The 72,089-nt window shown below is 36.8% G+C and overlaps 1 protein-coding gene across 10 annotated transcripts; it reads right to left on the bottom strand.

Moving 5' to 3' along the window:
* Positions 1-47,517: 47,517 nt before the first annotated feature.
* LOC114297121 (uncharacterized) lies at positions 47,518-63,136 on the bottom strand. Of its 10 annotated transcripts, none has more exons than XM_082905909.1 (16): positions 62,904-63,136; positions 62,531-62,734; positions 62,267-62,419; positions 59,751-59,832; positions 59,507-59,662; positions 57,925-58,131; positions 56,731-56,805; positions 56,541-56,636; positions 55,605-55,691; positions 51,750-51,788; positions 51,543-51,611; positions 50,895-51,128; positions 48,639-48,927; positions 48,296-48,372; positions 48,008-48,074; positions 47,518-47,790 (listed from the first exon to the last, which is right to left on the bottom strand). In XM_082905909.1, exons 2-16 carry the CDS (start codon positions 62,659-62,661, stop codon positions 47,741-47,743), a joined length of 1,812 nt encoding a protein of 603 aa, XP_082762035.1. In that variant the 5' UTR covers positions 62,662-62,734; positions 62,904-63,136; the 3' UTR covers positions 47,518-47,740. The 10 variants fall into 10 exon arrangements, with proteins under 10 accessions (XP_082762035.1, XP_082762036.1, XP_082762031.1 ...); XM_082905910.1 differs by having other exon boundaries at positions 59,564-59,662; positions 62,904-63,128; XM_082905905.1 differs by having other exon boundaries at positions 47,518-47,848; positions 62,904-63,124.
* Between the last annotated feature and the right edge of the window lie 8,953 nt (positions 63,137-72,089).

Raw genomic sequence — 72,089 nt, 5'->3', positions numbered from 1 at the left:
CGAGAACTCGATAGTGTGGGTAAAAGATAGAAAACCTGACTCAATTGTGCCCCTAGTTCATCACTTTGCCCTTTTTTGTTTTTCCTTTCTGCTAAAGCAATTTTCATCAACGTGAGAGGTAAATTAGCACACTTGTTCCATTTTCTATCTTGAAAACATATGAGCCAAATTATGAGCATTGAAAATTTTCTCTTTTTGGTCCAAAGAATGGTCTGAGTTTTGGAAAAATGGAATAATTTTTGAGAAAATCAGTCAACTTCATTAAAAGTCCTCAAAATATTTTCGCAAATGACCACTATTCGATTAACATGAAATCAACCCTTGAGATGTGCAACTGCATTTGTCTTGTGAATGAACCCGTCATGAAGGAGAAATAGGACAACTGAATCAAATGGGGACGAGCCAATCAAATATGGATAGTTGAGTCGAATAAAGATACACCAATCAAATATGGACGAGATGAGTGAGTTGAAAAATGATTAAGGCCGAACTTCAAGATGAAGCTGCTACGTATCCCAAATATAGGAATCAGGCCATACGTAGTTCCGGTTAAGCTTCACTCGGGTATTGACACTCTCCTTTTGTGCTCTAACTTTTGCCAAAGCTGCCCTTTTGGGTTTTCAACCTTGCGAGCTTTTCATTTTTTCATTTCTCTATTTTTTTCTATCATTTTTTTATTTTCTATTTTTTTTTGTTTTTCTGCTCTAACTTTCGCCCGGGTCGCCCTTTCGAGTTTTCAGCCCAGCGAGCCTCTCAAGGGTAGTACTTCTTCACCTTGTCCATGTTGATTGGTTGTGAGAACTCCAAGCCATCCAAATCTATGAGAATGACTGCTCCTCTTGATCAGATTGATTTAATGATGTAGGGACCCCTCCAATTGGGTCTAAACTTGCCCTTAGGGCCGTGAATAGGTGCTCGGTTGTCTTTCAACACTAAGTCCCCTTCTCTTAAATTCCTGGATCTAACCTTTTTGTTGAATGCTCTAGAAATCTTGTGTTGATACCCCTGAATGTGGTATAATGCCTTCAATCTTCGCTCATCAAATAGCATCAGTTCCTCAAATCGATTATGCTGCCAATCAGCTTCTGTTATTTGACATTCAGCCATAATCCACAATGAAGGCACTTCTAACTCAATCGGCAAAACAACCTCCATTCCATATACCAAAGAGTAAGGGGTTGCCCCGGTAGACGTTCGGATTGATGTCATATATCCCCAAAGTGCAAAAGGCAACTTATCTGGCCAATCTCTATAAGTTTCTACTGTCTTACATAGAATGGTCTTGATGTTCTTATTTGCAGCTTCAATGGCTCCATTGGTTTGTGGCCTATAAGTTGATGACTTGTGGTTGTTCCTGATGAATTTGTCTACGTGTGATGCTTTCAACACTGAATACGACTGTGCTTCAACCCACTTGGTAAAATAATCAATGGCAACCAAGATGAATTAATGCCCATTTGAACCCTTCGGTATGACTGCCTCGATGACATCTATGCCCTAGACTGAGAAAGGCTAAGGCGAAGTCATGTTGTAAAGTTTTGATGGCGGGATGTTCATGCGATTAGCGTGGATTTGATATTTGTGGCATCGCCTAACAAAGTTGATACAATCATTCTCCATGGTTAACCAGTAGTATCCTTGTCTAAGGATTTTTCTGGCTAGCATTATACCATTCATATGGGCTCCGCACTTTCCTCCATGTATGGCTTCCATGATATGCTTTGCCTCTTCTTCCTCTATACACAGCTTGTGCATTCCCAGATGCCCTCTCTTGTATAACTTATCTCCACAAATGATGAACTGAGCGGCCAAACATCGTATCTCCCTTTTGTCTTTGGTGTTTGCCCTTTGTGGGTATGTACCACTTTCCAGAAATTCCAAATATCAAAGTACCAAGGGTTTTCATCTTGAACTTCTTCCATTGCGACTATCATTTCATACGTGGGGGCGTACCTTTGTTCTATAAGGATTGGGCGCATCTTGATCTCGACCGGTATATCTATCATTGATGCCAGGGTTGCCAATGCATCAGCAAATCAGTTGTTCTCTCCTACTAGGTGTGTAAAAGTCAGTTTTTCGAACCTCGGGATCAACATGTCCAAGGTCTGGTGGTAGACTTTCATTTTTTCCTCTTTAACTTTCCAATCTTTGTTGGCTTGAGAGGCGACCAAGTTCGAATCCTTGATCACATCCAACCTTATTGCCCTTAGTTCTAGGGCTGCTTCCAATCTGGCAATGCACGCCTCATACTCTGCTTGGTTGTTAGATACCTTGAATCGGAGTTTGAAAGCTAAGGGGATATGGGAATCATCCGGCGCTATGAGCAACACACGTCTATCCCATAGCCAAATTGATTGGACGCTCTATCAAAGTACAACTTCCAAGTGTCTTCTTTCATCTGCATGACCACTTTATCTGGAAATGAGCACTCCATATCTTCTCCTCTTTCAATTGGGTGATCAGCCAAAAATTCTGCTACAGCCCTTCCTTTGACAGATTTGCGAGTGACATACTTAAGGTCAAATTCGGAAAGCCAAAGCAACCAATGAGCTATCCTACTGGTAAGTACTGGTTTCTCAAAGAGATATTTGATTGGGTCTAATTTTGAAACCATAATTACTGAGTGAGCCAACAGGTACTGTCTCAACTTTCTAGTGGCCCATACCAAAGCTAAGCAAGCTTTTTCCAAAGGAGTATAGCGGGTCTCATATTCAAGCATCTTTTTACTTAAGTAGTAGATGGCCTTCTCCACTTTCTCATCTGACTCTTGTGCAAGCATACATCCTATAGTAGATTCGGTCACTAATAAGTACAGGATCAGCGGGTTCCCTGGCTCAGGCGGTGATAACACAGGTAGATTCTGCAAATATTGCTTGACTTGCTCGAACGCAAATTGACATCGATTATCCCATTGGAACTTCTTCCCTTTCTTTAAGAGACCAAATATTGGTTCATAAGTCAAGGTTAGCTTTGAAATAAACCTCCTTAAGAATTGCACCTTTCCGAGAAAACCCTACACTTCCTTTTTAGTCATTGGTGGCGGAATTTCTAAGATGGCCTTAATTTTAGATGGATCAACTTTGATTCCCCATTGTGTGATCAGAAATCCCAACATCTTGCCTGCAGTTACCCTAAAGGTGCATTTCTGTGGATTCAGCCTTAGCCTGTATTCCCTAATTCTCTCGAAGAATTTCTTCAATGCAGTGTAATGGCTTTCTTGATCTTTGGACTTGACAATCATGTCATCTACATGCACCTTAACTTCCTTGTGGATCATATCATGCAAAAGAGTGGTAGCAGCTCTATGATAAGTGGCCTCGGCATTCTTCAAACCAAATGGCATAACCCTGTAGCAGTATGGCCCCTATGGTGTGGTAAATGTTGTTTTTTCTCTGTCCTCTGGAGCCATAAGGATCTGGTTATACCCTGAAAAACCATCCATGAATGACAGTAAGGCATGCCCTACAGTGAAGTCTACCAATTCGTCAATATGTGGCAACGGGAAATCATCCTTCGGACTAGCCTTATTCAAATCCCAAAAGTCAACACAAACTCGGATTCTGCCATTTTTCTTCAGAACTGGCACAATATTGGCTAACCAAGTAGGATATTTTAATACGAGCAAAAACCCAGCATTGATTTGCTTGGTAACCTTTTCTTTAATTTTCAAGGCCCAATCTGGATGAATTCTACGAAGCTTCTGTTTGACAGGTTGGGCCTCAGGGTCGAGAGGGATCCTATGTTGTACAATCTCAGGTTAATTCCTGGTATGTCTTCGTAGGACCATGCAAAAACATCTTTGAATTCCTTTAAAAGAAGCAACTAATTGTTCACGTTCCTCTGAAGACAATGTAGAACCAATTTGGATCAAGCGAGGATCTTTTTCAGTACCCACATTTATAGAAACAATTTCATCCACTAATGGCTTAGCACGCCTTTCTTCCTTCCAGTCGAATAATTTTTTCAAAGCTCGAGGAATTTCTTCCTCTTCATTTTTATCAAGATCTTGAAAATTTTGGTCAATGTTATGAACTATGGGCACAGAAAAGTAAGTGGAAATCACATCTTCATTCAAAGCCTCGAGCTCACAAGTTGCATTAGACTCAAAAGAGAAAGACAAAGAACACTCAGACATTTTAGACAAACTTAAATTTGCCTCCAACCCCACAGGCCCACCAGACTCAGACTCAACAGCCAATTCAGAATTCTCAATACCTCTCTTTTCAAAATGCCAATTTATTTGTGAGCCATTCACTGCATCTATGATGAAGCTTAAGCAGTCAGCAAGTACCTCTTCCCCGATCATGGCAATGGTCACATCCCCCAAATTCATTGGTTCAGTGCTAGTATGCGATTCTGTCAGTAAATCAGCCAGTGTTAGACCTAGGACTTCTTTTGTGTTGCTTTTTGAGCTAACTTCTCTGTCTTGTCCGATGTTCACGCTAGGATCTACCCACTCCTTGTCACTGTCGGAGAGCTGATGATCGAAGAAGATCTCAAACCCAGGTATCTCTTCTTCTCCACTTGATCAAACCAGGGCTCAGGAAAACCACAAAAGGGGAAGTCTTCTCCTTGGCGGAGAAAGCGTCCGTTTAAGGTCCCACGAATCGGCTTATGAACCAACTCAAATTGCTGTCTGGTTCTCTTGGCCTTGATCCTTTCCCTGATCTCTTTAGTTTTCCTTTTCCAGTCATCAGTCATGGGTGCATACCCTAGTTCGAATGCATGTAGGTTATGAGGTACTTCACTGGCTGTAGTAATACGTTTCCTGCCACTTTGTCCCAATCCCATCCCTAGAATGTGACCTAGTTTACTCATGAAATAGATTGATTGGGCACTAACGTATACACCTTCATCTTTTGCCATGAGCGTTTGAACTAGCTGGGCCTCTGCCAATGTAAAACATGATAGGAACACATCTTCTTCCCCATGCTGTATTTCTAGTAGTGGTGTTGTGACTTCTGGGGGAGGATGAATGGATGAATTTCCGAAGACAATGGCAATTCCTCCGCCATATGGGTACTTTACTAATTAATGTAGTGTGGATGATACAGCTTTCATCTGATGAAGTCGGGGCCTTCCCAATAGCAAGTTGAATGTTGCGGGAACATCCATGACATGAAATTCAGCTTCGTGCTCAGATGGACCCATTATTATTTGTACTTTGATTGTCCCCATCACTTCTTGACTAGTATTATCATAGGCTCGGATCAATTGAGTAGTGGGCGTGAAATCTGCCAGCTTTAGCCCGATTGCATAAGCAGTGCGTGTAGGGCAGACATTGATGGCGGATCCGGTGTCTATCAGAACAATTGGGATCCATTTCTTTCTGCATTCCAGTGAAACGTACAGAGGCTTATGATGTTCTGATCATTCTATTAGAAGCTCTTTGTCAGCAAAAGTTATTGCTGGGGTGGTTTCTCTCAAGGTGATTAATGACACTAATTGCTCAAGAGTGGTGTCAATTGACAGCTTAGCCTTGCTCAACATTGACAACATTGCCTATCTATGTTCTCGGGAAGCCATGAGAAGTCCCCAGATGGAGATGTTTGCTTGGATCTTTTTTAGCTATTTTAAACAAGGTCTTCTTCTACTTCTTTCTCTTTCTCTTTATCAATGTCTGTATTTTTGCCTGAGGACTCGCCTTGGTCTAGTTGTGGAGGTTTAAAGTAACGCCCACTCCTAGTTAGGTGATTAATTTCTTCAGAATACCAAGTCTCATCAGGCAAAGTACTACCCCATTCATTATCGGTGTGTGCGAGCTATAGATCGCTATTATCCCACCATTCACCTTCGTTAACCGAAAGACAGTTGTCAAGCTTTACATGAATCATTCCCACGTTATACTCCGGCAGACTTTCTGATTCTTCTTCTCTCTTGGAACCCTTTTCGTTGCCACTGTTTACAAACTTTTCGGTGTCAATTTTTGGTTCATCCTTTTTCCCCATAGTTTCCCCATCAAAACCTTCCTCATCGCTTGCCCAACTGTGAGTAGCATTGGAACTTCTTGGATCTCACCAGCCGATCTGCACATTCCCCAAATCCAATTCCTCAAAGAATTTGAGATTGTCCAAGTCTTCTTCTAGATTGGCCAAGTCATCTAATCCCTGTTCAAGCATATCTTCTCTAACGACATTGATGGTACATGAGTCGGGTAGGATAACTTTCGGTTTTAACTGGCCAATAGGTACTATGTATTTGTTGGGATCATATCCTTCTTCCGACAGTTTTCTAGTCTCAATCACTGGTACTTCGGTTATGTCTTCTTTGGATCCTTATCTTGATACGGTCTTTTCTTCCTCAATTTGCAATACCACCACCACTATGGTTTGTTTTGGCTTTGGCTGGGTTAGAGCTGCATCCATCATACATAAATCAATGCTTTCTGGAATGCATACCTCGGGTTTGGGTAGATGGACAGGTGTGATGTATATACTAGGGTTAAAGGTGGGTGAGAGTGTATGGATATGGTTGAGGCGAGGAGGTGGTCAATTTTTGTCATGGGGTGGCAACGGGTTGGTAGTGATGTTGGGTTTTAGTGGTTGTGGGGGAGCTATGATCTTATTATGAATGAGGTCTTGGAACTCATGGGGAAGGTGAAAACAGTGGTCAGTGTCATGTCGAGGTTGTTGATGAAAGGGACAGTATTTGATAGGGTCGTGTTTGGCGGGGAGAGGATCGGGAAGAGGTTGGGGGTCCAAAGGCTTGACATACCCTCTTTCTATCAAGATTTTCATAGCTTTGGTCGGAGACATGTAGAGAGGGTTAAAGGTTCTAGCCGTGGTTCAGGTTGAGTTGGTTGTTTGTGGACTAGCATTGGCAAATGGGTCATCCATTTTGACAGTGGTGGTAGTGACTGAATTGACCTCAGAAGGTCTTGTAACTGTACTACTACTAGTAGTAGCATTGGAACTATGACCAAAAGCCTTCCGAACAGGTTCCTTATCATCCACAATGATTCTTTATTTGATAGCATCCTCTATCTGGACCCCTATTTCATGTGAGTCATTAAAAGTGAAGAGCGAGAGGACTATCATTTTTTGTAACATCTTTCCATGCAGATTTCTGACTATCATACAAATTTGGTCTTTTTCGAGTGGTCTGTTGGTCATCATTGCTACTTTTGCCCTCCATCTGGTGATGAAGGCCACGAAACTTTCATTGGGCTCTTGATAGGCGGCCTCTAATTCCCGAGTAGTCACTTCAATCTGGGTGTTATAAGCATACTGGGTGATAAAGGCCTCGGCTAGCTCTTCCTATCTTTGTTTTACCAAGTCCTCTAACTTAGCATACCAGATAGCAACCACTCCTGACAAAGTTTGTTCGAACAAAGAAAGCTTTTGTGGACGAGCCAAACCCATAGGCTTTAAGACATCAGGGAACAAGCGAATATGCACCATTGGGTCACCGGAGCCATCAAACCTATCAATGTATGGCATTTTCAACCATTCTGGCAACTTCACAGCTGTCTCAGTGTACCCATCTTCGATGTCCGGGATTGAATTGACTCCTTGTGCCTTTTTGAAAAGTTTTTCCAACTTGGCTAGCTTCAACATAGTAGAGTCAGACTGAGGTGCTTCAGAGGAAAAGAGCCCTCCCACTAGTTGTGGAAGGAGAAATGATCCTCATGAAGCTTGTGCAGGAACCCTCAGATCTTCTGGTGAGTTAAGTTCAGGAAACTCATCAGCTGGTGGAGGTGGAGGTGGAACTGGATGAGTCATCGGAGGTGGTTGAGTAATGGACGCCCTAGATGAGCGTTGCAGTTCAGCAAAAGTATTACCTTGAGCGGCAAGAGTAGTGTCTTGGGCAGCAACCGTAGTGGCAACGGTATCCATGCTCGGTTGAAGGGCCAACAGTATGTCTGCTATATTTTTTGGAATCTGAGTCATCACTGATTCTGGTGAGTTGAGTAGTGATGATCTAGCAAGTGAAGAAGGGGTATTCTGGACAGTTGATGAAGCTTTTGCTCTTCTTCGTGCAACCGGTAGCAAAGAAACTAACACTGGCTGACCTTGAACCAAATCTGCACTTTTGCAAAGTCTACCAACGCGAGTCCAAAGAACTTGGGGGATATCAAACCTTTCAAAAACTATAGTTCTCGACTACCTTGCTGAAACAAAACGGGGCCCCCAATCAAAATTTCATTAGCATCCTAGCTCAACTAATTACTGCTAACTCATGTTGAAAAACTGAATGCAACCCCACAAATTGAAATGACTGAACCACTCATCCGAATCTGAGGATTCCCATACATTACACATAACACATAGCAGGAAAGAGAACAAACACCCCTATGGGAGCTAGGGTTACCCTGTCCTAACTTTGAAATGATCTAGGGTTTCATTATTCAAACAAGCGGCATCATACATCGTAGAAATGGGAGAGCATCCTGTCTTAATTTTGGAAGGTACTATAGCTCATTATATGCACAAGGTTAGCTCTACTCTAAGGGTTGAAGTCAAGGTGACATTACCAAAGAGTTCTTTGGGTCACAACCAATGAAGATATTAGGAAATCAGAAGAGTCAAAATAGCCTCTCTTCAAAGTCTGAGAACCTTCAGATCTCAAAAGATTATAACACAAGGCCTCCAAAGTAACGTAGAGATAGGTGTAGTGTCACAAAAAGTGTGCCTGTGCTCCCACCAGTATCTGGACCACACAAGAACTTTAAGTGCACCAATGCATGCAATGCAATAAACATATAATTGAAAATAAAAGTCATATCATGGAATTCGAGTCAAGGTTTCATAAAATCTCCAGCAGAGTATGCCCGGGGGGTACCCGTGCGTGTTAAACAGTTCAGACCCTCGATCTCTTTGATCTAGTCTCATTAGTGCAATGTGAAACACAGATAAGAGTCCATATTTGGAAACTTTTAGAAAATCCATTTTATTGCAAAACCTTTTTGTTAGAAATGGACTGCGTCATCAGATCTCAGAGTCGCCGCCTAATATTTTTGGGAAATTAAGAAACCCATGAATTGTGCCAAGGCCACTGTTCGTCATAACCAAAGTTGTCATGGTTCGAAACCTTAGGTATGAGAGAAGAAGGTCATTAATTGAGCACTCCCACCCACCCGATCAAAAGATCGGCCTTTACTAAACCATGATATTAATTTTATTTACTTTATATGTTCATATTCTGATTATTTAATAAATCCTAAAAACAAATTACTATATGAAGTATACAAGTATAGATTATGTCACCCACTTTGGAACAACTTGATTTCATGTAGTTTTGGAAGAATTTTGAATATGTACAACCCAAATAAATTGAGTTTACAAACATGAAAATCAACATCATTCCAAATTAAGCAACACAAGCTCCATCCACTGGCATTCATAGAGTTATATCACATAAGCAAATAGCCTCATGGTAGAATGCTAAACATAGTAAGAAAAACACATACAAACGGGATGCTAAAGCATAAAAACTTACATGTTTGACGTCCCAGGAACAAGTTACAAAACAAAGTTAGTAAAATATGCATGATCTTATATACAAAATCCTAATGTAATTCACTCATGAGATGCAACTAAAGATTCGGCTTCTAAGATATAACATGTGAATCATCTCAAGAACATGAGGTAGCGCACATAATCACATAGGAATTTATTAAATCCAAAAATGCAAAATTAGCCGAATCAAGATACATGAAACAAATATGCAAAGCATGGATATATAATAAAAGAAAAAATATGATGCATATTCACAAATAAAGAAAGCAAGTAAAAGAACGGTATAGAAAGAAGCGGGGCGGGTAATTATTACAACACTTGAAAGAATAATTACAAACCAAATTAGAGAGGGGTGGGGAGAATATTACAACAAAATAAAAACCTCACAATACACTCAAAATAAAATAAATGAAAGAAAAAAAAAGTTTCGTGTGCCTTGGAAACCACCGGAAGTTGGTTAACCTCGGAAGACAATGCCATTTTGTCCAAAAGAAGCTAACCGGCCAGCCAACTAGGCCTAGCGAAACCTTCCAAAGAAAGATTGAACTTCTTGATTTCCAAACTTCCTCTTGATCGCCCTCAAGTTTAGGAAGTGTGTTCTCAATCCTCAATTTGAAAGCTTGGAGTCCTTGCTAAAATGATGGCTTGGAGGTGTATGTGAAGAAAAATTATTATCTCTCTTGTTTTTGCTCACTTTTACCAACACCCACTCTTCCTCTTGATCAAAGCTAATGAAATTCAAGTATTTCAGAATTTTTGGAGGAGTTTTGGATGTAAAAAAGATGGAATTTCAGTTTGTATGGAAGGTATGGGGTGTATATGGAAGATAGGTGTATTTTTAGCTTAAAAACTCAATTTTTCTCTTTTTTTTTCACTCTTTTCTCACTCGTTTTTCTTCAATTTCGTGGTATTCCCTCTCTCTTACAATATGATCATTCTATATAGGCAATGAGGGAGAGTGAAGATAAAAAAGAAGGTGGGAGACAAGGTGGGAAACAAGAATGTGATAGGAAGGGTGAATTTTCAAAGTGGTTGCATGGGATACTCTTTTATGGATGCAACCAAAACCTCTTTTTGACAATGGGGATGATTAGGTATGTATTTGGTGATATATGGGTTGGCAAATGGGGTAGAGGAGTGCCCCACACACAAGAAAAAAAAATGCAAAAATACTTTGTCTGCTGGTTTGAAATGGTAAAATATTATTTGAGAGGAAATATAATACAAGGCAAAGCTTTGGCAGAGTGGTTAAGGTGTTGGGTATTGAGTGGTAGGTTGGGGGTTCAGACCCCCTTCCAAGCTTTCCTTAAATTCAATTTTTTTGGGTAAAGACAAGTCAGCGCCACGTCATCAGCAAGGACCAATCCAGTCATGCCACGTCAACAAGACCGCCACATCAGCGTCCCAGTTAGCATTGACGGAATATTCTGCATATGGATCAAATATTCCCTGACTTAACAAAATATTCCCTCACATAACAGAATATTCTCTGAGTTTTAAAAATTACAATTTGGCCCAAAAGTTTCAAATAATTGTGCTGTAACCCAGATTTTGGGAGAATTTTCAGTGAGGCCCCCAGAAGTGCAGCAAAGGTTGGTCCTAACTAAACGAACCATTCTGGATGCAATCGTGAGGTCAGAATATGCCCTTGGAAAGGTAATTTGTGGCTGTTTAAGGTTGGAAACAGGGCTCAAATTCTAAGTTTTCTTATTAAGGATTCTGTGAAAAACACTTTCTTGTTTTCATCATTGGGTAATCAAAAGAAAGCGCCCATATCTTAGGGCCGGTCAATATGGGGTGTCTACACCTTTATTTACTCTCTATTTTATAATTTTAGTGGTTAATTATTTCATACAATCCATTTTTAAGCTTAAAACCTTTACTAACCCTAAAGATTAGGTTATTTGAATAAAATAAATATAATTTATTTTAGTTTAAATGACTAAAGTCATATTTTCTATAAAATAGGAGGTTTTCAATGAAAAAAATGGATTTTTAATAATCCATGGCCTTAAACATAAACTAAAATAAATAATATTCATAAAATCAACCGAAACAAACAATTTTACAAGAAAAGCATTTAGACTTGGATTATTGAAAAACAATGCAAACAAGGACATACATATGCTATGAAGGATAAAGAGAGCTTATTCGGATACCCACTCAAGCGTCTTACATGCAAAACTTGAAGTAAATATAACCTAACATGCAACTAATACACTCAACATGCAACCCAGACCCGGTTTGAGACTACTAGAATGATAATTATGCAAGGAAAAACAAACAACAAGTAATAAAAAGAAAGATAATGATGTAAGCTATTTATATGATGGTTCAAACCAGGCCTAACACATAAGTTCACTACAACAAAATTGATTTTTTACGGCATCACATCAATGACATACTATAAATGCAAGCCGTAGCTTTTCACTTTCACGACTTTCTTTTTTTGAATGTCGTAAATAATATCTTAACCATGGCGTGTCTATTGCGTAGGATGTTAATGCTAATAATGATGATTTTTTTATAGCTTACAATGTTAGCTATAAATAATGAAATTTTTTGCGACATACATATGGCATGCCTTTAATACATCAATTATATACGACATACATATGCCAGTCGTTAAAAATATGTCACTTTTCATGGCTCACCATTTAAGTCGTGAATGGTATGATCGAAAAAATAAGGCCCCAAAATAAAATAATCTGGCACCAATTACCAAAAAATATGTTAATTTTTTTTTTATTATTATCAAAATACATTGGCTCTTTGGTTCTAGTGGGTTTTAATCATAAAGCAACATAGAAGAAATAGACGGAGAAGGGGGAGGGTTCAAAAATTGGTTAGAAGGGGAAAGGGTTCTTCAAACCCTTGTTCTTGTTTACGGCTAATTAACTAAATAGCCGAATCAAACCCTTTTTTTTCTAGGTTCTATGATCAACTAAATAGTAGTAGTGATCGAGAGGCAAACACAGCGGTCCCGAAGCCCTTTCGAGGTTCTTCAAAGCTTTACAGCTATGTTGACCTACACAAAATAAAAAGAGGATCTTGCTATGAGAGGTGAATGGTGCACTCATCTCTTCGGTGGTGAGACTAGTTCGACGGTAAGACACTTATCTTATCTATTTTCTCTTCCTTTCCCTCTTTCTATATATATATATATATATATGCTGGAAAAATATGATTTTATAGGCTTATTTTGGGCCAACTTTGAGCCCAAATTTGAGTGGATCCCATACGTCTTTTGGGGTGGGTCCAAAAAGGTGACATGTTCCTTACCGCATGGCAAATCACACGGTGAAGACGGTTCTTCAAAACCATTTATGAGTGAATGGAAAGTTGACATCGTTTTCGGGTTCGTGATTTGGACAGATTCAAACTGCCAGCAGTTATCGGTTCAAAACTGTTTCCGCACCTATTCATTTCAAACTATATCCGTTCGGTTTGAAATTTAGACCTGTTTGGCTCTATAAATACCAGGCCATTTCTAGTAGTCAAGAGACCCAAAAAATTCGTTTGTTGCTTTCTAGATTTTGCTCTTTTGCATATATATTCTTCATATAATTTTAGGAAAATTCTAAGAGTATAGAATACAGGTTTGTTCGCCGTACAGATTGTTTGGAGTGCTACTACAATCTGTGTAAAGATCATTCTATCCTGGGAGATAGACGTCATTTATCCATAAGCATTGAAGCTTAAGGACAGAGTGTCTCACGCTCGACTTGATCGTTTTATTGTTAAGTTGTTTCGGTAAATAAATTCTGTAAGTAATTTATTTTTATTTGTTTGATTTGGTTTCAAGATATTTATTTTACATAGAAGATTGTTCAAATAATCTTCAGACATAATTGAATTATTTTGTTTATACAGAATTTTTCATTTGTTTCCTTTCTTCTTCTTACAATTTTTTCTCTGTGTTTATACAAAATAATATTCTGGTTGGAAAAACAACTAGTAGTAATATACTATTTGAAAAACAATCGTAATGCCAACTAGTAGTAATAATATACTAGTAGTCATTAACAATTCATAATATTTATTTGTGAAGCCGATCAAAAATTAATTTTGGTTTTCAGAAATAATTTCTCAGTTTTCATTAATTAAAATTCTGTTTTCAGTATTTTAATTTTTGAAGTGTTACAGAAATATTTTTCTATGTAGAATTAATTTGTTTAAATAAATTTTATTTTCAAATTAATTGGAAATAAAAGTTACAATTCTTGTTTCTTTTATTTTTACAGAATTAAAATTCTATGTTTATGGTTTAAATTTTTTGTGTAGTATAAAATTCTAATTATAATTTTGTTTTATAATTTAGAATTCATGGCTACTGAAACTAATGCTCAAACAAGTACTGGTATGGTGGTTGCAACTGCTCTAACCCCTCCTCCTGTTGTGACTATTCCAATCAATCATGGTGAAAAGTCAGAGAAGTTCTTAGGAAACAGATTTTAAAGATGGCAGCAGAAAATGTTGTTCTGTCTTACTACTCTCAACCTGGCATGGTTTCTCCGTAAGGATGCTCCTACTCTAAAAGAGGATGAAACTGTCCGGCAAGTGGTTGCTACGGTCGATGCCTGGAAATATGCTGATTTCATTTACCGAAACTACATCTTGAACAGACTTGACAACACATTATACAACGTCTACGATCCTATCAATATGACAAAGCAACTTTGGGAGTCTTTGGAGAAAAAATACAAAATAGAAGATGCTAGCTCGAAGAAATTCGTAGTAGGCAAATCTCTGGACATTGGGATGGTTGATTCTAAGACAGTGATTAGCCAAATTCAAGATCTCGAACTCATTCTGCATGACATTCATGTGGAAGGCATGTCTCTCAATGAATCCTTCCAAGTTGCTGCCTTAATTGAAAAATTAGCATAAGGCTGGAAGGAATTTAAGAACTACCTCAAATACAAGCGTAAAGAAATGACCTTGGAGGACTTGATTGTGTGTTTTAGGATTGAGAAGGACAACCGCAATTCTGAGAAGCGGGCTGGTAAGCATTCCATGGAGGCTAAGACAAATGTAGTGGAACATGCTCCAAAAGCAAAGAAACGCTCCAAAAGCAAAGAAACGAAAGTTTTTTTGAGAAAGTTTCACACAAGGCTCTAAAGGAGGGGAAACTAAAAAGTACATGTTCAACGGCAAATGTTACATCTGTGACAAAGAGGGACATCGGGCTAAAGATTTCCGTAGCAAGTGCAAAGGCAAAGGAAAATCAAGCAAGAAGCCTGCTCAAGCCAATATGACCAAAGTGGACAAAATTTCCAATGGTGTAAGTAACATAAATCTTTCTGCAGTTGTTTCTGAGGAAAACCTTGACTAAAATCCTAAAGAATGGTGGGTAGACACTGGTGCTACTCGCCACATCTGTGCCGACAATGAAATGTTCACATCTTATTCTGTGGTAGACAACGACGAACAACTTTTCATGGGCAACTCCTCGACTTCTAAAGTTGAAGGACAAGGAAAGATTATTCTTAAGATGACATTTGGAAAGGAACTAATTCTCAACAATGTGCTGCATGTACCAGAAATTCGCAAGAATCTTGTTTCCGGATCTTTGTTGAGTAAAAATGGATTTAGGCTAGTTTTTTAAAGTGACAAGTTTGTACTTACCAAAAATAGGATGTATGTAGGAAAACGTTACATGTCTGATGGCCTTTTCAAACTAAATGTAATGACTGTTGTCCATTCTGTTATTAATAATAATACATCTTCTTCTTACTTGCTTGAGTCTTCAAATTTATGGCATGGTAGGCTAGGACATGTTAATAATAGATCTTTGCATAGATTAATTAGTATGGAATGTTTACCTAAATTTGACATTAATTTAAATCCTAAATGTGAAATTTGTGTTGAGGCAAAATTAACTAAAACACCCTTTCATTTAATTGAAAGAAGTACGAAACCACTTGAATTAATTCATAGTGACATTTGTGATTTTAAATCAATTCAAACCAGAGGTGGGAAAAAATATTTTATCACTTTCATAGATGACTATACTAGATATAGTTATGTTTATTTAATTCGAACCAAGGATGAAGCTTTGGAAACTTTCATTCAATATAAGAATGAAATTGAAAATCAACTTGGTAAGAAAATTAAAAAAATTAGAAGTGATAGAGGTGGTGAATATGAATCACCTTTTGGTGGATTTTGTAAAGAACATGGAATAATTCATCAAACTACCACTCATTACTCACGTTAGCAAAATGGAATTGCTGAAAGGAAAAATATGATTTTAAAAGAAATGATGAATGTCATGTTAATAAGTTTTGGATTACCTCAGAACTTGTGGGGGGAAACAATACTTTTTGCTAATTATATTCTTAATAAAGTACACCGGAAGAAAGTGAATCAAACACTTTATGATTTGTGGCATGGGAGAATACCATCCTATAAATACTTAAAAGTGTGGGGGTATTTGGCTAAAGTGGCTATTCCTAGTCCTAAAAAGAGTAAGATAGCTCATAAAACTATTGATTGCATTTTCATTGGTTATGCCAAGAATAGTAGTGCATATCGATTTTTGATTCATAAGTCAGAACATCCCAAAATGCATGTAAATACTATTATTGAATCTCGGAATGCATCATTCTTTGAAAATATATTTCCAAATAAGACTGGACAAGAGACTAGTAACAATAAAAGATATTATGATGTTGTTTCTAGTCATAATCAAGAACAAGATCAACAACAAGAGCAAGAGATAGATCAAAATGAGGAAGAGGAATCTAGGTGTAGTAAACGTAGTAGAACCTCAAAATTTTTTGGTCCAGATTTTCTAACATTTTTGTTAAAAAATGAGCCTTTAACTTTCAAAAAAGCTATGTCCAGTCTTGAAGCTTCTTTATGGAAAGAGGCTGTAAGTATTGAAGGTTAATCCATCTTGCAAAATCACACTTGGGAATTGGTGGATTTGCTACTAGGTTGTAAGCCTCTTGGGTACAAGTGGATTTTCAAGAGAAAAATGAAAGCGAATGGATCAATTGACAAACGCAAGGTAAGACTTGTGGTCAAAGGATATAGACAAAAAGAATGTCTTGATTACTTTGACACATACTCAATAGTTACTGCAATAACATCCATTAGAATGCTAATTGCCATTGCATCTTTGTACAATCTAGAAATTCATCAAATGGATGTGAAAACCGCTTTCTTAAATGGTGAGTTAGATGAAGAAATCTACATGGAGTAACCAGAAGGATTTTCTGTTCCAGGAAAAGAAAAGAAAGTGTGTAAATTAGTTAAATCATTATATTGTTTAAAACAAGCGCCAAAGCAATGTCATGAAAAATTTGACAAGGCAATGATGTCAAATGGATTTAAAATTAATGAATGTGACAAATATGTTTATATTAAAAACACAAACAAAGGTTATGTTATAGTATGTCTTTATGTGGATGATATGCTCATCATAGGTAGTAATAATGACATGATTAAAACTACCAAGAAAATATTGAATAAACATTTTGACATGAAAGACATGGGGATTGCTGATGTAATTCTTGGTTTAAAAATTATCAAAACGTCAGAAGGTTATTCTTTGTCACAATCACATTACATTGAGAAAATGCTTGACAAATTCAGCAAAGATGATGATCACCTTGTTGGAACACATGTGGACGTTAATTTGTTTCTTTCTAAAAATGTACAGGAAAGTATTTCTTAATTAGAGTATGCTCAAATTATTGGAAGCTTAATGTACTTAATGAACTGCATTGGCCCAGATATACCCTATGCAGTAAGTAAATTGAGTAAATATATGAGTAATCTCGGAGTAGAACACTAGAAAGCTATTATAAGGGTTCTAAGATATCTCCGATTTACTCGTAACATTAGGCTAAATTATACTAGATATCCAGCAGTACTTGAAGGATACTGTGATGCAAACTGGATATCGGATACTAGAGACTCAAAATCCACCAGTGGGTATGCCTTTACTCTTGGGGGTGCCATTGTATCTTGGAAATCTTCCAAACAGACTTCCATTGCTAGGTCTACTATGGAATCAAAGTTTATAACTTTAGATAAAGCTAGGGAAGAAGCAGGATGGCTTCGTCACTTCCTTGAAGATATTTTAATGTGGCCAAAACCGGTGCCTGCTATATGCATACATTGTGATAGTCAATCAACAATAGATAGAGCATGGAGTCATATGTATAACGGTAAGTCATGACACATTCGTCGTCGACATAACACCGTGAGACAACTACTCTCTAATGGAATTATTTCTATTGGATATGTGAAGTCTAAAGACAATATAGCGGATCCACTAACCAAAGGGTTATCAAGAGAGTTTGTTGAGAATTCATCGAGGGGAACTTAAGCCTATTAAATAAGAGTTATCACAATGGCAACCCAACCTAGTTGACTAGAGATCGCAAGATCTAGGTTCAAAGGGACAACCGAGTTCTGTATGACTCAGAAGGATTACTGGGGAGTCAAACTCCTATCCATTTCTATGATGAAATAGTGATGTTTGCGGCGTTTTAGGTTAAGTAATACTTTTAATGATTCTTATATCTAGGAATACCTAATGGAGTATGGCAGGATACTCTTCATAAGAATCACCTATGTGTGTGTGCACTGGGCCGGTTCTATGAGATTTGTGAAGGGCTACAATTCTTTAGAGCCCTCATGAAAGACCAGGTTGTTCAAAGCCAAAATGAACACAATAGTGAGAACTAAACTGTGTATGGTAATATGCTATGTGAGCTCTATTGTCTTGGTTTACACAAATGGCTGAACAGTTCAAGACATCATGTTCATTGGTTAGCTAGTAAATCTGATAGTGTCTCACAAAGGAAGGTTCAAAAAGCCAAAAGTTACCTATCCTTTGCAGAATATTTCCAATTTCTGTACTCTCTGTAATTAGATCATGTTGTTGCATTTTCTCTCCATCAAACTCCATTCATGTGGGGGATTGTTGGAAAAATATGATTTTATAGGCTTATTTTGGGCCAACTTTGAGCCCAAATTTGAGTGGATCTCACACGTCTTTTGGGGTGGATCCAAAAAAGTGAAGTGTTCCTTACCGCATGGAAAATCACATGGTGAAGACGGTTCGTCAAAACCATTTATGAGTGAATAGGAAGTTAACATCATTTTCGAGTTTGTGGTATAGACAGATTCAAACTACCAGCAGTTATCTGTTCAAAACTGTTTCTACACCTGTTCATTTCAATTGAAATTCAGACCTGTTCAGCTCTATAAATACCAGGCCATTTCCAGCAGTCAAGAGACTCGAAAAATTCATTTGTTGCTTTCCAGATTTTGCTCTTTTGCATATATATATATATATATATTCTTCATATAATTTTAGAAAAATTCTGAGAGTATAGAATACAAGTTTTATTCGCCATACAAATTGTTTGGAGTGCTACTACAATCTGTGTAAAGATCATTGTATCCTGAGAGATAGATACCATTTATCTGTGAGCACCGAAGCGGGGCGAATCTATCTTAAGGATAAAGTGTCACACACTCGACTTGATCGTTTTATTGTTAAGTTGTGTCACGCCCTCATAATAATAACATTAAAACCCATCAACATAGACATGAATTGGTATAAAAGATAAATATTCTTCTATTCATCAGAGTAGTTCCTTACAAAAGTATTATATGTTAATCAACAAAAGTAGATGCCCTACGGGCTTACAGCTTTCCAAGTTAACACTTGGTTACAAAAAAAAAAGAGTACTAACTCAATACATATAAAGCCCTTGGCTTGAATTTACATGTAATACACCAAAAGAAAAAAAACAAAACAATCCGCCTGCCTCTAGCCTCCCAAGCTATGTCCTTGGAGGTGGCATGCTACCTGTACCTGAAAATGATGTCCCATAAAGGGTGAGCCACAGCCCAGTAGAGATATGCCAAACACAGTATGAGCAATGACTAAGACATTAGCAATTGATAAATGTTCAATTTCCATAAGCCAATTCATAACCCATTTCCATTTCATGACCACTATGTTCATGTTTCATTTCAATTTCCATTTCTTATCAATTTCACAGTTTACGTCAATGGCTCAGAACCTGGCCAACCACTTATATGAGACAATGGCTCATATTAAACATTTCCCATTATACAATAGATAAACACACTGTGTAACGCCCTCAAAAAAATATGGCTTTAAACCCATTAAATAAGACATGCATTGATATTCAAAAGTTCCACATTCTTACATTTAACAGAGTTTCATTACAAAAAGTATTACATGTTAACAACAAAAGCAAATGCCCTATGGGCTTACAGCTTTCCAAGTTACCACTTGGTTACAACAAAAGAGTACTAACTCAAACACGTTAAGCCCTTGGCTTGAATTTACATGTAATTCATCAAAAGTAAAACAACTACACTATGTCCGCCTCTAGCCTTCCAAGCTATGTCCTTGGAGGTGGCATGCTTCCTGTACCTGAAAATGATATTCCCATATAGGGTGAGCCACAGCCCAGTAGAAATACACTAAACCAACCATGGACAATGACTAAAAGATTAGCAACTGATAGATGGTCAACACTGACACTTCCATTTACATCTCCCTACGTTACCATGACAGCCAAGTCTATGTTACAATTCACTTTTCGTTTTTGTTCAACTTTGAGTTTGAAAACAAGGCTCAGTACTCTGGCCAGAACGTTTGATGAGATTATAGTTCATCACTAGAACATTTTCGAAATCCAAGGTGGATACACATTATGGTGTTGTATCAATAACACATAAACTACTCCCATACTTCACAAACAATGATGATATACATTTGAGTGCTATATCAAATCAAACAAACTTTTCAATAGATAAGCATATGAGCTCTATCACTACTACAACAGATAAGCATATGAGCTGTATCAACACTTCAACCGATAAGCATATGAGCTGTATCAACACTTCAACCGATAAGCATATGAGCTGTATCAACATTCCAACAACCGGTTTAGAGGTACATCCCCCATCTTCCCCTAAACCATTAACCGGTTTAGAGGTACATCCCCCATCTTCCCCTAAACCGTGGAGTACATCCCCTATCTCCTCCCATACACAAGTAATGCATATAAGCACAGAATCACATATGCAATCAATCAATACATAAAATTAATGTATTCTATCAACCGACATGCTCTATGACACATCCAATTGATTAGTTTTAGTTTGCCTAATCATCAAGCATCGTCTACAACAATCAACACTACCCTCCACCGGTAGCCCAAAACAATTATTTCTAAGCAGGAAATAAATGCACAATGGATATTCAATCGACATTTCAATTCGGTGAGTGATAAATAATTCAACTACACCCTTTAACCCCATGCACTCCCAATCTCAACAATTCCATGTCATTTCCTCATTTCCCACAATTAATTATCTCAATTAATTAAACAATGTAATTAGGTCATCTTCCATAATTACCATTACCACCCTTAGGTCCCATTTTCGTCAATGATTCAACATTTATTCCATTTCTCTATACCAAGCATGCATCTAGGTTTATTACAAATAAAAACCCCGACTTTTGTAAAATAACACAAATGGCCCAAACTTTCACAAAATTACCAAACCAACCCCAATTACCAAACCAACCCCAACATCTCAAATTACCAAAATTTAAAGACAAAATCCATAGAGAGGAGTAGGATATCCCTACCTCAAATTCAGAGCTCCAAGGGAGAAGACAACAAAACCCAACGTGCTCCAAAACCCGAGATTTTCAGATTAAAATGAAGCCCTCGACGATCAACAACTTTTTGTAAAGGCCAAAGGTGAGTAAATCACTCCTACTAGATCAAAACCTAGAGAGAAGGTAGTATCTAGAGAGAAAGACTCAACAATGGTGTTTTGGGAAAAGTAAGAGAGAGAAGAGAAGTGAAAAAGTGATTTGAAAAGTCACAATTTCGGGACTTAAACCCAGTCTTCCGCTCGAGCGTAAAACACCCCGCTCGAGCGTCCACTCACAGACTTCCGCTCGAGCGGCCAACCTCCCGCTCGAGCGCAGAATGCACTCGCCCAGCACTTTTGCAGAACCAGGCCTCCGCTCGAGCTCCCAACCCTACGCTCGAGCTCACAACACTGCACAACAAGATACTGGATGGATGTAATCTACGCTCGAGCGCCAACACCTCCGCTCGAGCGTACAGGCCAAAAATCTGGGCAACTAGTTTTGGTTTCTAAACTCAACCAACCTGTAACAAACCCGCTCAACACATCCTATAACTCAAATACCAAGTAAGAAAGGATGTAAACAAGATAATAAACAACTACCAACATCCACGGACACAAGTCCGGATCACTATACAACAAGGGTAAACCTGGGATCGCTATAACCTCCCCCCCTTAAAGAATTTCGCCCCCGAAATTAAGCACAAGTTTTCAAAACAGGTTTTCCTCCATTTTAATCAATGTTACAATTTAACATTCAACAATTCGACCCATTACCGGTCATCCCATCCCTTAAATAAGAGACATATCACAATATGTAAACAACATATGTACTTTCAACATGCATCAACATTATGCACTATCCTTCCAATTTCAACAATATATTCAACAGATATAATGTTACATTCAACTTCCATATAAGGCAAGTTCCAAAACATACTACCAATAATCAAAACATCCTCAATGTTTCACAACTTAAGACATATAAAAGCTCTTAAGTTCAACAAAATGTAAAATTCAAATACAAAATTACATATCAATAAACAAGTCCGGATATTTCTCTCGGACTTCCAACTCACGTTCCCAAGTGGCTTCCTCCACTCCGTGATGTTTCCACAAGACTTTCACCAAAGGAATGGTCTTACCACGCAGGACCTGATCCCGCCTATCCAAGACCCGAACCGGTCTCTCCTCATACGAGGCATCCTCATCTACCTCTAAATCAGTCCAATCCAACACATGTGATGGATCTGGCTCATACTTCCGAAGCATACTCACATGAAACACGTCATGCACCCCGGACAACTGCGGCGGTAAGGCTAACCGATAAGCAGCCTCACCTATCCTTTCAAGGATCTCAAAAGGACCAATAAACTGAGGGGATAACTTCCCACTCTTCCCAAACCGCATCAAACCTCGCCTAGGTGATATCTTCAGAAAGACATGATCACCTACTTCAAACGCCAAAGGCCTCCTCCTACTGTCGGCATAACTCTTTTGTCGACTCTGGGCTGTAACAAGCCTCCTACGGATAAGCTCAACTTTCTCCGTCGTCTCCCTAACCAACTCCGGACCCAACAAAGGTGCATCACCCACCTCGGCCCAACAAACTGGAGACCTACACGGTCGGCCATACAAGGCCTCAAACGGTGCCATACCGATGCTAGACTGAAAACTGTTGTTGTAGGCAAACTCTACCAATGGCAAGTGCCTCTCCCACGTCCCACTGAAATCCAGGACACAACCCCGAAGCATATCCTCGAGGATCTGAATAGTACGCTCGGACTGCCCGTCAGTCTGAGGATGATAAGCCGTACTAAAGGTCAACCTAGTGCCCAAGGCACTCTGCAAACTCTGCCACAATCTAGCAGTAAAACGAGGATCTCTATCTGAGACGATCGTCACTGGGACCCCGTGCAACCTCACTACGTCCCGAATATACAAATCGGCAAGATGATCTACCGAATCTCTCACGCGCATAGGAATAAAGTGCGCCGACTTAGTCAACCGGTCTACAACCACCCAAATAGCATCACTACCCCGCTGAGTCCTCGGAAGACCTACAACGAAGTCCATAGTGACATGCTCCCACTTCCATTCGGCAATAGGCAAGGGTTGCAACAAACCCGCTGGCCTCTGATGCTCGGCCTTCACTTGCTGGCAAGTAAGGCACTTCGATACGAAAACAGCCACATCTCTCTTCATACCCCGCCACCAAAATTGGCGACCCAAATCCTGATACATCTTAGTACCTCCCGGATGCACCGCAAGGCGCGAATGGTGAAACTCTCGGAGTACCTCCTCTCGGCAAGCCTCCGGTACAAACAAACGGTCTCGGTATCTCACACTCAGGTCGGGATACACCGTCAAACCCTTCTCAACTTTCCCACTGGAGATCTTTTCTCGGAGGGATTCTACCTCAAGGTCACCTCGTTGTGCCTCTAACACTCTAACCACAAGTGTAGGCTGTGCAACAACAGAAAACAAGGCCGCAGCCTCAACAGATTCGCCCAGTAGCAAATCAAACTCGCCAAGTGCTCCCAACATCACCCATTCCCGGATGGCTATACAAGCTACATCACTAATGGTTTTCCTACTAAGGGCATCGGCCACAACATTGGCCTTTCCCGGATGATAATGCAACTCAAAATCATAATCCTCGATGAACTCCATCCATCTCCTCTGTCTCAGATTCAAGTCTCTCTGTGTAAACAGATACTTCAAACTCTTGTGATCCGAGAATACCTCGAAACCATCCCATCTAACACATTCAACCGTACTAGGCAAAACCTCCTTATTTTGTAAGCCCTCTTACTCCTACACCGAATCCTCCAATAACTCATAGGGTCCACCCGTTACTCTATATCTTACTTGTCACTCATCTCGAGAGTACCATCAAGAGGCCCGGCCTCCGTGCTAAACCACTAGTCCACACTACCGCTAGGCAACCATCATGAACCAAACCCCGACACCGTCACAAGTCGCCGATAGGGCTTCCAAAGATTCACTCTTCTAACTTTCCAGAGGGGTAAAAGTCCTCGCCTCCCTCGTCATTAACCCACATCTTCATCCGCAAACACCATACCATTGTGACTCCACCCACGGGTCACACTCTAACCATGGGCTATATACCCAATTAACGCTTCTGATAATATCCTCTGACTTGACCAGTACTAAGGTACGAACTTATCACATTCAATCCAAATAAAGAAATTTGAAAACTTAGGGAGACATCCATTATACTACAGCCCGAGGTATAGTACCAGCTACTCACAACACATCGCTCCCGATACAACAATCACAACCTTATATAGGGACTGACATCCCTTCACTTGAAACGGCCAATCAGTACACCTGCAATCTTGACAACGTTACTTACCACGAAGGTACGAGTCCAACCTTGACAAAATTATGTGCCATGCCCCCGTAGGACACCATATTAAATACGTGTTACATCTAGTATTAATCGTACACTTCACATCCTCTCAAGTTCACTCGACAGTAGATCAAAAGCTATACCACGCACAAAACTTTAAATGGGTAGTACCCATGTAATTCCACACACTCGGCAAGTAAAACAGTTCTCGCTCCAATATTACCTTGGCTAGGACACGTACCCCTCGGTGGTTCCTCCAAATTTTGAAAACATGGCTCTCTAGCCCTCATCCTCCCCAAATCAAATCACAAGCATAAATTTTTTTTTTTATAGCAACTTTATACATTAATAAAATTTTAGAGCTACGACATGCTCCAATTCACCCACTCTAGGGAAATTAACAAACAAAGCATATATGTATATATATAGATAAACAAACAGTTTAGATGTTTCAACCTTCCCAAAACACATTGATTACACAACGGAACCCAATGATCACAAAACAATAATCCACTGATTACAAAACGGATTAGTCAAAACAAAACCATCCCATCAGTATTACTACTACTACCGTCCCTTGTTGGACCGCCGAAGTTGGTCATCCCCAAACATAAGGCAACCTACGAGCTTACAAGTCACGGACAAGAACCACTGGTATGCCCTCTCTGCCTACACCTGGAACAACTACAAACTTCCCTAGCTAGGGCTTGGGAACTCGACTCTACTGAGGCCCTCGCAATCTGGCCTGCTAGTCCCCCAAAACGATACTGTTCCTGCCCAGTCGAAAGAAACTGAGCCTGGCTAGGTTGCAAAACCCCTAAAGAAGCTCCCAACTGAGTACAAAAACGTCGAATATGACCCGGCTGATTACACACCCAACAGGTAGGCGGTGCCTGAGCACGAGATTGGTTCAGAATCTGGGCTGATGAAGACCCCAACAACTGCCTCCCCACTGAGCATTTAATCGGTCCAAAACCTGGCTGGTTGGATGATCCTGGTGGTACAACTACTGGTTGAACTGCTAACCCCACCCCTTTCTTCTGTGGGCAAACCGAAACCCTGTGGCCCAGCAGACCACATCTGAAACAAATGATGCCCCTCTGCTTATTTTCCCCCGAACCCAAATCTGACACTGGAAGGGCAGTTCTAGCCCGTCCTTCCTGTTGCGAGTTTAAAACCCTCTGCCTCTTAAAAGGCCTACCAACACCCTGAGTCACAGGAGTCGCCGAGATGGCTTCCTCCCCACTCTGCCCCATTGCTAGCACTGCAGCCTCTACATGGGTGGCCGCCTCAACAAGCGCCCTATATCTTTTATGCCAAGACCCCACTATCCTTACACGGATGTCGTCACGCAGCTTACTCTCAAACTCGAAACAACGTAAGTACTCCGTCTCCACCAATTCTGGAGCAAACCTTGACAGATTAGCAAACCATCTTTCGAACCGCACCAAAGGTGTAGTACCTTGGCGTAATTCCACAAATTGTTTCCGCAGCTCTTCCTGAGCGGAAGGAGGGAAATCGCAACTTCCTCGCCTAGGCATCCTAGTAAAAGTAACGGAGACACGTTAGCACACTCATACATGTGCCGAAGCTAAACACTTACATCCTAACACATGGATAACTGTAATTCACTCCACATAAGCACATAAACATGTAAGCACTTACGAATTTCATTTCCAGATAATGATAGTCCCGAGGCGTTACTAGAGTTCCGGTTAGAAACAGCATTGATCAAGTGCCTTTCCAACAAGACTCCCAGAAACTCAAGGATCCAATCAACATCCTAGAAATTAAATCCCATACCCACATAGTCACATAAGCATGTTATCAAATAAACACATAGCATATGGTACTACTTCTACGTCTCTATCAAGCGAGACAAACCCATTGTGATACTAATCACTTCCCACGTACCCAAAGTATTCGAACCCGGTACGCTCTGATACCAAGTTGTAACGCCCTCAAAAAAATATGGCTTTAAACCCATTAAATAAGACATGCATTGATATTCAAAAGTTCCACATTCTTACATTTAACAGAGTTTCATTACAAAAAGTATTACATGTTAACAACAAAAGCAAATGCCCTATGGGCTTACAGCTTTCCAAGTTACCACTTGGTTACAACAAAAGAGTACTAACTCAAACACGTTAAGCCCTTGGCTTGAATTTACATGTAATTCATCAAAAGTAAAACAACTACACTATGTCCGCCTCTAGCCTTCCAAGCTATGTCCTTGGAGGTGGCATGCTTCCTGTACCTGAAAATGATATTCCCATATAGGGTGAGCCACAGCCCAGTAGAAATACACTAAACCAACCATGGACAATGACTAAAAGATTAGCAACTGATAGATGGTCAACACTGACACTTCCATTTACATCTCCCTACGTTACCATGACAGCCAAGTCTATGTTACAATTCACTTTTCGTTTTTGTTCAACTTTGAGTTTGAAAACAAGGCTCAGTACTCTGGCCAGAACGTTTGATGAGATTATAGTTCATCACTAGAACATTTTCGAAATCCAAGGTGGATACACATTATGGTGTTGTATCAATAACACATAAACTACTCCCATACTTCACAAACAATGATGATATACATTTGAGTGCTATATCAAATCAAACAAACTTTTCAATAGATAAGCATATGAGCTCTATCACTACTACAACAGATAAGCATATGAGCTGTATCAACACTTCAACCGATAAGCATATGAGCTGTATCAACACTTCAACCGATAAGCATATGAGCTGTATCAACATTCCAACAACCGGTTTAGAGGTACATCCCCCATCTTCCCCTAAACCATTAACCGGTTTAGAGGTACATCCCCCATCTTCCCCTAAACCGTGGAGTACATCCCCTATCTCCTCCCATACACAAGTAATGCATATAAGCACAGAATCACATATGCAATCAATCAATACATAAAATTAATGTATTCTATCAACCGACATGCTCTATGACACATCCAATTGATTAGTTTTAGTTTGCCTAATCATCAAGCATCGTCTACAACAATCAACACTACCCTCCACCGGTAGCCCAAAACAATTATTTCTAAGCAGGAAATAAATGCACAATGGATATTCAATCGACATTTCAATTCGGTGAGTGATAAATAATTCAACTACACCCTTTAACCCCATGCACTCCCAATCTCAACAATTCCATGTCATTTCCTCATTTCCCACAATTAATTATCTCAATTAATTAAACAATGTAATTAGGTCATCTTCCATAATTACCATTACCACCCTTAGGTCCCATTTTCGTCAATGATTCAACATTTATTCCATTTCTCTATACCAAGCATGCATCTAGGTTTATTACAAATAAAAACCCCGACTTTTGTAAAATAACACAAATGGCCCAAACTTTCACAAAATTACCAAACCAACCCCAATTACCAAACCAACCCCAACATCTCAAATTACCAAAATTTAAAGACAAAATCCATAGAGAGGAGTAGGATATCCCTACCTCAAATTCAGAGCTCCAAGGGAGAAGACAACAAAACCCAACGTGCTCCAAAACCCGAGATTTTCAGATTAAAATGAAGCCCTCGACGATCAACAACTTTTTGTAAAGGCCAAAGGTGAGTAAATCACTCCTACTAGATCAAAACCTAGAGAGAAGGTAGTATCTAGAGAGAAAGACTCAACAATGGTGTTTTGGGAAAAGTAAGAGAGAGAAGAGAAGTGAAAAAGTGATTTGAAAAGTCACAATTTCGGGACTTAAACCCAGTCTTCCGCTCGAGCGTAAAACACCCCGCTCGAGCGTCCACTCACAGACTTCCGCTCGAGCGGCCAACCTCCCGCTCGAGCGCAGAATGCACTCGCCCAGCACTTTTGCAGAACCAGGCCTCCGCTCGAGCTCCCAACCCTACGCTCGAGCTCACAACACTGCACAACAAGATACTGGATGGATGTAATCTACGCTCGAGCGCCAACACCTCCGCTCGAGCGTACAGGCCAAAAATCTGGGCAACTAGTTTTGGTTTCTAAACTCAACCAACCTGTAACAAACCCGCTCAACACATCCTATAACTCAAATACCAAGTAAGAAAGGATGTAAACAAGATAATAAACAACTACCAACATCCACGGACACAAGTCCGGATCACTATACAACAAGGGTAAACCTGGGATCGCTATACACTGGTTATATCAATATCTCAACAGATAAGCATACAAGCTATATCCACATTTCAATAGATATGCATATTAGCTATATCAACACTTCCAATGACAAGCATATGAGCTGTATCAACACTTCCAAAGATAAGCATATGAGCTGTATCAATACATTATCTGACAAGCATATGAGCTGTATCAGTGGAGTCCATCCCCTATCTCCTCCCAAACAACATCCGGTTTAGAGGTCCATCCCCTATCTTCCCCTAAACCGTGGAGTACATCCCCTATCTCCTCCCACACATACAACGTATATACACAAAGGTCATATACACAATCAATCAATACATAACGTTAATGTATTCTATCAACCGTCATACTCTATGACATATCCAATTGATTAGTTTTAGTTTGCCTAATCATCATGCATTGTCTATAACAATCAAAACTACCCTCCACCGGTAGCCCAAGCAATTATTTCTAAACAGATAATAAAAGCTCCAACAGATAAAATATCAATGTTTTCAAAAGTGAGCGATTAATAAATCTAACTCCACAATTCAACCATTTAATGAACCAATTTCATTATTTCCAACTCAATTCCATATAGCTACAATTTTCCCAAATTAATTATATCAATTAATTTATTCAACAACTTAGGGTTTTCTACCCCATTTCCCAATATTGACCCAATGGCCTATATATCAACAACCAACAACAAACTCATTATTTTGAAACCCCAAAATACATAATTTTGAATCAAAATAAAAAAACCCCATTTCAACATTTTCAACCCTAACTTCCCAAAATCAACCATTTAACAAAATACCCAAATATCTAGGTCAAAACCCATAGTTGTGAGTAGGAATCCCTACCTCAAAAGATGACACTCGAAGGAGAAGATGACGAAAACGAAGTTGCTCCAAATCACAAGTTTCTCGGATCAAAAGATAGCCCTCGACGATCAACAACTTTTTTGTAAAGGCCAAAGGAAAAGGAGACACTCTAACTAGATCAAACCCTAGAGAGAGGAACTCTCGAAAATGTCTTTTTAGAAAGTAAGAGAGAGAGAGAGAGAGAATGTAAAAAGTGATTTTAAAATGCCCAGCTACCAACTGATATACGACATTTCCGCTTGAGTGGAGAACACAACGCTCGAGCGTCAAGAACAAAAATCTGGACACGCTCGAGCGCAAGAAGGCCCGCTCGAGCGCCAAGACACAAGAATAAAGCATATCCGCTCGAGCGCGAAAACCAGTCCGCTCGAGCGTAGATTTCCCCCTCCCAGAACTTACACCAAAAAGGTACTACCCGCTCGAGCGCCAACAAACCCGCTCGAGCGCTACCGCTCAAGCGTAAAGAAACCTATAGCGACCCCGGTCTTTTCCCATTTGATTATTGTATCCGAACTTAGGTTCCGTAGATTCTGTCATTATATCATTGTCGTTGTTGTTCCTTATTTTCTTATTTTGAGTTATAAGATGTGTTGGGCAGGTTTGTTTCAGGTTGGTTGGGTTTAGAAACCAAGTGTTGCTGTCCTGTATTTTGGTTCTTCGCTCGAGCGAGGAGTTGGTCGCTCGAGCGAGATGTTGTTTCTGGTTTGAACCTGTAGCTTGGCATTCTTGGCTCGAGCGAGCTTTTCTTCGCTCGAGCGAGTTGGGTCGTTCTTCGCTCGAGCGACAGTTCCTTCGCTCGAGCGTGAGTCTAGTTTCAGATCTGAGGGTGTGAGTTCCTCGCTCGATCGGATTTTCTTTCACTCGAGCGAGCTTTTGGGTTGGTGGCTCGAGCAAGGCTTCCTTGGCTCGAGCGTAGCTTCTCTGTGTCTGGTCGCTCGAGCGGCCAAGTCTTCGCTCGAGCGAGCCTGTCCAGTTTATATACGCAGCAGCGGGTTTTTGATCAGTTTTTATCATCTTTTTAGATTCCAAACCCTAAGGTCCGACTTTTCCCTCTCCCTATTCACCTTCTCTCTTAGGGTTGATCTGTCTAGAGTGTGTTTCTAACCTAGTTGCTTTATTAAAAAGATAGAGGGAGTCGAGAGCTTTCATTTAATCTGAACATTGGGCGATTTGGAGCACTTTGGTATTTGGGCACTCATCTTTGTCTTCACCATTTGTGTTGTTTTCTTCGAGGTAGGGATTTCCTACTCCATTTTATAAGTTTTGTTCTAGGTTTTGGTGTTTTGACAAGTTGGGGTTACTTTAATAATTTTGGGAAAACCCTAGTTGTTTAAATCAATTAATTTGAGCAATTAAATTAAGGGAACTGGGAATTTGGTTGAATTCATGAAATTGGAAAATTTGTTGATTAAATGGTGTAGTTGAATAATGTAGATCACCCGCCTGTTGAATTGTTGGTATATTTATTTCCAGTTTAGAAATAACTGTTTTGGACTATCGGTGGAGGATAGTCATGATTGTTGTAGACATTGCATGTGGATTAGGAATAACTGAAACTAATCACATTGGCTAAGTCATTAATTTTGACTATTGCATTGATACAGAAAGTACATGTATTGATTGAGCATTGCATTTGCATACATTGTTTTGTGTGGGAGGAGATAGGGGATGTACTCCACGGTTTAGGGGAAGATAGGGGATGGACCTCTAAACCGGATTTTGTTTGGGAGGAGATAGGGGATGGACTCCATTAGCATCACTTTTATGTGTGCTTATTTATATAGAAGTGTTTTATTGATACAACACTAAAATGTGTATCAATCTGGAAGTATGAAGTGTTTTGATTTGAGCTTGAGTCTCATTTGTTTGTTGATATTGGAAGAATGTGAATATAATGTATATAATTCACTGTTGTAAGTTTGGCCAGGTTCTGAGCCATGTTGATAAAATTGGAAAGTAAAACGTATCTGAGGCAATAGTGTCATGAGACTGTAAAATGAAGTAATTGATTATCTTGGTTAACCATCTGTTGAATACTATTGCTTTATTCATTATTTATATGTGGTTTAGTATATTTCTGCTGGGCTGTGGCTCACCCTTTATGGGAACATCATTTTCAGGTTCAGGTGATAAGCTACCTCCAAGGACTTAGCTTGGAAGGGACTTGAATTCTGAAGACTTTCTTAATTTAATTGTCTTTATTTATTATTACATGTAAACATCTAAGCCTAGGGCTTTTCTTGCTTTGAGTTAGAACTCATCTTTTTGTATCCAAGTGTTGGCTTGGAAAGATGTAAGCCTGTAGGGCATTTTATTCGATGTTACATGTAATGCTTTTGTTTAGTAATACTCTGATGAGTGAGTTAATAAAATGTTTTAATTAAATAATGCATGTCAATGATATATTTAATGGGTTTATTTTGAGGGCGTTACAAAACCCGCTCGAGCGTAGAAATCATACCTGCAGAAGTTTTGCAGGGACACGAAATACTGGGGGTGTGCAATCCCCGCTTGAGGGCAAGAAGACCCGCTCGAGCGAACCGCCTAAAAACTGGGCAACAAGGAATTGAAACCAAGGCCTAACCAACCTGTAACAATTCTGCCCAAAACATCCTAAAACTCAATCAAGTGGAATTAAAGGACGACAACAAGATAGATACAACTACCAACTTTACGGAACCGAGTCCGGAACACAACAGCACAGTAAAGGGACAACCGAGATCGCTATAAGTTGTTTCGGTACATAAATTTTGTAAGTAATTTATTTTTATTTGTTTGATTTGGTTTCAAGTTATTTATTTTACACAGAAGATTGTTCCAACAATATATAGATCAGAATCAATTGTAATACAGTGTGAGCTTTGTACTTAGTTTCTAATTAATTAATATGTTGGCAATTCAATTACTGATTACATTTCCAATATTGTAATCTACCACAGTTTTAGTGAAGTTCATTAGCATCACGATAGCACCATGGAAATTCTCTAAGTTGCAATGTAATGATGAGGCATATGCAAACTTTCTGGTTTATTAAGAAGGTCCCTCATATGACAACAACTATCAGTGGTCTTCATGGCCATAAGATTTTTTAAATTATGACCTTCATACTTATTTATTAATTAGAAATTAGAATTAGTCCTTCAAGCTAGATCTTCTAATCTTTTAACAAAAATGAAGGATTTTATGCCATTAAAAAAAGGGTATACGGTTTCTGAGTACACAAGTCATGCTCCAAATTTGTTCAAATATCCATACTTTTGCCTTTTATTTTGTGGCGCAATGCAAACATTGTCTCCACTTTAAAAGCCTGTCTTATGCTATAAAAGGATTTGATTTGATTTGATTTTTTTTTTTTTTTTGTTTCTTTTATCTTAAAGGGGGCATGTTGCAAGATTAGGGCATGTTGGCAATAAATAAGAATGCTGCAAGATTTATTTATTTATATTTTATGTTATGTAATCATGAGGTCATGCAAATGTTTTATTGTTCATTTACTTTTTTGCTTCTTAAAGTTATATATAGAATTACTAATTATTGAAATAGTAATAGTGCCAACGCAGGATCACCAATTAGGGGATGCGATGAACGATATTTTCCACACGAGATTTCTGACTCTCTTTTCTCAAATTTTGCATCTTCAACTCCTTTCTTGTCCTATTGTCTTGCATTTTTCTTATCTATATATTTGTGATAACCATGTTCCGTATTATGTTAATTAACCTGAATTATGATTGTGATTATGCCTTTAATATGATTATATGTGATTTTGATTTTATATCTGTTCACCGTAGGAAAATCTGTTCAATTTACTGTTATAAACTGACAATTGAAGGCCTTATCAGCCACAGAAACCGAAATTGACCACGCCATTGTAATTGGCGTAATTTTTAGAGCCTATTGTGAAATTTAATTGAAAACTGATTCGAAACGAAATAATTAGATTCAGAACGATTAAATTAAACTCTATTACTTAGCCCAAATCAAATTTGATTAAGCCATCCTATATAAAGGCCTATATAGCCTCATATTATGGTTTTGAGCTCATATTTGCTGAGATTACCCTCTAGAGAGGGAGAGTGTGCCGATTGTAGAGAGAGAGGGGGAGCTCAATTTAGAGATTGAACAAGGAGCTTGAAGATCTTGAAGATCAACTCAAGGATTAACCATAATTTAGGTGATTAGAGCTCCTAGGTAAGCATTTGAGCATAAATTCATGAGTATAAGTTTGTAAATTTGTGTATTCAAGCTAGTTGGGTAATCAAGAACATAAATTGAGACGAAATTGAAGAATTTAAGGCTTATATGTACATGCATGTATAGAATTGCTATGAATTTGCATATTTGAGCATGAACAATGTAGAACAAATAGAATTGAGCACCAAATCTCACATGAATATATGATTTTCATGAGTTTCATGATTTTAGGTGTCATTAGTACCATTTGGAATAGAATTGGAGTCAAGAATTGACTTGCACGCATGATTGATGAAGATATGAAATTGGTATGAAGTTGAATGCACATGTTTTGGGACTATGTAAAGAATTCAAAATGATTTTGGAAAAGGGACCATGAAATTGAGCAATTGGCCTCATATTGTTGTTGTCCTCATGTTGTGTAATGTGTTTCCATGTTTTTGTGTCCAAAACATGAACTTTGAACCTTTAAACATTGGGTTTGAACTCCAAGAACAATTCTGGAAATTCCAAAATTCGGCATGTCCGCTCGAGCGTGAAATGCTAACTCCCAGAACTTTTGCAGACATTGATGTCCGCTCGAGCGGGGAGATTCACGCTCGAGCGCCAAGCCACGTAGTTTGGCTTTCAGCTCGAGCGTCCACAGTCATGCTCGAGCATAAAAATAAGGCAACCAGTACTTTTTACAGACCAAAGGGGTTCGCTCGAGCGTCAATAGCCACGCTCGAGCGGGGAGCCCTGTTTCAGAAATTTTGTAAAGATGTTTTGTGTTTTATTTTCCGTTCTCTTTCATTTCTAAGTACTCTTAGGCATATATTAAGCATTATAAATGAGTTAAAAGAATAAGAGAGAAGCCTAAGAGGGATGTATGAATTAAGAACGGATTGAATCGTTCGTGACCCATTATGTTCATGAAATGTGTAGGGTCAAGCACCAGAGCAAATCCACCGGTAGATCACTGTGAGTAATATCTTAGTAAAGATGTTTTGAAGTTTGTTATTTGTCCTATTGCTTATTCCTTTATAAGTCTCATAAGCTTGTTAATTTGAATTGTGGACAAATATCTGTTATGCTATAAGATTGGGCCCGAGGCCGTTGGATACGATTGATTGGGCCAAAGGCCGTCGGATATGAATGAAATGGGCCAAAGGCCGTTTGACATGAATGATTGGGCCAGAGGCTGTTAGACAGAAATGATTGGGCTGAAGGCCGTTTGACATGAATAATTGGGCCAAAGGCCGTTAGACAGAAATGATTGGACCGAAGGCCGTTTGACATGAATAATTAGGCCAGGGGCCGTTAGACATAAATGATTGGGCCAATGGCCATTTGACATGGATGAAATGGGCCAGAGGCCATTTGGTATGCTCGGGCTTGAAGCCGTCTAATGTACTAGATAAAATCAAAGATGGGCCCAAGGCCGTTTGATATATGTACATCCGTTTTGAATTTCATTCATGTGTTTCCTCTATTTGATATTATTCACTGGGCTTTCGCTCACACTCATTCATGTGTCTGTAGGTGAGCCAAGAGATGTACAAACCCAGCCTCGGTGAAGTCATGTGAGAAGAGTCAAGTTTTATGGAGTCAGCCCAAACGTCTCATGTACGAGACTTGTTTTCGTCCTTTTGTTCGTCTTTGTGCTTTTGCTAACGCCGGCGAAAACTTTGGATCACCTTTGTACATAAGCTTTTAGGTTTGGCTGATTATGACTTGAATGATCCTGTTGTGTAAAGTTTATATCTTAACATTCCTTCTGGTGTGAGGTATTAACGAACACTTATGTGAAATGTTATGAAATGCATATAAGCACAGCTCTATGGACAAAGTTTTAAATTGCTTCCGTTTTGGCCTCTTAACTTTGTTGGAATTTAATTAAGTATCGTTGGAGGCCGTAAGTGATCTTGTGATTACTGGTCGGTTATGACCTTAATCCATAGGGGCGAGTTCGGGTCATGACAATATTAGTCTATGTCTCTAACTTTCTCCTTAAATACATTATTCTTCTCTCAACTTGGAATCAAGATTTCACTGATTATCAACAAGTTTGAATTTGAATTTGGAAGATAAAAGGTCACAGTATTGAATTTGCTTGATTTATATGTGATATTAAACTAGTTTGTTGATTATGATCAATGGATTTTCTAGCTGATTGTTCTATTAGCATTGGCATTGATATGAATCATTATGACTTGGTACAAGTGTATTCATCATTGTTCTTGATGTTGGAACTTTTACCTTCTATAATCATATTTTTTTCATGTTTGGGAAAGGGAGGAAGGGAGAAAAGTTAATAATCATTTCAGTAAATTTTGTAGATCAATTTATTTGGTCCAACCAAGAAACATATTAGTTATGATTTGGTTCCAATTACCAAAGAAATAGAGAAATGTTTTCAATAAAGAATTACTATATACCCCCTCTCTTTCTCTCTCTCTCTCTCTCTCACACACACACATACACACACATATGTGAAAAAAAGAAGCAGTAGGAATAATTTAGATTGTTAAGAGGTGTGAACTTAGACACTTCCAACATGCATACAAGCACAAAAAAGAAGCTTTAGACTGTTAAGAGCTATGAAGACACAATGCAAAATTTTCAATATGTTGAATTTTTTGAAAATGGGATGTGGACATAGTTAGGACATGACAACATTTGTGTGTGTGCATGTGCACATATAATCATGATAACTCCTGCTTAAACCCTTCTTCCATTTGCTATCTTCCAAGATGGATACAAGCACAAAAATAAAACAAAAACAAAAACAACAAAAATAAAAATAAAGTGAGAAAGAAAAAAGGGGCAAGCCTACTTCAAATTAAATACCTCATTATGCCTTTGTTATGAAATTGGGTTTAGCTTGCTAGCAATTTCTATGTGACCCCTTATATTATCTTTTTCCCATAACATTGTTCATATATACTATTGATTGTACTAAATGTATCTCAAAGTCCAAGTTGTACTAAAACTTTATAGTAATTTTTAAATTAAGTGCTTGTACAAGTTGTGGAGCATGGATAGGTAGCCTAAGTGTTGGGCTGAATTATAAGTATACAATATGCTGTTAACATTCTGAGTTCAACTCCATCTTTAGCCAGACATCTACTTAAATAATCTCATAGCTAATTAGTTTGTAAATTCTAAATGAATTGATTCTGTCATAACTATGTAGCTTCGAGGTATTAATTATGTAATTCATTTTCATGAAAACTCTGTGTGTGTGTCAACAGCTTATTGTGTCTCACACACACACATACATAATAATTTAGTTACCATTTCTTTTTTAAATTACTAAAGATATGTATCAATACTATGCAAATGTAACATTGAGAACCATTAACAGGAAATTGAAATTCTAAAATACTATCTTAGTGTATTTGCTAATCATTTTGAGCATTGATGCACGTAAGTAGTTTGAGCGGTTTTGTAGATGCAATTTCTTAGCAAGTGGAAAGTTCAAGATGGATAAATAATTGGTACATTTTCTAAGGTTTATTCCCAAACACAACCATAAATATGCTTTCAAATGTTAAGCTAATCATTTGGCTTAGATGGAATTAATAATAATTTAAAGTTTTTAGAGTATCAGATGAGTATTTGGATGGAGCAAGAAAATTTGTCAATATGGCTAAGGTGAATGCAAGGAATCCCAATATGATCATATTGTAGACACTCCATTTTTTACCGTCCTCAAGACTTGGACGTCATCATTTGTGCATATGGTGATTGTAATTGCATGTGTTCGTTTTGAGTGCTCGACGCCCTCGGTGGAGTGCCCTGTCTTTTGAGCCTTTAAACCTTATCTGTTTTGTGCCTTGTTTTGGACCAAAACCTTGTTATTTCTTGCCTGGAACCTTTGGTGATGTGACACCCCAAAAGTCGGGAACATCAAATAATATATTAACCATTAAATACAGGGTTTGTCTAGGGTTACAAGAATAGAAAACGTCACTAATGAGTCATTTGGATAATAACCAAGCAAGATCCCAGAAAGGTCGGAGGAGTCAAAATAGCCTCCTTCAAAGTCCAACCACCTTAGATAGCAAAGCTACCTTTATGACATATCTTGACAAGGTATTAACACAAGGCCTACATGAGTTGACGGGGTATAAGGATAGGTTACAAATGTTATATATATACAAATTACAAATCATGTCTTAAATACAACATGGGATCTATCACTTACAATCTCAAACACATTTACAAACTAGTTTCTAATCCTCCTAGGGGTAGCCGTACGTCTTCAAATGCTTCAGCTTTGCCTTCGACCGGTCTAATAGTCTTCAATAGTTGGCATGAAATGCCATGAGCTTTGAATGCCCAGTAAATTTACACACACCCCGTCCCTTTTTTCCAATCCAATACACCATCATATTTATAACGAGCAAGTAGTGAAGCATGATGTTCAAGTTAATAACAACAATTTTAATAACAGAGGAAGGAACATGTCATTCAAATAGATAACAAAGGTTATAATGTTAGTGGTTAGCATTCTAGAAATCCCCCAAAGACATTTCATCCTCCCAACCACAAGAATTGGACACCGGACTATCCGGAACTCCCCTTTTTGCTGCTTTGTTGCAGAACTAACCTCGGATGCCTACCAACGGTTATATACCGCGTAGCGCCAACCGCAGGGCCTCAAAAGGGACAGCGAAAAGAAAAAGGTTTTATCTCTTGAATCCAACCTTATCCTTCCAAAAAGTTTTATCCTCTTGAATGTCCCATCCTGACCCAACCTTATCTCACCAATCAAACCATCGCAAAGAGTCCGAATACGTCCGTTTCATTCTAGGGTTTACTCGACAACCACTTGCACAAGACTTAACCTTCAATTAGGGAGCACATCCCATCAATCCATACATGACACATTATCATTTCTTCAATATTCAAGTGATCGAAAACTCAATACCATCCCAATTAAGTTTTCCATTTGAATCAATGTTTTAAGTCAAGTTAGAACGAACTCAACAAGATAGTAATATCCACATAAGCATAAGCATCATTAAAATGAAGAAGGAACATAACCATAACACATGAAATACCATACCAACACATGATCATAAACTAATAAGCATATTCATGTACACAAGGGCATAAAACACCCATGCAACACTAAATTTCCAGATTCAATACCATTTAAAGATTAAAATCAAAAGGGCTATTTCAGATATTTCCCGAACCTAGCCTTCCTATGGTTTGTAGAGATTTCAATCTAGTTTTCAGAACATGTTTCAGAAATGTGATAGCTTTTCTAGATTTTTAGTTATTTAAGAGATGCTCCAGCGCTGTCCAGATTCGTCGATCGTTACGAAAATCAGATTTTCTCACAAACCGCTCACTCGTTTTCAATGAAACCAATTTTAGTTGAAAGATAACTCATTAAGGAAGATTTTACATAAGATTTAGGGCCATAAGATTTTTATACATTTTTCTAGAAATTTTGAAAGTTGGATGAAAAATAGATTTTTCTGGCATAATTCTTGAAAATAGAAATTTGGTGAGAAAAGAGGTCAACTAGGGCAAATTTTCCACTTTTCATGTGATAAAAACTTGCTAAATAATATGTATTAAACTCAAAAATTTAAGGTGAAGGTGTGCCCTTGGAAATTTTGAGAGTTTGACATGGAAAAAGGAAGTCTTATACCGATTAAGAGAAATACAAGAATGGTAGAATCAAGGCTCAACTTCTTTCATTTCTAACACAAGAATACCATCAAAGCACATCTGAAATGAATGTTTAAAACTTCTAAGAGCATGTATTTGAAAAAGGAAAATAAAGGAGAGAGTTGTGTTGTGGCTTACTTGATTGCCTAGTGAAGTGTTTGCACAATTGTCTCCTCTTTTCCTCTCCTCTACTACCAAAGTTCACTCTCTTCCTCTTCTTTCTTTCTCTCAAATGAATGTGTAGGTGTGTGAATGTATGAGATGTGTAACATGTGGAGGGTGGTGGTGTTTTTATAATAAAATTGGTGTAAAAGGTCCAAAATGCCCATTAGTTGGAATGGAATGGAATTGAGATGTATTTAGTTTAAATGAAATGGAATAGTGGATAATTAGGACCTTAATTATGTATTTAATTATGATCTAGCTAGGCTTAAGTCTAATTTAATCCATTCTAGTTACAAGTACACTCATATATATAGCAAATCTTCATAGGTACCAAGGTCATTATTGCTCCAAGATTTCAAGGGATTTGTTTGTACTAAAGTACAATGATTATAGCCTAGAAGGTATGATGGCTAGCCATGTGATGGTGAATTGATGGACTTATTTTATATATATATATACATATATATTTTGTATGTGTGTACAAATTTTGGAAATTGTAAAATATAATGTTAAAAAAAGATTTTAGGGTACAAGTGTATATATAAATATATAATGGTACTTGTTTGGGGTCAATTTGTGATTTAATAAAAATGTGAGGGCTTGGGCTCAATTAAAGTATCTATTTCAAGTGTAGAGTTAATAAATTAGTGTTAGGAAAAATAATTCGGTTTGTATTATCTTGCTTTGAATTTAAAGGTAAATAACCGAACGAAGACTGTGAAAATCGGAAGTTAAGGTTTACAGCGATTAATCTAAAATTTGAGAGTTAAATAATTAATATTAGAGTGTTAGAAATGATTTCTAAGCTTCCAGGGTCGATTAGGGTTTGTATGGGTTCGTCCGTGATGCGTTTTCGGTTCTAGGGTTTAATTTGCGAATAATCAACGAATTAAGAGCTTTATTATAATAACTCAAAATTTAGGGACGTAATAAGGTTTACAAAAGTTAGGGGTCTCACAGGTGACCTGTCGGCCACCACCTTAGGCTGTCGGCCATGGATAATGGTTGTCAGCCAGGGATGTGGCTAGTTGGCTACCAACGGTGGCCGACGGCCACCAATGCCTTTTTCTAGATATTTGTTGATAGTTGTGTCAGCTGTTAGCACAATGAGCTGCATCTGCCTACACGTGTATGGTGGGATGTTTCTAAGCTCAAGGAGTGTTTTTTCTATATATAGGAGGGTTCCTCCCCCATTTTGGGAGGTTAGCAATTTTTGAACAAAATTCTCTCTCTCTCTAGATTTCTTTCTCTCTTACAATTTTGTGCTTTGTAGCTAGTTTTCTCTACACTTTTACATACACTACCTTGATCAAAGTTACTTCTCTTTGAGCTAAGGTTCCTTGAGACTTGTTTTGAGCTCTAGCAAGTGGTTTTAGCTTGGATTTGTGCCTAGAGTGGCTATTTTCTTCAAGAGGTAGTTTACTTGCTTTGTTCACTTGTTTTCTCATCTTTTTAAACTGTTTTGAGACTGGTTTTGAGCCCAAAAAAAACCTCTATTTTTATGATGTAAAAATGTTGGTTTGAGGCCATTTTCAAGTGAGGGGTGGTTCACCGTTCTTGCTTACTAGTTTGCTAAGCTTTTGTGCCTTTATTCATCACTTTCAAATCAACTTTTTTTTTTTTTTGGCCTTTTAACCACTGAATTTCAGAGGTTTTTCAGTGGTAAAAATCTCATTTTGAAGTCCAAAATTGGAGGGGTTAGCCTCCCCTCCTTGTGTTTTGTTTGCATACCTAGTTAACTCCATGTATTAGCTTAATGTTTTAGCTTTTTGTGGCTTAAGTCCAGCGTGTTTTAGACTATAATTAGGGTTGTTTTGGCTCTATTTTTGGTCATTTGTTTCATTTGAGCCTTGCATGGCATGGTTGTAGTGTTAATTCCTTCACTAGCTTAGTGTTTTAAGGCTTTAACTAGCATTGGTGTAAGTTGGTTGCATGTTTTGGTGCTTTTTCCACCTCATTTTCAGCACTTACAATCTCTGGAATCCCCCTCAATTCTTCACTTTTGATTTTCTTTGAAAGTGGTTTCAAACCGCTTGTTTGCCTGAGTGTGAAATGGAGGTGCTACACCTAATGGTTTAATCCCTTAGGGGATTCATTACCAATAGTGTAATGCCTCTTTCACGCCCAAAGCAAGTTGTGGTTTGAGCCCTCTTTTCATTAGAGGATAATCACCAATGGACTTAATGGATTAAGGAATGTTTTGGTAATCAAAATGAGTAAACAAAATTGGCAAGTAAAAGTGTGCAAGATAAGCATTCTTTGTGTTGCATTGCATGTGTTCAAATCGGACGTTAATTTGAACACAAGGAAAATGGGACATTTCATACTCAAAGTGATGAAATGTGTCATTTTCCTAGGTCACCATTACCCTTGATCATGCATGATAGGGGGGTGATCATTTTGGTCTTGTTTATGCATTTATTGAACTTGTACAAACTTGGTCCCTTAGCCATCATACATGGAAATTGCTTGATTGATGGTTAGAGGGCCAAGAGTTTCTCTCATTTGAGCTTGTGTGATGATAAGGAGGTTAAACAGTACAAACAACATGTGAGAATACATTTTTTTGCTCTCTCTTACAGCATGGAAGTGTAAACCAGCAGTGGCCAACAGCCGCCACCAGTGGCCGACCGGCCACCATTGGTAGCCAACCAGCCCCTTGTCCCTCTTGTCGGCCATCAGTGATTTTTGCACAATGTGATGGTAAGATGAAGTAGAGGTGTTCTAGAAGTTGACAGAATTTTCAGTGATCAAATGTGCAAACAGAGGCTTGCAGCAGCAAGGCAATGGCTTTTCGAGTGTAAAATCGAGCATGTGCATGCATATCCATCACTTCCCGGGGCTAAGTAGTTGATTACTTTGTTTACTTGCAATTGACTTATAATCCATCAATTAGCTAAGTAGTTAATTAGATGTGATGTAATTATTTAATTAATTAGGTAGAATAGTTAATTAGTTTCGATTTGTAATAATTAGTTAGCTTAATTAGCGTAGCTGGTTAGCTTATTCATTCAGACCCTCCTTCGCGAGGGCGTAATGTTGTAATAAGTGTGCCTGCGTGTGTGTATGTTTTCCAACCCCACGTCTTTCTCTCTTTTATTTAATCGCTTTTGATGGTTAGATTAGAAGCATATTTCAATTAGCATACCTCATGCTTGCATCCCATTCATTCGTATTGCATGCACCGAGGCTCGGCGCATCATTCAAACTGCATTGCCATTTCAATATCTTTGTTGAATACGTGTTTAACCGCATGTTATCAAATCGATCATATGCCATATTTGTAGCCGAGCCTATTAAAATTGTATATTGCATATGTTGCATTAGGCATCTTGTATAGTTAGGAATCATGCATGGTTTTCTAACTCATATTTTCCTAGCTTGGAGTACTAGGTGAGTTTTTAAGCTTTAGCATACTCGCATGAATGTGAATGTTGCCATGATTAGCATGCTTGCCATGAGGCTATGTGCTTACTTGCTAAACTGCTTGAATGCCTGTGGATGAAGGCTTGTTGTTTGAATTGGAATGATTCAACGAATGTAAGTTTTAAGCCCACTTTGTTGAGTGACAAATCATGTTTTAAGCCCACTGTGTTTGGTGGAAAAACCGCATCTTTAAGCCCATTTGACGTGGCAATTTCAAACCATTTTCGCAAACAAACATGAGTTGAATTGTTCTAAATTGAACAAACTAGTCTATACTTGATTGTACGCATCACATAGTAAATCTAGTTTAATAACCGGAATAAGAACACATAACGTTTATAAAAAAATCATATCATGACTAGTAGAGGCCGATCTTTGATCGGGCGAGCAAGGGTGCTCAATTCATGACCTTCCCACCCACCACCCGATACCTAAGTTCTCGAGCCAAGGCAACTTTGGTGATGATAGACATGTGGCCTTTGGCACGAGTCAGGGTTTCCTACATTTTTCCAAAATAAAAAATATTTAGGTGGCGACTCTGTATCTGGAAAAGCAGTCCAATTTTGGCATTATTTGATTTAAAATTATTTTTCCAAAATGATTTGCCAGATTTTGACTCTTTGGTGTTTATCAGTTTCACATTGCACTTGTCAGATTAGATTCAGAACCATGGGAGTCCGAATTGTGAGGCCTAAGTTCCCGAGCCAAGGCAACTTTTGTAATAATCCTCCAACCCCAGGTCTTTCTATCCCTTTTATTTATACGTTTTTTGTATAGCATCATGTTTTATTTATCATATTCTTGTCATATTCATGATTTGCATCCACTTTTCATGCATTCGGGTCCAACTCATTGGCATCCGTGGGTTTATTCCTTCTAACTTGATTATATGTGCTATCTCGCGATTTGAAATGATACATATATCATTTTGTTAGTAAGTCGGACCTATAGGATCATTTTGTATGTATTGCATTAGTTACTTGCATATAGAATCATGCATATACTAACCTATTCTTTTGGCTCAACTCGGAGTACTAGGTGAGCATTTATTTGCTATAGCATATTGTATGTGTGTGTGTGTCCTTTGTTATATTCAATACTATACCATGAGGCTAAGTGCTTAATTTGAATATATGTTTGAATGTCAGCAGATGGTGGTTGTGTTGCTTGTATTGGAATGTGATTGATTCTTATGCTTCTGAGTTTGTACAAAAAATGCTTTTTCAAAATACATGAAATCAAAGCATAACCAAAATTAGTGACACGATCTATACTTGATTGCCTCAAACAGTAATGTTAGCACTAATAAAAACCAGAATATGAGCATATATAGATCATAAAAATCACATAATGACTTAGTAAAGGCCGATCTTTTGATCGGGTGAGTAGGGGTGCTCAATTAATGACCTTCCCTCCTCATACCTAAGTTCCCGAGCCGAGACACTTTGGTTATGACAAACAGAGCCTTTGGCATGAGTCACGGGTTTCCTAATTTCTCCAAAAGATTAGGTGACAACTCTAAGATCTAGTGATGTAGTCTATTTTCAGCAAATATTTGCAACAAAATGGGTGTTTACAAAAGTTGCTGGATTTGAACTCTCATCTTCTATGTTCACATTGCACTAGTGAGACTAGATCAAAAGATTGGGAGTCTGAACTGTCGGGCGCGCTGGGTAAACCCCAAAGGCATCTTACAGTATGCCATTAAAAAAATTAATTTTAGATACAAACAGTAGGTGGAATTCAAAGTAATATATATATTTAACAGAAAGTATAATATGTTAAAGAGAGCTTGTAAACAAAGAAAAACAATAGATTTATTATTTGCAACAACATAAATAGGAGGAGTATTGGCTCCCACAAAATTTAATTAGTACCAAGTAACCTTATATAAAGATTTTCTACAAGTTTTTTATACTGCAACAAAATTATTTTTTTACATATATATTCCTACTTCACCATTTGTTTGAAAAAAAAAAATTGATAAATATTTTGATTGGTTGCCTCATCTTTTAGGTTTAGCCATCGTAATTTGATCCTATTGTGTAAAGAAATTGATTTACAAAAATTTTTAGCTCGTATTTTTGTTGATCAAAAACAACTTACCCCTATTATGAAAACATGCAAAAAACTATTTGAAGAATATAAGGAAGTTGTATCTGTAAATACACCTACACACACTACACCAGTCTCATCTCGAGGTGAAAGATTAAGTGTTTTTTCAGTAATCAAAAGTAGAAGAATATCTCAACATACAAGCGTAAGTAGTTCTGAATTATAACGTTATTTGGATAGCCCACAAGTGAATGATTACAATGATTTTGAAATTTTGGATTGGTGAAAACAAAATAAATATAGCCTGTGATTTCACAGATGTCCCGTGATATACTAACTGTTCATATTTCTATAGTTGCTTCTAAAGTAGCTTTTAGTGCAGGTGAACAGGTGTTGAGCAATTACCACAACAGACTTTCACCTCAAATGGTTGAGGCACTTATGATATCGAGAGATCATATTCATGCGCTTACGAGAAGACAAAATTATAGTGAAAATGAGAGAATTCAAAGTGATTTGGATAATATATCATTGGGCAACGCGAGTAAATTGTTTGCCTCCTCCGATGATTGCTCAACAAAAAAAATTTCACTATTTCATTTCGTAACGTTTTTATTAGATTATTGAAGTGGAGTATAATGCAAATAATTGGTACGCGGCCCTATTTTGAGTGGGCCAGGGCCTGGGCCTAACTTTTCAGCCCAAAATATTTTTTTGCTAACAAAAAAATGTCAGAAATAACTTTTAAAGAATTACATATATATAGTCATGTATTTAAAAAAAAATTCCAAAACTTATGATTTGGATCAACATAACCATTTTTTATATAAAGATATCAGGTCGATTTAAAATTTTAGATATAAATCTCGATAAAAAAATAAATACATAAAAATAAAACTATGATATAACATTTTCAAAAGAAGGGACAAGAATAAAACTAGAAGAATAAAAGAATAAAATAAAAAATAATTTCTTATTAGAATTTAAATTGAAGAAATTTAAATAAAAAAATAACATTCAATAAAAAATAAAAATAAAAACCAACCTAAACACATTTATATCAAATATATATTTGTTTTTCTATGTAGATATATAGATGTGCTTGTGCACAAGCACAAAGAGAGGAGAGAGAACGTGTCCTAATTAGAATTGCTATAAATAAAATGGAAAATGTTTAAGGGCCACAAAATCAGTGGCTCAAATGGCTCAAAACTGTCAAAACGACGTCGTTTTGCGTCGTTTAGCCACTGATTTTGTGGCCCTCTAGCATTGCTGAAATAAAATAAAGGTAAATTATAAATACAATTCATGAAATTTAATTAAAATATGAATTGCCTTCTGTAATTTTGAAAATTATATTTCACTCTCTAAAGTTTCTAATTTTATAACAAATTGTCTTTTTTATTAATAAATCAAGTCAATTAACAGCTTTTAATGATATTTGAAATATGTTTCAATTTATAATTTAGGTAATTTTATTATTGTATATGAGAGTAATTATGAATTTCATTTTTTAAGTTAATTCTGTCAAATAAAAAATTCTAATAAGGGGATATTTGTAATTTTCTAAATCACAGAAGACAAATTATATTTTAAATAAATCTCAAAAGGTGTATTTGTAATTTATCCTAAAATGAACGTAGTTAAGCTGCACAAGTGAACATGTGGTGGAGTGGTTAACAATGTTGTTTGATCGCGGTTAGCGCGAGGTTGAATTATCAGCATTGCATGTTTGCATTAATTTATTAGGGCTAATAAATGTAATTAAAAAAATGAGAATTGAAGAGTCCAAAGAAATTAAGTACTAATAATAACCCTCGAATTTTTTCAATGACCCAATACGAGCCCGCACAAACCCATATATATTACCCAATTATAACCTTTTTTCAATGACCCAATACGAGCCCGCACAAACCCATATATATTACCCAATTATAACCTGCTTGATAAACAAGCGCGTTTAAATCCATAAATTACTGGCGGGCGTGGGTAGATTCAAAGATGCGGGTCAAAATTGCCACTCTAATCGAAATTATGCCGACCCACATACGGTGACAGAACAGGAAGGTCCAGGCTTCTATTTGGAACACCCAAGAAAAAAACCTATATTTGCACACAAATATTAATGTGCTTCTCTTGGATTTTCTTATGCGTGTGTATATACATGGAGATAGAATTATGTATCAACTAACCTTTTATCATTAACTGAGTAAAATACAATACCCTTTCCTTGTGTGGTTGTCAGTGATTACGTTGTATGATACACAGTAGAAGGGCCAATAGACCAACAGGGACCAATCGAGTATGCCAGCTTTGTATATTATTAAGTGGTCATGAACTAGTATAACTCTTTTGGTCTTCCACATGCTTTACTTGAGGATGTCTAACCACTTTTTTTTATCATCAATATACTTTTGACATGAAACGTAAGTTAAGCAATTTTCGGCCAAAAAGATAAACAAATAAATAAGTCAAACACGGGCTTCACTTGCAATATATATTCCTATTTTGAAAGTAATAATAACCTTCCAGCCATGTTCACGGGGGCATTCATAATGTATTAAACAGCATATACAGTGGAAGCCAGACCAGCCCACAAAAGGGAAGGTAATAATTCTACCCCCGAATAGCGTTCAACTTCAAGCCAGACTTTAAAGCCTTGTGCAGCTTATCCTTGATAGAAAAGCCACTTAGTGCCGCCGGTCTACCAAAAGACAAACAATCTTCGGGTAGCAATGATCTGAAAAAATCACTGTCATTGAAGCTTGCAAAATCACACTCATCCCTATATCTTAAATCTGGGGAGAGGGAAGATTGCAAAAGGCAAAAATAAGCACAGGAAGTCAATTGAATAAAACTCCATTTACAGATATATATATATATATATATATATATTATATAAATATCTAAACATTTGTGTATATCATATAAACAATGAATGCATATTTGATTCTTACGTTTCAAGAGGTAATCATCCCATTTCTTCTCGTCGAAGAACAAAGAACTGCAATCATCATGTGCAGCCTTTAAGAGAAATAAAATAATAATTATGGAAAAGTCACTCATAATTAACATAATAGCAAGCTCAAGACCCCATGTTGCCAAGCAAAATATGCTGGAAAAAAGTAACACGGATAACTAACCAATATTTGTGTGCCAGTGGACATTTCCGTTTTGGTCAGTTATCCATAACAATGAAGATGGGAAGACCTAACAAAAAGGATACCCAAATAAATAGACCTTACCGTCCCTGTACGATCATTTTCTTGCTTTCCATAGAAAATTGCCAGAACCAAGTGCTCAAGTCCAACATTCTTATCACCTGCGAAATATATGCTCAGGTGTGAGGGGGGAACATGAATATGCATAAACCTACTGCATCCACCAACTGGACAAATCCAGTTTCCTCAACCGAACCCAAAGCAACGTTAAGGCTGAACTAGCAATTTAATGCCTCAAATATTTCCAGAACAGCCCAACTTACCTCCATTTTAAAATAAAAAGATTCATAATATCCAGCGGCAATATAAATTTATAACGAGTAAATTCAATAGGATGTTGAGGACATTGCAAAAATAGAAATCTAACCAAGAATGGTAGCTGCATCGCGCGATAACTTGTAAATGCTAAACGATGAGAGCTTCAAAGCTAATTGACCCGTATAATCTAGCACTCTACCATGGAGCATCATCTCAACACATCTACGAACACTTGAAAGTGAAAGGCCAAACAAAAGATGCTTTGCACTGATGAAACGATCACCTTGCATTCTTCTCTCATGATCAGCAATTTTAATCACTTCAATGAACTCATCTGTAAAAGGTCCAAAGCAACCATCTGATAAAGGAAAAATTACAGCTTCCTGGAAGTACTGCAACTGGAAAAAAACAAAAAATCAAAAAACACAAAACAAAACAACCGACATCATGAAAGAAGACATAAAATAGAAACCATAGAGACATCATTGCGAATGGGACTCAAGGCACCACGATCCAATTACCAATTTCATGTACACATTCTTACCAACAAAAATTACATGACCAAACAATGCAAGATAGCGCTGTCAAACAAAAACTGACTAATCCGTAAACCAGTCTGAACTGGTTCTTTTGCTTTCAAAAACCAGTCCCCTGTCCAGGTCCAATTTATTTTTATTTTTTATAAACGTATTAAATCGTTTAGACATGCGGTTTATTGCTCCCAGATTGGTGTGCAGTTCATGGTTTTCCCCAAAATCGAACCAAACTAGTCCATGTACACCCCTAATGCAAGAAGCTAAGGAATTCGATGAGACCAACAGAACACCCACCCAGGATGCACTACAGTAACTGAAAACAGCCGAAATGAAGGCAGGAAAAATGATTAATCAAAAGTACACCACAAAAATATATGAACCACTTGAACATGCAGGGCATAGAACGCATAAAATAAGGAAAACCTATGAAACAACAAGAACTAGTTTGTGGCGCTAGTGATAGGGGACGAGAACAAATTTTGTTGAAGCATAAACTGAAGATTAATTCAACAGTAACTTTATTTAGGAATTTGTATTCTATTTTTCCTCTTGTTCCCTTGCTGGTAGGGGTGAGAATTTGACATCCAACCCGTTAACACAACTCAAAATTTACACATAATTAGAGAGTTAGGGTTGGTCATTTATTTGACACAAACACAAACATTACACGACACGACAACACGAATATTAAATTGGTTGATTAGGGTTGAACACGCGTAAACTGAGCAAGATCCATACAATAATTCATGTCAGCATGTGGACATGAAGGAATCCACTATAAACCCAAACGCAACCTGTAGTAGCCATAGAATTTCAAATGTTTTATTCTTAGCCATTGAATTATATTTTGGTAAGGGAATATAACTTGTTTTAGCATTTTTGGTAGATGTTTGGATATTAATGTGCAACAATCTATTAAGCACTGACACTTCAAAACAAGTGTCATAGAGGTATTGAACATAGGGACACGTATGGGACATGCCATCCGGTGTGCCGGTTTATTTAATTAATTTTTTTCAAGGACATGTCGGAGCCACATCAAGGACACTTCGGATTGTTTGTAAAATATCGAATTATTTGTTTGTGGATGTAGTATTAATTTATGTAGTAAATAAAATATAATATATTGTCGTGTCCACGTTGTGTCCGTGTCCACATTTAAACGCAAAGTACCTAAAGGTAATACAGAAATTCCATCACCTTCATTAAAACAATTACAACTATCATTACCATACGGGAGGTCAATAAAAGTTCCTCAAACTGCATCATTACTTGGGGAAAATCAATATAATTTACCCAAATAACAACTCTATTCATTTTTACTTTAAAAATAAATTTCTATTTTATTTTCGTATAAGAAATCATTTCACATTCTATAAATGAGAAAATAAGTGAGAACAAAAAGTCCAACATCAATTTTAGAAAGTCAACATCTAAATAAATTATCAAAAATTGTTCCTAAAATTAAGAATTTCATGTTTGCGTAAGCAAAAAACATGTATAACCCCAACTGTGCAAAGTTAGTCCAGTTATACAAACAATTTTAAAAATAATAATAGCAAAAGTTAGGATGTGTGTTATACACATGTAAAGAAGTGTCCAACATGAACATGCCAAAATCTTAATAGTATATGTGCAACTTAGGAACTCAAGAAAGGCCATTTCAAATATGGAACAGAAAACCACCAAAAAAAAAGAGTATAAAGAGAGAAAAATGCATAAAACAAGCACTTTGATTCATCCATTTACATAAAGTTGTAACATTTCCACACACACAAGACAAATTAAGTGAAAGGGGGTGGGGGGAAAGAGCAGAGAGAGGGTGATACCGCTGATGTTTTCATAGCAGCCAATTCATAGAGCCCAAGGAATAAGCCATCAGCTAAACATGAGCATGCAAAAGTAACATCGTTAGCGAGAACCACATCATCTGCTGTATTAGGTAAACAATTACGTAGCAATTCAATGTCAACGCCCCCCCAAGCCTCTAAAACCAAAGAATCAAGAATACGATAACTTTTCTCATTTGTCAACTCCAAGGTAAGCTGCATTTTACAATCTTCCTGGTTTTCAATGGACAACATATCAGACATATGATTAAAATTGATCACTAAATTTTAAAAGTCAAACACTTAAATTTTAAGAATGTAAAATTAATATAGAACCTTACCAAAAAAAAAAAAAAAAACTGATAAAGAAACCAAAGCGAAACAGAAGAATGTGCTCCAACTACTAAATTAACAAACAATGAGTGTTTAGAACACATCATGCTGAAGCTGCAACTCATGTCAGCAGAAGATTTGGACAGCAGCACCAGAATTTATAGAATAGAACTTGAAGTAATAATTATGATGTTAATTTAGCGTAACTCTTTTGAATGTTAAGAAAAATTACTCTAAAAAAAGGACAAACATTAGTGACAAATTTCTAACAGTTCAACAAAGAAGTCAAGAACACAAAAACTGCCAAGTTCATACCTTCAGAGGCTCATAATTCCTAAGCATCTCCAATGCAATTGCTACTTCGTTTGGGCTAATATCATTCCACTACATCCATAAAATTAATAATCAACTTAGCAAGATTCAATAAATTATCTTTGGAAATAAGTTAATATAACCATGTGAAATAATCCTGTCTAGAATAATTGGACAAGATTATCATATACACACTGAAGAAAATAATACCTCGGGACCAAAAATAGGAAAAACCCATGGACGAAGAACCTATAACAAAAAGTATGAACAAAAAATTAAACTTCCTAAAAACAATTTACATCCGAAAAATAAATAGACAAATAGGAAAAACAAATAAAGTCATACAGGCAGTCATGACATTGACTACCAAGGTACTTACAACAAAGGAAAGACAACAGCCAAAAAAAAATATCTTTGTCCACAAAAGGGTGAAATAAATCCCAATTTCAGTCCCGATTCTTAGGAAGTTAGCTGATGCAATCCACAAGAAGAGCAAGAAAGAGTTTAAGAAGTGGCAATATTTGGAAATTGCCATGGATTCAAGTTTTTTTTATTAAAGTCTTATTTTCTGTTTTTTTTAGAGTTTTTTAGGTCATGGGTATTTTGGTAATTTTCATATTTGCTATCATGGGCTGTAGGGGTCGCCCATGGGTCATCATGTGGGTCAAGTTAATAAATTAATTTTTAGTTATGTTTCTTATTTGGTCTTAGATAGGTTTTGAAAGTCAAAATTTTAGTCGTTTACTTCTTTTTGTTCTAGTTGGTCTAGGAAATCTTCGAATTTTATATTAAGTCATGTAATGCTTTTGATTCAATGGAATTGATATTTTAGGCTCCGTTTTTGTTTAGAAAGAAACGAATGATAGAAAATGAAAATGGTAAAAAGTAAAGTGAAAAAGAGGGAAAAAATGAAATTTTAGTTTCTTGCATGCATTTGAATAGATAAAAAAAAAATTGCAAGAAAAGGATGGAAACAAATGTAATCACCGCGTAATAGAGGGTTGTTAAGAGAAGTATAGACAAAGCGGGAAACAATATACTCTTCTTCAAGTTTTGTGGGAAATTGTATATTTTGCAAAAAAAAAAATTGCAAGCTTAACTAACAAGCTAATTTGAGTTGTACAGGAAACTTTAGTTTCCATTACTTTCGAGAACTCTTTATCTAAAGAAACACAAAAAATTATTTTTTTCTTTTTTCGTTGACAATGAGTGATTCCTAGGAACTATCTTCTTCTCCTTCTTTCTCTCACTTATTTTCTGCACTTCAACAGCCCAAATACTGTTTTATGGGTACCTGTTCACAGCCCTAAAACAGCCCCAAAAAATCTCATCTTTTCATGCTTAAACTCTTAACCATTTATTACCCTAAACAAACCCTACCTGTCCCCTACTCTTATGGCAATTTCAGCTATAACACCCAATTAAAATCAGCCCCAAAGCTAACTGTTGTTGCTATCCGTACTTCTAAATTGGTAAATTAAACTTTGCCCCTTTAAGTTTGACCGTTTTCCCACTTTGGCCGGCCCTATGGGTTTTTTTCACTTCGGCCCTTCACGTTTCAAAATTTTCCCAATTTACTCTTGAAGCTAACTTCCTTCCAAATTTAGGCGGAAACTATCACGTGGGGCCACATATACACAAGTTAGATCCAAAACCTCAAACCCAAAACCCAACCCCAGCCCACCCAACCTTGCAAACCCACAGCTCCCCACTAAATAGCCTCCCACCATCTCCCCTTAAGCATCTGAACCCTCCACCGCCCCAACCTCAATCTCTCCCTTCTGTCCCCAACCACCAACAACATTGAAATCAAGGCTAACACCACCAGATCTACAGCCATAGCAATCACCATTAACACCGCACACTGCCCATAACCTCCATCCTCATCTCTTTCTTTAACTTGCAATGACGAACAGTGAGATCAGCAAGTAACTCTAACATAAAGACCTGCAACCACATCGAGATCGAGATCGAGATCGAGATAGGGGAGGGGTTGGAGGTTAAAGAACAGAAAGAGAGATAGGGCAATAAACGTTAAGGGAGGTGGAGTAAGGAATGGTGGTAGTGGAAGCAAGGGTGGTTAGGAACAATTTCCAACTTTAGCCTGAATTCTCAGCTCAATAGTGCATACAAAAGAATGAAAAGAATTATTTGGATTTTCCCATCAATGAGGTAGATGCCATGTATATATAATAAATTCATGATACAATTTAAGAAATGATATAAATAAGAAACAATACTAAATTAATGATTGACACAATCGCAGATAATATACATAGGCGGTGTTTGGGAAGGAGATTGAGAGGCTATTTTAGCCTCATTCAAATAGCCAAAAAGTTGTACTGTAACTGAGTTTTTTTTTTTTTTTAATCAAAAACTGACGCGGACAGATTCATGACTGTGCAGGGCAGATTTGAAATTACGTTTTTGCCCTTTTAATTTTTGACTAACCCACCACCTTAGCATTTCAACACACGGGCAATTTAGTCATTTCATATCCCAACAAATCAATCATCACGTCAGGCACAACTTTTTGGGAATAATTTAATTATTTTTTATCTCAACATCATTTCAAACACATTTTTCAATACAACAATCAAACAAAAATATCAATCCATCTTCCCAAACACAAAAACTAAAATAGCATATTAAAATAGTCAAAAAGCCAAAAAGCTTAAAAAATAGCCACTTCCCAAACACCCACATAATACGAAAAATAAAAAAATTCGATATACTCTAATTTCTATATTCAACACTCCCCCTCAAGCTGGTGTGAAGATATTCAACAATCACAGCTTACCAATGGATGACTGGAAGAAGCCGTAAAAAACTCAATGGCTAGTCCAAATAAATGCTACCGAACAAATCTGGTAGTCCACTAAATAAATAAATAAAAAGTCAAAAAGTGCTTAATACATCAACACCACACCCTAAAAAGGGGAAAAAAACAAAAAATAACTGAACTGCCCTAGAAGAAGCTAACCAAAATCAATGTTGGGACAGTTTAAAGGGGTCATGCTGGACCATTGTAGGAACTGACCGAAATCAATGTCGGGACAATTTAAGGGGTCATGTCGGACCGTTGTAGAGACTGACTGGATGTTGAACCAGCAAATATGGTACATACATAACTTATGATGTGGTGTTAAACGATGATGGCAATAGATGACTATGTGTGCCAAGGGGCGGCTTATTAGAAAATAAGCCAGGAGGCTGCTTAGGTGGTGCGCCAAGGGGGCAACTTGGGTTGTGTGCCAGAGGGGGTGACTTGGATTGTGCGCCAGATGGGGCGACTTAGGTGGTTTACATGGTATATCACCATGCTCACCATGATATAGGTATAATACCCCTCCTCAAACTCAAATAGGTTTGAAGATGGAAACCTATTTGAGGTTGAAATAGAGGGAAAGACAAAGTGAAACAGAAACACCCAAAAATGGATTGCGAGTAAAAAAAAATATGATAGAGATATTTGGGATAGGAATAAACTAGTGGATAAAGTTAGAGATCACCACGAAGTGATACTGAAAGAAAATATAACAGTGGAATGGGTTGAGATCTAGCGGGCAGCCAAGGCAAGGCTGTCGCCTACTGGTGAAGCAAAGTTACAAAGTTACAAGGTACTTGACCTAACTCTGATACCAAATGCTACCTAAGACCAAATTCCCAATTTGATAGTATCTAAATGCCGTCAAAACAAACCTCAAGAAAATTTATAATAAATTGATGGTATGCTTATCTAGTTTCCATAGGGTCAGGGAGATACTATAAAATATTAAATCCAAACAATGCATTAAAAATTGACTTGACAACTATCACACTTCAAAAATATCTTAGAAGTCAATCAACCAACAGAACCAAAATGAATTACCACAATGAACATTCAAGAATACATTTATTTCACAACCTAGAAAACAAAATAAAATAAAAAATTACCTCAACTTCTTTTTTGGCACTACATGGATATAGTTGCATCAAGACAAATATTTAAATGAGAAACATACAAACTGACAATAATTATTAAAGCCATAGCAATTACTAGCAATGAGGAAGAAAGATTCTTACCTCTGTTCTGTCATCATAAATATCATGTTCCCGCAGTTTGGAAAATTGATCAGCTTTCACCTTTCTTTTGGCACTACATTTATGTTGCTGCATACAGACAATATTGATTTTTTTTTTTTCATAATAAACAACAATGAAATATTTCTAAACTTAAATATTGTAAGTCCATTTGGATAAATATGAATTTCAAATTAAGGGATTTAAGGTTAAATTTTATAAAAATATTGGAGAATAACTATTATAAGTAGATTGGAAAATTATAAAACAAAATAAGTCGAAATAGAAATGATATATTTATTTGGAAAATTCTATAAAAACCAATTGCAAAAAAGTGTATATTGCATGTCGCAGTTATGATCTTTATCACATTGGTTATGATCTTTATAACCTTAGTTATGACACATTATGGTATTAATTATGACTCATTGTAGTGTTGGTTATAACTTAGTTATAATTTCTTGTGACTATTATTTTGGTTATGACTCATTATGATGTTAGTTATGACCTATTGGGATTATTTTTAGGTTATGACCGCAGCCGTCGTGTTTGGTTATTATTTATTATGGTCCTTTTAGTTATAACCAAAAATGATTTAGTTCTAACACTTTATGGTATTAACACCACGAAATATCATAACTTGTATATGGTATACCCTTTTGTGGAGTGTATGGTAGAAGGACTCATATTAGTAGAATCTTTGTAATTAGAAAGAAAATCCTTAATAGAAGGGGCATCATCAGCATTTTAAGGAGGGCACTGTTACAATTTTATGAAGGATATATATAATTTATATATGTTAGGGTTCTAACAAAATTATCGAAAATCCGAGGAAAGAAAGATTCTTACCCCTGGTCCTACTGTAGATCCGTCCCTGACACATTCTAACAATTATTAAAGCCAAAGCAATTGCTAGGAATGAAAAAGAAAGATTCTTACCCGTATAGTGTCACAAATATCATGTTCCCTTAGCGTGGAAAATTGATCAACTTTCACCTTCCCCTCAGCAATAGCTACAAGAGGATCACATTTACACTGCACATGGAAAAAGGTGTTTTCACATATGAGAAAAAGAGAACAGGTGAACAACCAAAAAAGAAAAGAATTTCTTATATATAAAAATTCTTACAGAGTCAAGAATTTCACATAATTTTGAGTACTCATCCTCAACCACACTCTGATCAAATATTTTCTCAAAATCTTCCTGGAATATAAAAGTAAATGAAAATGAGAGCGCAATGGAACCAACATTCCTTAACAATTCACCCTATAAAAACTCGTGTAAATTCAAACATATTATGAGAAACACCACAACTATAGCAAAAAAACAAAAATTATGTTAATTAAATATATCAGAAGAAGATACATCAATAATGACACAAGACAAAAGTAATACATTTACAACAGCAAAATCACATACCGGCAACCGCCAATGTGTATCATTTTATATATTGAATGTAAGTGCACTATGAAAGAGACCTTCCAAACCATAAAAACCCATGCAACAAAGACATTCATACTATAATATTATAATCTACCACCATTATAACAAAAACAACAACAATGATAACAAGAAAAATAGTTCAAATAAAAACAAGACTAAATGCACATCATGAAATGATCAAGAACAATGTAATTTATTGACCTAAGAAGAACTTGTGTGAGAATCAAGTAGCAATCAACTAGTTCAAACTACAAAACTCGCCTTTTAAAAAGTAGAGCAATATAAAATTAAAAAAAGGATAAGATGAACACTAAAGCAATTGTGAGGGTTCCATGATTCATATAGTCCCTAACCCATCAAAACAAAAGGAACACCAATATATAAGATGAACACTAATTGAGCAAAAATGATTTGATATTTAAAATCCTTGCATTAGTCAATTGACAATGGACACAAGACAACCATTCTTAACCCACCATAGTAGCACAATGGAGAATCACATATAACTACTTCACTATTTTCATTCGGCACACATCAAGTTAAAATGACACATCCACTCTGAATTCCTATCAGCACTCATTCATAATCAAGCTCGGCCATATCCACCTAGTGAAATTTAGATCTAGTCATCTAAATCTTACTTGACAAACATATAATGAATCACCATCAAATCCATGAGTTGTTCAAACATAACAAAATAGAAATCTAATGTACCTACATTAAATGTTGAACAAAACATCAAATAAATTTTTTAGTTACACGAGACTAAAGCAAATATTAAACCACAGAAAATTGATGAAAGCTCCGCGAGACTACTACCAAAAACAATATCCACAAAAAATTGGCCACAGGCACATTAAGGTAGAATTTAGAATTTACCATATCAAAAACACTCAAGACAAACTTAACAATACTTTTAAACACACTTTCGCCAACAGTATTGTAATCCTCGTCTTTGATTAGCTCCTTGAAGGAACAGAACATAACATAACACATCGCTCCATGGGCTAATACCGCAATAGCCTTACCAATCTTGGTGTACTGTTCTTCTTTGATTGGCCCAAACCACGAGGCATCTTGTACTACCTAAAAATATAAATTTGGTAAGATTCAGGGATTGATAGGCAATGCACAATAAGTGAAGTAAAAACGAAAAAAAAAAAGGGTTAAATATATCTTTAGATAAATCAAAAGTAATATCATTCCATATTTTTATACTTCAATTTCCACACCTACCAATGCAGGTTTTAGTGTTGGACAAAAGGGACTTAAGGCAAAATAAGACAACGTCAGTTAACATCCTTTTAGTACAAATTAACTATTATTATGTTAATTTTTAATGGACACGCAGCACAAATCACCCAAAAATACATGTTTTGGCTAAAACTAGTGTGCTTAATAAACTATGCCCATTTGCCCTTTTGCAAAGGCAATTTCTGAGAATGGATCATGAAAATTATGCTGGCCTTGATAATCAATCTAGCGTTCAAATAACGTTTTCCAAAGCGCAATTAGTTGTCAAAAGTGATTATCAACCAAGATGGTTGTGCTGCAGTGAAAGTAATAATAATTGAATCACCTTATGACAATACATACATACATGCCAAGGGACATCATGATTTAGCATTCCGTAATGTCAAGATGAAAAAAGAGAGTAAGAAATGAAACCATAATATGCTCCACGATCATACATTAAACAGAAAATAAATTTCTTATTCATCAATGTTTCATAATATGCCCCATAATCACACAATCAATAGACCATAAAGTTTCTCATCAAAATAAAATTTAAAGAAAAAAAAAAAAAAAAAAGATTCATATTCCTTGAATACAATAGAATTCAAAACAAACAAAAAATTCCCATTACTACCAAAACCAAATTTTCCATTCTCTGTCTCGACCCATGTTACTTGGATCGTTATGCTGTATGGAATGGGAACTAAAACAAGAACATAAAACACCACATGCACTAAAATGTGAAACGATAGGGGTAGACTTGTATAAATTACAATATTAAAATTTAAGGTACTCCTTTCAAAGATTAGACATCCAATAAAAAAAAAAAATAGTACATTTTTTTCAATTGATCATGAAAAAACACATTTTCATAAGCATTATGAGCATTTTTTCCCATTTTGTCCTTCCAAAACTGCAATGCTCCTTAGATTTTAGTTCATTATATTTAATTTTTCCCCTAAGAAAAACAAAGGAAAAAAATTTTGGAATCACTTTGGATAGATAATTAATTGCTTTGGAACAAAATTGTACCATATTTCAAAACGTGCATCCAAAATGTATTAGCAGCTCTAGTACCACTTGGTCAAGATTATATTTCTTATTAGGCTTGTCCTTCCTAAAATGCTCTAGCAGCAATTAAAAAATTCAAAAACTTCATGAATAAAAAAAGTACGTCGCTAAAAAAATCAAGAACACAGATGAAATAAACAAATAATTTATAGACCTCCAACAAAAGGTTGTTTTCTACATTTCCCAAATAAGGATAAAACAACCAAGAAACCTTTCTGGTGGCTAGGCCACTCCCTTCAAGCTCCAATGTTTGCCTGGCATTGCTTTTTCCAAAATGGGTCTCATTCTCATATGGTTCAAGTGTCAACACCTAAAAAAGTGACAGCAAAAAAGGGAGGGAGTTAAGATCAAATTCTCATACAGGCAAGTATATTCAGCATTCTACAATGAGCAAATACCTTTCTGCTGTCTTCTTTTTCTGAACTGCTTTTAACATAATAATCTGCCAGCATTCGTTTAGACACAATTAGAGCAGCTTCCCTGTTTAAGAATGAGTAATCAAATACAGGTGAACAAGAATGAGACTTGATTATCTAAAAAGAAAAAAAGGCATAGTGGTGCTTACAAAAAGATGCACCATAATTATAATTTATAAACAAGAGTCTAGGTGCATCTACATTACTAAGAAGTAAGGACTCTCAAAAAATCAATTCCCTTGGTCTGAATTATGATGGACCCATTTTGTTGGTTTGAAGCTATATATGTACATTCCTTTATCGACAAAACATACAGTTATACCAACACATCCATGAACAAGAAAGGAAGAAATTAAAATTCCAAGGTATTAGTTCAGTAGGTAGTTGTTTAACTAAGAACTACTAAAGCACGAATGACAAAGCATATATAGGAAACCAGTTGGGTAAAAAAAATTGGGATAACTGGGAACGTAAACAAATATTGTTTTAAGACATAAAACAACAATGTAGGGACTACAAAGATGCACCATCCAACTTAATTTCCCATGACTTGCATAGACCACACTACACTTATCAATTGAAAATATAATATAAAATACATTAAAACTAGAAAAGATGTACAATTAATTGTTGCTAAAGATAAGGTAGTAACAATTACAAGAATTGGAGGCAGAACATAATCATGTTAATTAAACTTGTAATGGGAGAAATTATAATTAATGTGATTAGCACCTATGAATCCCAAATAGGATTGGAGGAACAAATGAAAAACGCAATTTTGGGATTAACTGGATGAGTTAATGCAACAAATATCTATTTTATTTTATACGAAATAAAAATAATTATGTGGATATTTCGACGGTTATGTAGAAAAAGTTAAGCAAGGAACAAGAGAATACATAGTGGATATGATTTTGGGAACCGAAAACAGGGCCACAGACTTGCATTTCTCAGTAACATTTGATCTTATAGTAAACAATACCTTCATTAAAAAGAGAAGGGGAGACAGAGAGAGAGAGAGAGAGAGAGAGAGAGATTTCAATAACTTTTAAAAATGTGTTAAATAAGAGTCAAATAGATTATTTTCTGGTAAGAAAAACATGTTACTTAATATGTAAAATTACAAGTTTATCCCTGAAAGAGGGTTCAACATCACAAGATAAGCATACATAAAGGAAAACTCTATCCATACATAGCAGTAAAATGATCGTCGTAAACAGAAACGTTAGAGGAAGGGGAAGAGCTAAATTGACATGGATTGCGGTAGTAAGAAATTATATGAATTATTTAATTAATTGAACATATAACTCTTGACAGAGCAAAATGGCTAAAAGAATCATGTGGCCAACCCTATTTGATGAGAACAGAAGCCCTATTTTAGTTTGGTTTGGTTTGGTTTGGTTTGGTTTGGTTCGATTATCCATAGTACGTGCATCAAGTCAAATTGACTCTCATGCTGTTAGTAAATTTATATTTTGACACAATAAATTGAGTGAGGCCTTCATAGACCGAAAACCTCAGCCATTGAATGAATTATGAACCACCAAAAAACTAGTCAAATGAAGCATCTCTCGCTATGACAGCCAACAAACCATCCTACTACCAAACTCCTAAGGATTCACTGTAAAGAAACAAACCCAAAAGAAAAAATTATAGACTGTGCCACGTAATGTGAAAGAAAATAAACCTTTTCCACAAAATAAAGATTGACAAAAATGGGGAAGAGGAGTAGGAGCAAGAGGAAAAAATCAAATGTACACCAACCATTGAATGGAGGGAGAAATGAAAACTGGATTTCAATCTAAAATCAATGTTAGTTACAATTTTAACAATTATCATTAATAATTACTATTAGTAAATACTACTCCCTCTGTCCCATTTTGTTAGTCCATAATTCCATTTTTGGACGTTCCCAACCACAATGCTCATGTCCACTTTTGAAAAGTCAATGCACAAAAGTTTTATGTTGCCAAAGAATATATTAAAGGGACAACGATGGGAATCAACACTTTTGAATTTGAATTTGAGCATATTAATTGCTTTTGTTTGGGACAAGGGGAGCATATCTATTCTAATATATAAAGTGAATGCTGCTATTGGTGTTGACACTTTTTGTCCCATATTTTGGATTTTTCCAAAACACCCCTATATTTGGAGTTATATTTGGAGTTTTTGTAAGAATTATGCAAAAAAGAGGATGAGCCTCGAACCCATAGCCTTGGATTTAATAATGAAAGTCTGTCCCACTTGAGCAACCTACATTATATATGTTTTTTTTTTTTTTTTCTTTTTTGAATTGCACATGCAAATGCGTGTAGTTAACAATTTATAGTAGCATAAAAGATGTATTATATCAAATTTATCATTATCCAGAAGGTAGGATTCCAATTTTAACAACCTCAACACAAATCAACCATGAACAAATTTATTGAGTAAAAGTAAAGGCAACTGAAACTTGTATGTGATAAACAAGAAGAGTAACTACTACTAAAACTCACCATCCATCCCAAACAAAATTGGTCTCCTTCGTTTCATACCGAAAGCCGTCATCGTCGCTATAAGGACCGTAATGAAGTCCCCCGTCATCGTCGCTATAAGGACCGTAATGAAGTCCCCCAATTTCAAATTCAGTCGAATCCGAGTCAATGTTACTAATTCAGCCCACAATGCATAATAAGCATGAATTGCTATGGAAAAATTAAACCAAAAGCCAATAAATAAAATAACATAATGATATGAAGAGAAGTGCAGATAAAGCTTACTCTGAGTTGCAAAAATCACCCCCCCAGTTCTCACTTTCAAGTGTGCTTTTGTCAGGAGCAAGTGTATTGCTCTCACCTTCGCTACCAGAAACAAGAGAAGAACTACTATTAATCAACGTGTTTTCCTCCATCACTGCCTTGTATTTCAATCTTCGATTGGATTGGACCTCTTTTATTTCTCCCTCCTCGTGATATTCCTCGTCTCTGAGACACCACCACACAGCCAAACCATTACATCGTGAAAAAACAATTAAAATCAAAAAACTGATTGTATTCCCATCAAATAACAAAACAATCAATCAAAACATAATAATAAATAATTCAGAATGATGTGAGAAAGAAAACTTGGCATCGCAAACATCAATATTCTCACCTAACGAACCAAACTTTGCTACCCCAACCCTGGTGAAGAGAAACCCTCTACTCTAAGGTTCGCCTCTTGAGTCCCCAATTCTTCTGATTGTTTTGCACCCAACTAGGGCTGCAATCGAGCTGTACCGCCTTATATACACACTGCGTTTGGTTAAATTTTTTAATCAATTTTTCAAAATCCAAAACCTATTTGGCTTCCGATTTTTGAAAACTCATTTTAAAATCCAAAATGTCACGGGAGACCTATAAATCCTATATATTTAATGGTTTTTTTTTTTTTTTTTTTTTTTTTTTTTTTGAGAACCGAGTATCCGGGCCAGCACCTCTTCGGAGTGACGCACCTCGACTAATCTCAGGGCCCTGAGCCGATCGACCGGGCAAAGACGCAGTGGCCCGCCAGTAGCGGGCTGGGGGTGGGATTCGAACCTGAGACTTAGAGAGAAGCAAACTCCTAGGTCCCTGGTCCCTTGCCCTCAACCAACTGGGCTACCCTATATATTTAAAGGTTGTTTGCGAGGTTCTAAATAAGTGTATTTTTTTAATTTTTTATGAAATATAGATTGAGTTTGAAGTGATGCGGTAAAGAGCTGATGTGACTTAAATAAGATGATGTGACTTAAATAGAATAGTAACTTTTTGATCTTTTAACTATTTTAGTATATGCCAAACAAGGCTTATAAATTTTATAACAATTAATAATATTTTTTATCAAATATTATTAAAAAATATCATTAATAGTTAATTTTCAGCAAAAGTTTAAAAAATGTATCATAAAAAATATTACTAATTATAAATTTTAGCAACAGTTTAAAAAAAATCATCACAAAAAAATGTCACTAATTTTTAATTTTTAGAGACAGTTTGAAAAATTTGTCATAGATGATGAGAATAATGGGAGTCGAGGAATGTTTCCTAAAGTAGTTTGAGTATCCCGATGTCTTCCCTAAAGACCTCACGACATTACCACCTCATCGTGAGATAAAATTTTCCATCGACTTAGTGCCCAGGACCACACCTATTTCTATGCCTCCCTACAGATTTGCCCAGGCGGAGTTACTTGTCTTAAAGAAGTAGTTACAAGAATTGTTAGACAAAGGTTTTACACGCCCTAGTACTTCGCCATGCGGAGCACCGGCCCTATTTGCGAAGAAGAAAGATGGTTCATTACGGTTATGTATCGATTATCATAAACTCAATAGAGCCACAGTTAAGAACGAATACCATTTACCTAGGATAGATGACCTTTTTGACCAACTTAGGGATTCTCGAAAATAGACTTAAGATCGGGCTATCATCAGTTGCGAGTGAATGAGGAGGACATTCCCAAGATAGCCTTCTGTACCCAATATGGCCACTATGAATTTCTAGTAATGTCGTTTGGCTTAACCAATGCTCCTGCAACTTTTATGGACCTGATGAATCAAATTTTTCGAGAATTTTTTGATAAGTTTGTGGTGGTTTTTGTAGATGACATACTTATTTACTCGCCCTCCGAAGAGGAGCATGAGAAGCACCTTCACATCATCTTACAACTTCTAAGAGAACATCGATTCTATGCTAAATACAAGAAGTGTGAGTTTTGGCTCTCAAAGCTGAAGTTTTTGGGTCATGTGGTCTCAAAGGATGGAGTGACAGTAGATGCATCGAAAATTGAAGCCGTGCAAAAATGGGAACGACCTAGAAATGTGTTTGAGATACGTAGTTTTTTGGGGCTTACTGGGTATTATTAGCTTTTTGTAAAGGATTTTTCCTCTTTAGCAGCACCATTGACCAAACTAACCGGGAAGGGGGTGAAATTTATATGGAACGATGCCAGTGTGAAATCTTTTCTAGAATTAAAGGCCAGATTAACCACTGCGCTGGTTTTGATTATTCTTGAGAGAGGAAAAGGTTACATTGTCTATTGTAATGCATCAAAAGAAGGGCTAGGGTGTGTCTTAATGCAAGAAGGCAAGGTTGTAGCGTATGGTTCTCGCCAACTGAAAACTCATGAGAGAAACTACCCTACTCACGATCTTGAATTAGCTATAGTCATTTTTGCTTTAAAAACCTGGAGACATTACTTATACGGAGAGAAATTTGATATCTTTTTCTGATAATAAGAGCCTTAAGTACTTATTCTCGCAGAAAGATTTGAACCTACGTCAGAGAAAATGGATGGAATATATGGAGGGCTACGATTTTGAATTACATTACCATCCGGGAAAGGCGAATGTTGTCGTAGATGCTTTAAATAGAAAATCTATGAGCACGATTGCCAGCCTTGCCATGAGAGAATGGAAGATGTTGGGGGATTTAAATGAATTCGAGGTACAACTCGGTGAATCGCCTAATCAAGCTATGTTGTTTTCGATTTCAATTCAACCATCGTTAGTCACTCAAGTTTTAGAAGCACAATAGAATGATCCGGAAGTGGGGATTATGAGAAAGAAGATCTCACAAGGACAAGGGGATAAGGGATTAAGGGTGCATTCCGATTCAGGCATTCGACATGTAAATTGCCTTTTTGTTCCACAATCTTGTAGAGAGGATGTATTTCAAGAATTCCACCACTCTCGTTTAACCGTTCATTCCAGAGGTACAAAGATGTATCAAGACTTGTGTCGTCAATTTTGGTGGAAGGGTATGAAGAGGGATGTAGCTCTATTTGTGGCTAAATGCTTAACGTGTCAATAAGTCAAAGCAGAATACCAAAAACCAGCCGGGTTATTACAACCCTTGCCGGTAGCTGAATGGAAGTAGGAACACATCACCATGGACTTTGTCTCCGGCCTCCTTAGAACTCAAAGGGGTAATGATGCTATTTGGGTCGTAGTGCACCGACTAACTAAATCGGCACATTTTCTTGCGATGTGTATAAGTGACTCCGTTGACTACTTAGCAAAGTTGTATGTTAAAGAGGTTATTCGGCTTCATGGGGTTTCCATAAGTATAGTTTTGGATAGAGATCCTCGCTTCACCGTACGATTATTGCAAAGCTTACAAACTGCCATGGGGACTCAATTAAACTTTAGTACCGCTTATCACCCCAAAACTGATGGCCAATCGGAATGTACCATCCAAATTTTAAAAGATATGTTAAGGGCCTGTGTACTAGACTTCAAGGGGACGTGGGAGAAATATCTGCCGTTAGCCAAGTTTTCCTATAACAACAGTTTTCAGGCTAGCATTGGGATGGCACCTTTTGAGGCATTATACGGGCGTCCATGTAGGTCTCATGTGTGTTGGATTGAGGTAGGAGATTCACCCATGCCTGGCCCGGACTTAGTTCGTGAGACTACGAAAAAGGTAGTCGTTATCCGAAAGAGACTAATCCCGGCGCAAAGTCGGCAAAAGAGTTACGCGGATCGAAGGAGGGGCCATTAATCTTTGAAGTAGACGACCATGCATTTTTGAAAGTATAACCAAAGAAGGGTTTGATGAGATTGGCCGAAGTGGAAAACTATCACCTAGATACATTGGCCCATTTGTTGTTATTGAACAGGTGGGAGAAGTTGCTTACCGTCTTGCCCTTCCTCCACAGATGTCTGAAATTCATGACGTGTTTCACGTCTCCATGCTTCGCAAATATGAACCCGATCCCTCATATGTATTAGATTGGGCCGAAATCAAAATAGATAAGAATGTTACTTATGAAGAAAGACCCATAAGGATTTTAGACACCCGGGAGCAAGTACTAAGAGGCAAAACTATCTCCCTAGTTAAGGTACTTTGGCATCACCATGGAGTGGAAGAAGCTACTTCGGAAAGGGAAGTGGATGTTCAAGAAAAGTACCCAGAATTGTTTAGAGATATGTAATATTATTGACTTTTATGATGTTAATATTTGTATTATGGCTAATTAAATGGGAATTAGTTTTGGTGAATGTATTATATCGAAATTGTGTAAGATGTGTCAATTTTGATCATTGAAAAGCCAAATTTTTGCATATTATACAGCTATGGTGATGAATGAGAGCATTATAGAATTGGTATTGGTCTTCTTGGGAGTTGTTTAATTTGCTTTTGGCAGGAATTACTGAAATTTCGGGGGCGAAATTCTTTAAGGAGGGTAAGCTGTGACACCTGAGTTTTTCGATCCGCTTGAGCGAAGCTTTTCTTGCTCGAGCGTAGATTGCATGCTCCCAGTAGTTTCACTGTAGCTCTGCAAAACTTTTGGGACATGTTCTTTTCCGCTCGAGCCAAAGAAGCTACGCTCGAGCGAGATCACTTATTCGTGCCTAATGCTCGAGCGATAGAACTTGAGCTCGAGCGACCTATTGGGGATAGAAGATTTTAAATAGCAACTTCAAGTCATTTTCTTTACACTTTTTCTTCCTCTCACCCTCCAACTCACTTTTTTCTCAAAAACCTAGCTCACAATGTAAAAATATCCATAAAGTGGCCCATATGCCACATGTTTGTTTTATTTATTTATTTATATTATGTATATATATTTATTATATATATTTAATTAGTTTAATGGTTAATGGGTAGCTGACGCCTGTTCACTATCCCAGATGGTGGTTTCATGGGACTTTACAACTTCCCTGATGGTGGGAAGTTATAAGGAGTTACACTTGGATATGGGTCTAAGCCTATCTATATATATGTCTGTGATAGGCATCAAACACAGACGTTGTTTTGTGAATAGAATAGGCTTGAAACTCTGTTCCTTCCACTTTTTCCATATGGTTCTGTAAAAGTGTTCAGTGAGTGGGTTTTGTTTATACATTTAAGATTTGACCATTCAAGAACAAGATTCAAAGACTTGAACATCATGGCAGGAGGTATTCTTTTTTCTGAATTAATATTATTTTAATTTTCACAATTGGTATCAGAGCTACCTTCTGTACTTCTTGTTTAGCGTTATTGTATGTCATGGAGACCAAATCTTATTGCGTTCTGTTTTATACACTTGCTGGGCCTCTGTTCCGTTATGATTTCGACATGATAATTTTCTTCGTGTGTTTGATTTGTTTTGTTGGCTATAATATATTATTTTGGTTTACGCTTCCTAATATTTTGATTAGTCTGAGTACACCACGTCTCTGCTTTTAGCCCTTTGCTTATTTTCTTCTGTCAATGAGGTTTTGGAACTTGCAGGCCATCATACTTTTGAATATAAAATTGATAGTCTAATACTTAATAGTGAAGTTTCATTCAACATGGTGCCATCATTATACATGACTTGTGATTATGCCATATAGTTTAACATTATTTAAAGTTTGAATTATCAGAATAAATATTCATTGTTTGATTCATCTTAATATATATATATATATATATATATGAAACTTGATGGATTAAAATATTAATTTGATGTCTATCAAAGATGAATTATTGCATGACGAATTACTTAGAGGGATTAGTAGAATTCATTCTGTTATATGATTGTAGTATTTGCATCTAAAATTACTCATGTTCTGAATCTATTTCATCTTGGAAAATTATTGTATGTTATTAAGTATTGATTTTTATTTATTGACAAAACAATTTTTTTTTTAAAAGGCATGAAAGACTTGAATTTATTTATAGAATTTTCATAAAGAAATTTTAACATGCTGTTAATGATGTTTTGTTTATTATAGTTGCATGTTTAAATAGTAAGCAAATTCAATTGAATTTTATACAGTGAATTATTACATGTTCTTTTAGTTTTTATAATTTTTGAGATTCATTGGCATGTTATCTAAAATAATGTAATATTATATTACATGCATTAAGGTAATTATTTATTCATTGAAAATTCATATGAAATAAGAGCATGAATACACTATGTGTTGGGCTTATGGAATTTATTTTGGTTCAATTTTTAAGCAAAATCTAGTATAAGGTTGAATTACATGTGTTTGGTCTTGGGATTTTTCATGTGATATTACTCTGATTGTATGTATTATACATTATGTGCATTAAAAGATTATGTATTTGTTGTGACTATAAGGATTTGCTCACATCAATAAATTATGTCATATTTAAAAATTTTATTCTGTTTTAAGAGTAGTCACAGCATCTTAAGACATAAAGATGTGATCCTCAATATTTTGATCACATAAAATTAAAAATTAATTTGGCATTTTTACATTGCAATTATGTTTTATAAATAATTTCTTGGTCCCACAGGAAAGTAATTATTTATGAAATTTAATTGGAATAAGATAATGGATTGGGTATTAAAGGGATTGAACACTCTAAACCCACAAGTATGAGTTTTCTTTTCCTTAAATATTTTGGAACCCATTAGTCTTATTATAAAGTAATAGCAAATCTAATACAGTTTAGTGACCTCTACCCACAGGAAGGTTTAGATTTGTTACTGAATTTGACATTGGTTGATTCAGACTATAGTTATTGTTTCAAAGTATTAATGATGTTCTTGGTAATTGCAGTGATTTCTACCTCTGTACCGTCTAATGAGTCTTCTCGTATTCCATTCTTGACCAACAAGACCAGTAAAGGTGCCAAAAAGAGTGAGGAAATTCTTGGAATCATACACACTGATATTTGTGGACCATTTCCTCCACCTTGTCTGAATGGTCAGAGATATTTTATCTCATTTATTGATGACTTCACACGATACATGTATCTCTACCTCTTGTTTGACAAGGCCGAGGCACTTGATGCCTTTAAAGTTTATAAAGCAGAGGTGGAGAAACAAACAGAAAAGAAAATTAAAATTGTGAGGTCAGACAGGGGTGGAGAATATTATGGGAGGTACACAGAATTTGGACAATAACCAGGTCCATTTGCTAAGTTCCTTAAGGAATAAGGCATTATTGCACAATATTCAATGCCTGTCACACCACAACAAAATGGTGTTGTTGAAAGAAAGAACCAAACACTTATGGACATGGTAAGGAGCATGCTTAGTTATTCTAATGTGTCTATAAATTTATGGAGTGAAGCTTTGAAAACCGCTATGTATATCTTAAATAGGGTTCCATCCAAGGTTGTTTCCAAAACACTGTTTGAGTTATGGAAAGGATGGAAGCCAAGTTTAAGACACTTACACGTTTGGGGTTGTCCAGTTGAAGTAAGGGTGTATAACCCACATTTAAAGAAATTGGACCCCAGAACAGTTAGTGGTTTTTTCATAGGCTATGCGAAAAACTCCAAGGGTTACAGATTTTATTGTCCTTCAAATTCACTTAGAATTGTTGAAGCCAGAAATGCTAAGTTTATTGAGGAAGTTGACCCTAGTGGGTGTTACCCTCGAAAGATAGAGTGGAAGGAATCACGGGATCCGGATACAACACCCACGAATATAGGTGAATTGGTTGTCTTTCAAGATAATCAATCCGATAGTCTTGAAAATCAACAAATTCAAGAACTTCCACCACAAGAGGAACAAGTCAACATAGAGCCTGTAGCTCAAGTCCCAATTGAGACTACAGAATTACAGAGATCCTCACGAGCTAGAAAGTCAGTAATTTTTGGTGATTATTTTGTATACTCAATGGAGTCTGATTTTGACATTGGACCTAAATATGATCCTATTTCATTTTCCAATGCCATGAAGGAAGAGTTGGAATTTATGGCTAAGAATCAAGTTTGGAAAATTGTCGAGTTGCCTAAAGGAGTTAAAGTTGTTGGCTGTAAATGGGTCTATAAGACCAAGAAAGACTCGAATGGTAATGTCGAACGATATAAGGCCAGACTTGTAGCCAAGGGTTTTACTCAAAGAGAAGGCATCGATTATCATAATACATTTTCTCCGGTTTCTAAGAAGGATTCATTTCGAATTATCATGGCATTAGTAGCTCATTTTGATTTAGAGCTACATCAAATAGATGTGAAAACGACATTTTTAAATGGGGATCTTGAGGAAGAAGTATACATGAACCAACCTGAAGGTTTTTGTTCTGATAAAGATAGACACTTAGTTTGCAAGCTCAAGAAATCCATATATGGACTAAAATAAGCTTCTCGACAGTGGTATTTAAAGTTCTACAATGTTATTACTTCATATGGTTTTACGGAGAATGTTGCGGACAACTATATATATCTTAAGGTTAGTGGGAGCAAATACATTTTTCTAGTTCTATATGTGGATGACATTTTGCTTGCATCTAATGATTTGGGATTGTTGCATGATACTAAACAATTTCTTTCCTAAAATTTTGAAATGAAGGCTATGGGTAAAGCTTCTTATGTCATTGGTATAGAGATTCACAGAGATAGGTCCAAAAGGACGTTAGGACTGTCGCATAAAGCCTACATTGAAAGAGTTTTGGAGAAATTCAAGATGAGTGATTGCACTCCAAATGTAGCGCCCATTTTAAAGGGTGACAAATTTAGTTTAAATCAATGTCCGAAAAATGATTTGGAAAAGGAACAAATGGTTAGCATTCCCTATGCGTTTGCCGTAGGCAGTTTAATGCATGCTCTAGTTTGTACACAACCTGACATTGCATTTGCAGTTGGGATGCTTGGAAGATACCAATGTAATCTAGGAATGGAACACTGGAAGGCTACAAAGAAAATCATGAGGTGCTTAAAGGGAACCAAGGACTACATGCTTACTTACAAGCATGTTGACTGTCTTGAGGTGGTTGGATATTCAGACTCAGATTTTGCGGGTTGTCAAGATTCCAGAAAATCCACTTTAGGATATGTCTATCTGCTAGCAGGCGGTGCTGTTTCATGGAAGAGCGCCAAAGAGACGATAATTGCATCGTCAACAATGGAAGCAGAGTTTATAGCATGCTTTGAAGCAGCCTCACAGGCTATTTGGTTAAGTAATTTTATCACAGGGCTTCGATTGTGGATTCAATTTCTAGGTCATTAAACGTTTACTGTGATAATTCGGCTGTTGTTTTCTTCTCTAACAACAACAAAAGTGGTAGCCGAAACAAGCATATTGACATAAAGTATCTTGTTGTTCGAGACCGTGTTAAGAAGCAAGTAGTCAGTATTGAGCATATTAGTACCGATATGATGGTTGTAGATCCCATGACCAAAGGTCTTTCTGTAAAGGTGTTTTCAAAACACGTTAAAGGCATGAGACTGATTTATTAGCTCAATAATTTTTCTAGTTGTTGTTTTATTTTGTTTTGTCATGACATTTTGATTATTATTAGTGAAAAGCATCATTTTGTGCACCTAAAGTATTTGTGATGCTATGCAGTCCATTAGGACTATTGATCCATAAGGATCATTGGACCCAGAATAACTTATTAGAAGTTATTCATAAAGAATGACACCACAT

Source organism: Camellia sinensis, chromosome 14 (genome assembly GCF_055761805.1).
Source record: "Camellia sinensis isolate YWXY chromosome 14, ASM5576180v1, whole genome shotgun sequence".
In the NCBI taxonomy this organism is placed as follows: domain Eukaryota; kingdom Viridiplantae; phylum Streptophyta; class Magnoliopsida; order Ericales; family Theaceae; genus Camellia; species Camellia sinensis.
This window is presented reverse-complemented; position numbering and strand designations above follow the sequence as displayed.

Bases quoted from the DNA above. Each gene is read 5' to 3' on its own strand.
- LOC114297121 (XM_082905905.1), bottom strand. From the start codon at position 62,661: ATGGAGGAAAACACGTTGATTAATAGTAGTTCTTCTCTTGTTTCTGGT. The intron at 56,806-57,924 runs GTAAATTCTAAA...TTTATATTCCAG, and splicing joins TCTTGAGTGTTTTTGATATG to GAAGATTTTGAGAAAATATT. The intron at 55,692-56,540 runs GTAAGAATCTTT...GTCTGTATGCAG, and splicing joins ATATTTGTGACACTATACGG to CAACATAAATGTAGTGCCAA.